Here is a 72,089-nt window from a genome sequence, read left to right as displayed (position 1 = left end):
AATTTCATAGTTTTGAACAATAAGTATTTGTTGGAGATCTAGGTACATGGCAATCAATCCTCCCATGTTGGCCTGAAGTTCTTTGATCTTGGAATCCTTATCAGAGTTACTAGATTCCAGCTTTTGAATGCGTACATCCTTTACGACAGTCTTGTTCGAGCTCAAAGACTCGACGTTGGAGAGCTTGCATATCAACTGGGGCATCCTCAAGTACAACTCCCTTGCCTTTGTTCTGCAGATAGCTTTCTTGCATATCCAGAATCTGAGGAACTTTGTCGGAAACATCAGAGCTTGACTGACCCAGATTGGATGGACCAGAAGATCTAGAAGGAGCATCAACGTGATGAAAATCAGTTTCAAAATCAAACTAACAAGCAAAATCATCAAAATTCTGATCTTGAGTCCGTGGCTCTGCGGTGGATGAACTTAGTTCAACTTGAGTCTCTGGAACATGTGACTCAGGTTGGTGAGTTTGTTGCTGTAGGCCAGTGGTTGCTGTTGCTGTTGGTGTTGTTGTTGTTGGTGTTGTTGTTGTTTCTGCAGTTTCAGTAACCAGCACGTCCAATCTCGGATCTTTCTTTCTGCGTTTCCGTGGAATGAGATCAGCGGCTGGTTCCTCGGGAACTTCATCTTCTTCATTTACAACGATTGCTTGAGGAGGCTTCAGAGCAGTCGACTGTAATAATTCTTTGAAAGTCTCAAAATCACTTAATTGCTAAGCTGTCGGAGCAATATCTGTTTTACGGTGTTCTGTCTCTTCTTCTTCTTCTTCTTCTTCTTCATCTGAACTAATCTCAAAAGCAGCAGCACTCCTTTGAACTGGCGCCACATGTTCGTCAGCAACTTGAGCTATAACTGGCACAACTTCTGTCTCAACAAATCGGCCAAATTTTACCAAAGCATTGAGGCCCTGATAGACGATCTTAGAGCCTTTCCTGGATTGCTTCATTAACCCAAAGGTGTTGGGTCCCATTGACTTCATATCTAATGTATCAACAGATCTGACAAGGTCAGTGTAACGTGAGTCAAAAATTATTTTAAAAAAATCTTGGATACATGAGGAACATCTCTTTCCTCTTCCCCTTCAGATTGCTCATCATCTCATTGAAAACGAACTTGGAATAGTTGTAATTCCAATCTATGATTAGAGCAACAATAGCCGACATCTGAGTGTGGCTTATCTCATCCGATCATCCCTTTCTTCCCGACACACATGTTGTCATCTCACCCAACGAACTCATATCAAATCTTTTCTTCATTACTTTTTCAAATTCTGCACACAACTCAGCACTGGTGGATCTAAAGATAATGTCATCTACATAGATCTGGACTAGAATCAAATCTTTTCCGACAGTTTTGCGGAACAAGGTTTGATCAATGGTTCCTCGCTTGTAGCCATGATCTTGAAGGTGTGCTGTCAATGTAGCATACCATGCCCGATGAGCCTGATGAAGCCCATACAATGCCTTGTCTAACTTGTAGACGTGATTTGGTTTCTTGGAGTAAAAAAACCCGATGGCTGCTCCACATAGATCTCTTTTTGACTTCGCCGTACAGAAACGTGGTCTTAACATCCATCTGATACACTGTGAACCCCATGAATGAAGCGTAGGCCAGAAAAATTCTGATGGCCTCAAGTCTAGCCACTAGAGCATAAACTTAATTGTAATCCAACCCTTCAACTTGACGAAAACCACGAACTACCAACCGTGCCTTGTTTCGAACAATAACCCCTGTGTCATCTTGCTTGTTTTGGAATACCCATCTCGTATCAAGTGCTTTCTTTCCTTCCGGTAACTCAACCAATCTCCAAACTTTCAACTTATCAAACTGATTCAATTCTTCATGCACAGCGTCTACCAACTTGGTTCCCAGAGGGCCATTTCTACCGTCGTTGGCTCAATCTGAGAGATGAAACAGGAAAACAAACAACTGTGTATGACTTCTGATGGACACGCCTGTTTCTAGAGGACCTATGACGTTCTCAATTGGATGATTTTTTTGAACCCTCGAAGGAACTAATTGATCAGAAACATCACCGGTAGAGTGCAAATTTGACAGATTTACATCAATATCAGCAAGAGAGTTCTTCCATCCCGAGGTCGCTGTACTATGTGAGTACGAGGTGCTGGCGATATACTTATTTGGAATGGCATCGGGAAATAGTGTGCTCCCGAAAATCTGACGAATAGGACTCTCCCCCTCAACTGTTGCAGCATCTTCAGACGAATTTTGCGAGTATTCAGTTTCTGGAACTTCTTACGACTGAGTAATGGATGCGGGTGTGTCGTCATTAAGTGGTTCTGTGACATCATCATCCAGAAGTGGAGAGATGTAAGATACTGCATGTTGGTCATCTTTCTCAGCATCCACTGTAGCACTACCTGATGGTTCTATGTTGATGATCGGAAGCACATTGAATGGTTTGAAAAGTTCATTGTAATCGAATAACAAGTCCGGACCCACACGAGCATCAGTCTCGTTTTCTTCCAACCAGCGAACATCATAGGACTCTAGAATCTGTTTGGTTGACTTATTGTAGACCCTGTAGGTGGTATGCCCCGCATAACCAACAAAGTAGCAATCATCAGCTTTGGCCCCAAATTTCGGAGTAGACTCGAGATTCATTAGAGTGCATGGGCAACCAAATGTTCTGAAATGCGCAACAGTTGGCTTATAGCCATAGACAATATCATATGGAGTATTCATTTGTGATTTGTTGATTATCACCCGATTCTGAACATAACAGGCCGTATTAATAGATTCAGCCCAGAAAAACAATGGCAGCTTAGAATCACACAATATAGTCCTTGCCGCTTCGATAAGAGTTCTATTTCTCCTTTCAGCCACACCATTATGTTGTGGTGTCCGTGCTGAACTGTACTGACGAAGCACCCCCCCGAACAAAAATAATTCAATGATGCATTCTTGAATTCCGTAGCATTATCACAACGTATTCCCTTCAGCTTCAAATTCAGTTGGTTCTCCATAAGCACTATAAAATTCTTGATCAAATCTGTAGTTTCACTCTTATTTGCAAGAAAAACACCCAAGTAAAATGTGTGTAGTCATCAGTAATAACAAGACAATAAGAGCCGCGAGAAAGACTTAAGACATGTACCGGACCAAAAATATCTATATGTAGCAACTAAAAGACTGATGAAATGGTATTGATCACTTTCGGCTTATGAGATTTTCGATGATGTTTACCCAAAGCACAGGCAACACATTTTTCAATAGTCACAAAATCTTTAATAGGTAGGCCACGTACCAAATCATTTTTAGCAAGATGATTCAAATTTTCAGTATTAGCATGACCAAGACGACGATGCCATAGTATGGTATTATGTTTAGACACTTTTGAAAACAAACATGCTATTTCATCAGGAACATTTTTGTTCATGTCGATCACATAAACATTATCTTTTCGTTGTGATCGAACAAGAATCCAGTCTTTTGGTACAATTATACCAGGTTTCAAAATCAAGCACTCCTTTTTAGTAAAGTGAGTTGAAAATTCTTTATCACAGATTTGTGACACGCTTAATAGACTGTGCTTCAATTCTGGAACAAAATTAACATTTTCGAATTTTAGAACACCGTTACTTACAGTACCCTTCTATGTAATCTTCCCTTTCTCTCCTCCCGCAAAGGACACATACCCACCATTAAATGTTTGAATGTCATGTAGTTGGGAAATGTCTCCTGTCATGTGTTTGGAACAGCCACTATCAACATACCATGGTTTGATGATATTCCTCCATAGTTGTCCCTACACAAAACGCGGGATTAATTAGACTTTGGTACCCAGTCCATGGTTACACTGGGTGACCCTGATTCATCTAAAGTTGTCACGGGTTGCCATGACATGTCCTTTTGATCATCAAACGTTTGGATTTCAGATTCTTTTACCGGAGATTTAGGTAACCATTTATGTCTACCATTGTAAGATTTTGCATTATATGTATGAATGGTTGTCTTTATCTCTGGTGTTTTTTGTTTAGACGCACACGATTTTGTCTTTTCTTCCTGTTTTGGTTTAGAATTTGTGTTCGCTTTTGAAACCGAAGCACCTTTTCTAACCCCATTGCGAAACATGTTAGGCTTTGTCTGATGAGGACTAAACCTGCCAGATTTGTTTCGATTCCAATCATTGTTAGAGGGATTAGCCTGATTATGCCTTAATCTTTGCTTGTACGAATTATGAGGCATATAGGGCATATTCCTCTGATAAAATCCATAATAGGGAACATATGGACAATGTGGACAATTTGTGGCAATATGACCAGGAGTGCCACAGTTAAAACAAGTTTGACGTTTTATGTATAAATCATTTTGGGCAACTCCTCGTCTGGACTGGTTGTGTGGACCAGTTTGCTTGAAATTTCGAAGACCATTTTTCACATTATTGAACTTATCACCTTGTTTGTCATTAGAGCGTCCCTCTTTAACAAATTTAGGTGGTAAGTATTTGTTGGAAATTTTTGAATTTTTAAACTTATTGGAACCACATTATCAAAATTCAAAGTTTTAACATAATCAACCACACAAGAATCCTTGCTCTTTATAACAGAGCCCACACAAACAGTCGGAATAATAGAATTCAAAACTAGTAGTTTTAAATAAAGATCAGAAACAATGTCATTATCAAATTCAAAGCAAGGGTCGTCGTCCTCATCAGCCATTCCTTCACAACTACGTTTTCTGCACATGAAGCAAACACGTTAGAATCGTTCACTCCTGAAGTAGACGCATTTGCATTCACAAGACTATCGCCATCAATTTTATCTTGTCTACCGTACTTCATGCCCTTTACCTTTCTTTCTGTTCTTTGGTAACAGGAGTACTAACATAATTGTTATTGTAAGGTGGGGGAATTTGACTATATCCTATGCCCTCACCTCCATTTTCTTTCCACCACAATTGATTTTCAATCATTGAGTTAACTACTTTACTAGAACCTTCGAATTTTTTAAAATCTAGTTCAGCCCTTTCAAATTTACTAGTTAGATTCAAACTTTCCAACTTAGAGGCTTCCGGTTTAGCAGTTAATTCAACTATTTCCTGTTTGGCGTCTAGGTAGTGACATCATTTTATACTGAATTCAGACTTAAGCATAGATAGATCCTTTTGAGTTGCTTCTATTTTATCTAGAAAACCTTTTTTGTTTTTCTTAAGTTTAAAATTTTCAGATTTTACTCTTTCCATGTCTCTAATTAATTTATCATTGTGGAGCCTATATAATTCTATCTTATCAACACAATCTTGAGAACATGGTTGAAAACTTACCTCAGATGAGTCGGGAGAAATGAAAGCCATATATGCGAACTGAAGTTCCTTGACTTGTTCCTCAGCAACATTTTCTTTTTCAGTGTCTTATACATTTGCGCAGTTTGTGGTCTGATTTCCAATGTTGAGAGTAGCCATCTGATCTTCACAAGAAAATTGTTGATCAACCAATCCCCTTTCACCATTTCCCAAACTACCCCTAATCTCACCTCTAGCATTACCCACTAGAATCAGCGCTCTTTCTGTGTTTCCTTCTTTCGCTGGGTTAGTACATTCACGAGCAAAATGACCCGGCTCGTGACAGTTGTAGCATCTCAAAGTGTCATTGTTAAACCCACATTCTGATTATTAGGCATATTCCAATTGTTTCTACCAGTCCTCTTAGTGAATTTCTGGGCCCGAAATACCGCCATGGCGATTTGCCAAGAGATATCCATTTCTTCAACATCATCAGGATGGATCTGATCGAGTTCAGTAGCAACTACAGGTTGGACCAAGTCTCCAGCTAGAAATGCATTGTAGCAGTTCATGAATCCCGCCATTAGAGCTATGTTCTCCTGAGTCTCTTTCGGAATGGAGGGAATCTGACTGGAGTTTTGACCATACGCCAGAAGATGAAGATTGAGCAGACTTGGTGAAGAATACTGGAGCTGGTTGAGGAGGAGTAGAAGATGATTGGCCTTGAGTGGATTTGAACATTTGAAAGTTTCCTTGGGGTGGAAGTTGCTGAGTGGCCTTACACATTGAGAAACTGTCTTGAGAAATGAGAGCATTGTTGGAAGCAACGTTGTACTAAGCTGCACTGTAAGAATTCGCATGATTTATTGCATGTTGCTTGTCATCCATATCACATGCCTTGATAGTAGCCATCATCTCAGAGATAGACATTCTGTTGAGATCTTTAGTCTTCTTGATAACAGCAACATTCATATCTCAACTCTTTGGCAATGAGTTCACCAGTTTGTTGTTTATCTCAGAAGTTGCTAGATAAATACTTGCAGATCTCATTTCAGTCACCAGGGCTATGAACCTTTGGAGTTGAGTTTCCACGACTCCCCCAGAACATGGTTAAACATGTTGAACTTTTGTCGCAGCAAGTCTTGGCGACTCGTTTTCATGTTTCATTTCCTTCATACACCTCAATCAGTGCCTCCCATAACTCCTTGGCAGATTGCAGTTCTCTAAAACCAAGGGCAATCTTAGGTAAGAGTGCCATGGTTAAAGTTGCAAGAGCCTTTTCATCTTCCTCAACTTTAGCAAAATCATCATCATCATACAAAGCAACAGGCTTCACAATAATTTTAGTTGAGTTATCACGTTGATAAGTAATTCTTTGAGGCCCCCTAACAATACTTCTCCAAACTTGGATCCTTCATCTTAACGTATTTCTCAAAACGAAACTTCCATTCACTAAACCCCCCATGAGACAAGAGAGGGGTGTAACATCGTGAAAATTTCGAGTTCAAAATGTCAACTTTCCAAAATCAAGGGACTAAAAATGCCAAATTCCAAACTTTAGGGTTTAAAGTGAAAATTATGTTTTCTTGTCCTATCGTGATACACGACGGGACAAAAGACAAGCCCATCGCGTACCGAGATGGGGCTTGGTCAAAACTTCAGGAAGGGTCAACAGCGATACGCGATCGCTGTTGAACCAACGTCATCGCGTATCACGATGACGTGGTCTGACACGTTGTGACACGTGTGCCACGTGGCACACGGTGGCATCATCTGCCGCTACGTGTCACCACGTGGCAACACTGTCACCACGTGTCGCCACGTGGCGCAACGTCTTCCACGTGTCGCCACGTGGCAGACCTACTTGGTGACGCAGCTGAGCTACGTCGCGATACGCGACGAGCTAGAAAAATTGTCTATAAATAGCAGGTCGGGGATCTCATTTCTCCACATCATTTCAGCTCATTCCTCTCTCTCTAACATCTCTCTACAATACCATAATCACATACTCGATCCACCTCGATAAACGTGCCATAATTCCTCGATAAGCGTGTCCCGATCCTCGTTCTCCGTGTCGAAGATTCCTCGAAGTTCGTGCCACCCTCCACCACATTCAACCAAGAAGGCGTTTGTTATCATGGCGATGAGTCTCAAGAAGCGTGCCAACGAGTGTTAAAGATTGGTGTTAACATTTGGCAACAAGAAAGGACGTTGATCAAGTGGCGTTGGAGTGCTGCTCAAGTTCCTAGGGTTTCTAAAACGCCAACAAGGTTAGGCGTAACGACAAATATAATATAATATTATATTAAAGGCTTAAGCCTTAAGTCGAGGTTATACTCGATACATCAATAAAAGAGATATAAACATAACAAAGAAAAGAATAAAAGATTGAGTTGTAAATATGTATATATGTGTGTAAGTATATATGTATACTCTTTGTTATGAAAATATTATTTAAGGAATAAATAACTATTCTTAAATAATAAAAGAAAAAGAATACGTTTCTTAGAGAAGAAGAAACGTCGGGTTTTATAAATAAACTAAAGGTTTATAATTAATTTTAAACTAAAGGTTTTCAAGTAAAAGAGATTTATGAACTAAAGGTTCATCGAGGTAAAGTTTATAAAATAAGACTAAAGGTCTTAAGCCGGATTGTATATCCGACTAACAAATGGTTATACTCGTACTATAGGTGCGAGATAGCAAGGGAAAGACCCTCGGACGGTGTTGAAGCCGATCCCAAAGAGAAAAGGTGAATACGCCCCCAAACTTTTACAAACTTGTCTTCAAACGAGTCAAACATGTTATATGAAAATTGTTTACAAGGAACTACGTGTTCCTAAAACCAAAATAAGAGTATAAGCCTAGCCCTCAGGCTGTAGTATATGTGTGTCTGGATCCTTACATATGTGGTAGTACGCGGTGGGCACATCGCACCATGCTTGGTCGTAGGACGCTTTCCTATAGGAAGCACGACCATGTGTATACTTACGGGTACTTAACTAAGTCGAACGCTGCGGTGTTTGCTTAGGTGACCTAGTGTAGAGGCTCGAGTTTATAATTGGGTTGTTTTAACTTTTTTATTCCTACGCCATGATGGTCCGAGGCAGGCGTAGTCTTTAGGGGTAATAAAGTAAAAGAAATTGTTTTAGCGTCAGCGTGTTCACCAGCATTCGTTGCTGACATATTTTATTTACATTTTGCAGGTGAACAATGATAGCACTTGGAGTGACGAAGTGCTACTAATATCCGATGGCCCGGATTTATTTTGTATAAACTTAACATACTAAAATGGTGGTTTGTAATTATAAACAAGTAATGTTTTGTTAACAACTTAAACGGGTATTTTACAATCCTGTCTTTTGAATATGTATATATATGTTACATTTTGATCCTTAAAGTTTTATAAAGTCTTCCACTTACAACGTAACTCTGATTTATTTACAATTGTGGTACCAACTGTAGTCATACTCCTAGGCCCTAGATGAGGGTGTGATAAGGGGTATACGAGTAGTGGTCCCAATTATGGAGTCTAGTTCTTGATGGAGAGAAGCGTTGGTTGATCCATTGCCATTAGTTAACTGTTCCATTTTATTAATCAAATTCGCTCACGAGTAATTTAAGTTAAAATCTTTTGAGTCCAAAACACAAGGCCCAAGTCATGTTAACCAGGCTCAAAATTGTTCACAGATCTGTTGACCGAAAACTAGGATTGACCGAGAACAACACACGTGGACAGAGAACCAGTATTGTTGACCGAGAACACTGTTATTGACCGAGAACTACCAGTCTTTGACCGAGAACTAGTATTTTTGTTTAACCGAGAACTAGTTTTAGTCGAGAACTAGTTCTAGCCGAGAACTAGTTTTAGCCGAGAACCCTTAAATGCAGCCGAAAACACTTAAATCTAAGCCGAGAATCCAGAAATCTTCTAGATTTTGGCAATAACAAACTTCCGAGAATTATGAAGTTTGATTTGTTTCCAAAACAAAACACAATCTTCCACCAGAAAAAACTTTCTCTTCTCCAAACAGCAGTTCCCCGGAAAATACAATCAAACCACCAAGAAACCAAAATCTTGAATCCTTGATATCACAATAACGAGCCTGAATAGGTTTAAGGCTCTGATACCAATTGTAAGGTCCAAAACAGATCTTTTAATTATGATATCAACGAATCTAACTATTGGTGCGGAAATCCAACAGTAGATGATTCAAGAACAAGTCGTACGAACACAAATAACACAAGTAACTGCTTCAAAACACACGTTATATTGAACGTCGGGTGCTTAAGCACTATGATTACAAACTCGTCTCAACATCTTTAGACCGCAAAACAACTTACTGAATTAGCACCCCAAAACCTATACAACATGTTCTGTATATAGGGTACCCAATACATTAGCCCAACAATGGCCCAAATCCCACCGAGATCCATAAGGATATCGGTTAACATGTACAACCCAAACCTAATGCCAACTAAGCACAAACCAACGAATCTAGGTCCAACAATGGATAAGCAATATCTTTGATCGTCTTAGTTTTGCTTAAATGTTATATTCTGTTTTGTTCAGTTAGATATGTGGTTTAAGTCAACTTGGGGATGTTCAGGTCGGTAAAACCAAGCAAAAGAAAAGAAAAAAATATTATTATTAATTTTGGCTTCCACTAGTTCATATCAACTTAAAAACCATCACATGTTGTTTGTCTCGTTGCGTATGGAAAGGGCATGGGTTTAAAGTGACCAATACACTGACAATCGTGGTTAATTTTTTGATAATGTTTTTGAATTATAAATATTAAAAAATGTAAAGATTTAAGTTGATATTTTCTATCGGTTATGATCCTATGCAGTTTACTTTTTCAGTGATAAAAAAGGTTTAAGTGAGGGGATATTTGATGTGATGCAAAATATATAGAAAATTATCCCGAATTCATGTTTGTTTTATGCTTATACGTTAACGAGTATCAAATTGTGTATGCATGTGATTCCATATTTTTGTTAGATGTAGGATCATGGGTGAAGAGAGCATGGAAAACAAGTTTTATAGTGAAGGATATCGTTCACCCGAGGATCGAATCGAAGACGGAACGCGTATACGAGATTTAACGAGTTGGAAAACGAAAAAACGAATACCGAAGTACCTGGCCGCCACACACAACCAGGTCAGCCCCTCTACTCACGTGACGCGGCACCCCCCATGTCCAAGATGCAGCCCAAAATCAAGCAGCCCAACTGTTTTGTCCTTTAGTGGGCTTGTGGGCTTGGGTTTTAACCTAGTTTTGACTTGTTAAGCAAGTTTAGAGATATATTTAATGAAAATAAACCCTATGAACGAATTTTAATAATCTTTCCAGCCACCACACCCTTTTTAGGAGAGAAACCAAGAAGGAGGAGCTTACGGTTCAATCTTTTATCCTTCGGTTTTCGGTTTTGATTGTTTTAACGATTTTAAGTTTGTTTTTGAGTTTTAATCATTCAAACCTTTTGCAATTAGATTCTAATGAACATGTTTATCATTTATATCTATTTTATCTGTTGTTCATTGATTATGATTGGCTAGATTGGTTAGAATCACCTAGATTTGATGTTTAACGTTTTAAATTAACTAGTTTAGGGTGCTTAACAAGTGGTTGATTGTTTTCCTATCGTAAAGTTCATATTTTGTGATCTTATTCCGTGTATACCTGCTGGCATAGATGTATCTTAAGTTTCATGTGCCCCGTGTGGTTGATTATTGCATGAAATAGTTTCGTGTAGGCGTTAATTGCATGTTTCGGTTAATACTTTGTTTGTTGATTGATTGTGGTAGGCATACCATTAGGGTTTGTGTTTCCTGAGTCATTCATGTCAGTGAGTTCACCACACTTGAGCTGGAACAAGACCGTAGGTGTTGGCTTATCTTGCTGGTTTAGTAGGTTTTGGTTGGTCGTTGCTAGACCACATGCGGTTTTCCAGCTGTCGGCTAGGTTAAGTTTGTAAGTTGAGTTATTTTGTCCTTATTATTGAATTACTCCTCTTTTACTAGGTTTGATATTAGCTCAAACCTTAGTGAGATCTGTAACTTTGACATTGACCAAATGATGAGTTATTAGGGTACAAAGATTAACAACCATGTATTAAAAGTAATCTAGATGTCGTTAGGGTATTCTTGTAAACTGACCGTATGGACCCAATTGTTCTGACCTAGACTATTTAGCTCATCTTTAGAACCCTGGTTTCGACCACATGTTAGCACCTGTGTCATCTTACGACCTTTAAGTCATCCTACCTAGTTGATTCGTTTTCTTATTATTGTTAATTCCGTTAAGTTTCACCGTTAGTTAAGTTAAGTTAGTTAATTTTAGTTTATTTAAATAATTAAGATAAATAAATGTATTATTTAGGCGGGACTTAGGTTATGGTTAATTATCTAAGCCGTTCTCACGTGTCTTTGTGTTCGACATCCGGGCTTCCATTAGACTGAGTGCTATGCGGCAGTACACTTGCCGTTTGTGTGAAGCTTAGTTAGGATTGTTTGGTTTTATAAATTTAAGACTTAGTGTGGACTTGCGAGAACTAGTTATTAATATTTATATATATATATATATATATTGCTTTTTGCACATCATGGATGATGGATGGAAAGTGTCACACCCCGACCAAAGCCGGTGGAACATGTCGGGTGCAACGGATTGCCCAAAAACACAAGACACTATTTAAAGTGACAATATTTAATCAACTCATTTAATTTCACAAAATCATAACGAGTGACATAACATGTTCATACAATGACCGAATTCAAACATAGCAAATATTATATTGTTCATTTTTGCTAATAACCTAATAGTCTTGACAACGTTTTCTCCACACGTCTCGAGTCAACCTAAAGTCAAACCTGTAACATTGCAAAAAATAAAATGTGTCAACACGTAGGTTGGTGAGCAATTTCATAGTTTTGAACAATAAGTATATAATAGGAAATTTCACAACTTGTATACAAAACATTAAATAATAGCAATAATTTAGATAATGAAATCGCTAATAAGAATACATTAACAACACATTGCTATAAGGGGATGCCAAATAGACTAGGATTTATATGAAATCGTTAATAAGAATACATTAACGACACCTTTTTATAAGGGGATGCCAAATATACTCGGATTTATGAATTAACCAATCAAAAGCGGTGAACACATTAGCATATAAGCATATAAGCATAGAACACCAAATAGAGCATTTATTTAAGTAAAGTATACAATAAAGTTTGCGGTTTGAGACTCAAGTATAAAAAAATTTAGTTTGAATAAGTACGCAATATCACCCCCAAAATGAAAGTTGGAAAACGGGGTATGAAAAGTACTCACGTTCAAGTAATAAACTTGAAAGATTTGTGATTTGGAGATAACCGGAACGACGAGTTTAACGAACAAAGCCATAAAGAAAATAAGTCTTGTATTAAAAAAGTTGTCTTGGAAGTCTTTAAATAAAGTAAATGATAGAAATGCAAACAATTTAAAGTTTAAGGTTTAAAATGTAAGTAATTAAGCAATTATAATAATAGTCTTTTAAAGATATAAGTTTTCTCGAAACCGGGTTAAAGTATGTAGTCCTTAATATTTACTCAACCTATGTTAAGTAATAAGGTGGGTAAAAATGCAAGAGTGCAAGTCCCTTTATAATATAGATAAAAAAACGGATAATTGGTCAAACCCAAAGTCAAGTTTCCAAAATAATGAATTTTATGAGATAACTCAATAAAATTTAATAAGACTTAACCAAGTATGTAGTTCTATTGTTTTAGAACCAAAAACCTCCGTTAAGCGGGTGTTCGGTTTTGTCGGTCCAAACTTTGTTATAAGATCAAGTTGGATTCAACATTCCAAGTACTTTAAGAAAATAATTAAAATCAGTTTATAAAGTATTTTTAAAGAAATATACAAGTCTTGATAGCTAGAAATAAACTTGTGTGTCTTAAGCGAGTGAAGTCGGTTTAGTTCGGTTTCCATCTCGGAATAAGATCAAGAATGGTTACTACATGCCCAAGCATCAAAGAACTTTTATAATAATTTATAAATAATGATACTCAAGTTTTATAACCAAAAAGTTAACAATAAAGTCTTTGAACGAAAGTTCGGTTTTTGGTTCGGATCTTGTTTTGGGTTAAGACCGAGGTTAGATTCTACAAACCCATAACCATAGAACTCATAAATGATTTTTAGAAACTTAGATCTAACAAAAAACATGTTTATACAATTATTTAACAAAACTAGTAAACAAAGTTCGGTTTACGGTTTAGATCTATTTACGGTTAAACTGAGGCTAGTCTCTATAAACCCATAATCATGGAACTTCATAAATATGATATACAAACTAAAATGAGCAGAAGTTAAGCATGGTTAATATGCATAAACAAGTTATATAATTATATATATATCAAGGACTACGAAAGTACTCCATGAAGCCTTGCCTTATGAGGCCCGAAACTCCTCCGACCTAGACTGGGGAAGTGATCACCAAAGGTAACAAGGGGTGTATATTATATTATGTCGTATAACTATCTTCAAGTATTAATAAGAGCTAACAAGTTGATTAAAATGAAATACTTTGATCAGTTTCATTTTTAAAAGTCAAACCTCCAAGAACAATGAAAACAACATTTAAGATCTTGAATTTTGACAGAGAAAATGAAGTATGAGCAGAGATAAATGAAGCATGAGGGTGGGTATATATAGGATAAGATTGAAAGGGTTAAGCATGCAGTCTAACGGGTAAAAATTCGGATTGGATAATAGCACAAACAGCCAACAAACAACAATTTGACCTGATGGTCATAGAGATACGTGATGCCTCCATGGCCTAGCCCATCGCGTATCGCTATGGGTTGGGCGGCCAAATTTTTAAACTTTGCAAAAATGGCAGTTTTGGTCCCTGGAGTTTTTTTAAAGCATTTTTAAGGCATTTTAAGGACCGAAAAGGATGTTTTTAAGACCCAACAAGTATAAAACAAATATGTAACAAAAAAATTCATCATATTGATTATATCAAAGGTTTTGGTTTACAAAACGGTTCGTTTTACTTGATAAACGAATACAAAAACGAATACAAATAGGACCCGAATTTGACAAATGTTTTAAACTTCTTTTATTCTAACCACCTATCCATTAGTCTTGTGACTCTGATACCAATCTGAATCCATTACGTTTAAACCGAGGCTAGTCTCTACAAACCCATAACCATGGAACTTCATAAATATGATATGTAAACTAAAATGAGCAGAATATAAGCATGGTTAATATGTATAAAAAAGTTATATAATTATACATATATATGTGTATATATATATATATATATATATATATATATATATATATATATATATATATATATATCAAGGACTACGAATGTCCTCCATGAAGCCTTACCTTACGAGGCCCGACACTCCACCGACCGAGACCGGGGAAGTGACCACCAGAGGTAAGAAGGGGTGTATATTATATTATGTTGTATAACAATCTTCATGTATTAATAAGAGCTAACAAGTTGATTAAAATGAAATACTTTGATCAGTTTCACTTTTGAAAGTCAAACCTTCAAGAACAATGAAAAACAACCTTTAAGATCTTGAATTTTGACAGAGAAAATGAAGTATGAGCAGGGATTAATTAATGAAGCATGAGGATGGGTGTATAAAGGATAAGATTGAAAGGGTTAAGCATGCAGTCTAATGGGTAAAATGCGGATTGGATAATAGCACAAACAACTAACAAACAACAATCTGACCTGATGATCATAGAGATACGTGATGCCTTCATGTTCTAGCCCATCGCGTATCGCTATGGGTTGGGTGGCCAGATTTTCAAACTTTGCAAAAATGGCAGTTTTGGTCCCTAGAGTTGTTTTAAAGCGTTTTTTAGGCATTTTAAGGACCAAAAAGGATGTTTTTAAGACACGACAAGTATAAAACAAATATATAACATAAAATTCATCATTTTGATTATATCGAAGGTTTTGGTTCACAAAACGGGTCGGCTTACTTGATAAACGAGTACAAAAACGAATACAAATAGGACCCGAAATTGACGAATGTCACAGAAAGTGAGTGTTCCCAACAGGTCCTCCATATAATTGTGAGTGAGTTCTCTATATTATGTAGGGTAGTTGTAAAGTGGTTGTAAGCGTATGAGATAGAAAAACTTTTATTCATGAATTAATTTGAAGAAACACTGTTCACCCTTTATAATTTTGTAATGCTTTTTGAAACTAGGTTTAGAGTGAAGGAGAGAGAAAATGGTCGAACACGGGTCGATAAATAATTGAACATGAAGTCCGATTCATAATATGTGGACCTTTATAATATTGTGTATTCATATAAAAATATGCCCCATAATCATAAGATTATACAATAACTCCCAAAATTACACACCTAGGTTTAAACAAGCTCAATTTGATGCCCCATAAAAACATAAGATTATACAGTAAATCGATTTCCATTTCCAAATTCTTAACAGGGGGATGGAAATGGACATGGGGCATGCGAGACGCTTGATTTACACCCTTCAGTTTAATGGTAGAGACGCATAACTTTAATTTACATAGTGTTTTTTTTCTAATAACTTTTTAATGCAGGACCTCTATTCAAAGCACATATTCTCAGCGTTTTGTAAGAACACTTTAAACATGTTTTGTACTATTTAGTTATGAAATTTGGTTTGTAATAATAACTAGTATCTTTGCAAAAGTATAACCGAAGAAACTAACAAAATCCACATGTTACTACGAAATCAGTCGTCGTGACATTCGTTTATAACATACAAGACTTTCTATAGGAAAACAAACCACTATATACCCTTCATGACCATCAACCACCGTGGCACCATATATACCACTACACAATATCTATCTACTTGAAAATCATGCTCGGATTCACCATTTTGTTGTCAAATTATTAAATTTCATGAAATCATTTATGTTATTTACCTTAAAATTAAATCAGCTACTCTCATGAAAAGAAAGTACAATAAATCATCACAACACCCAAATGCAACGAAGAAATATATATGATGCATAATGTACAAGGGGTGATGCCCACCAAATATTGTGTGTATAATTTGTAATCATGCATGACTAAATTTATAAATAGTTAAAGTTTTAAACTTTTATAAAAAGTTATATAAAATTGTATAGATATATATATGATGTCCCAAATAACCGCACCTAAGAGCATTCCTATCCTACCCATCAAGTTTTGTGATTGAAGTTTTTATAATGTAGGGAGTGGTTTAGGAATGTTGTGCGTGGAGCAGAGAGAAAATGGAGTTTATTTTATATATTTGAAAAACTACTATTAAAGGTATAAAAATTGGTTATGAGATGAGGAGAGAGAAAATATAATGATAATGGTATAAAAAGTATTATTTAATTAAACATGAGAGATAAAATGTAGTGGTTTTTAGTGTAATTTTGAATTTGAAAATAGAGGAATAGATGAGAATGCTCTTACATATTCAGAGTTCAAATTAGGACATTTTGTCTACCATCGTCACACCACCTCCACCACCACGCAACCTCTGCAGCCACCACTTCTCATTTATCTCTCTCTCTATACACACACACACACACACAACCTTTTCTTTCTCTGTCTAAAAAATTCAGCCAAAACCTCCCGTCTCCTCTCTACACGACTACACAAACCTTATGGCCGCCACCACACCACAATAAAACCACAACCACCGTCATCTCCCATACCGACCAGCCACTTGATTCGGCCACCAACATCGCCACCATTAAATTGACGCCATCATCGCCAACTTGTGTTGCTTCCTACTCATCAAGAGCATAAAATAATTTATAAACATCCAAATAAGTTACCTTCTAGTTTTTTAGCACCTAAAGAGTCATGAACATCAGAATTCCCTTTCAAACCACTGCACCACCACCAAGGTGGCTTCTTCTAATATCTAGTCGTAGCCGGTGGCGGTACAGCGACGCTGGATTATGAAAGTATAAACTCAACGATCCATGATGAAAATGGTTTATTTGGCGATTCAAGTGGATGATGGTAACAACATTCAAAGCGTAGACTAAATTGTTGAGTACAAAACACGTGGTAGCACATGATTAACTACTGGTAATAACATTTAATGCAAAGAGTACAACTGAAGAAACATATTTTGAAGTGAATAGTAATTTTGTGAGTTAACTGAAATCTGACAATTGTATATATGTATAATTGTGGGACTTGTTTTTGTACTTCTTGGTTTTGTAAATTGAAATATTGGTTGGACTATATTTTTTACCTTCGCGATAACGTGCGCTAAATCTCGACCGTTTAAGAAAACCTTCTAATTTATTTTAATAAAACTTGCAACTTATACCTTTATTTGACTTGTACGTCGATGCGGCTATGAGTTGTACGATAAAACTCGCATTTTAATATTAATAAAAAAATTACATCAAAATGTAAAAAAACAAACATGTCGTAACGGTGCGTTGAGAATTTGATAAAACAATATATGTTAAATGATAAATGTAACATCATGTAAATTTCGGGCCAAAAATGACAAGTTTCTAAAGTCAAATGACCAATTCTACCAATTTCCAAACCCCAGGGACTAAAAAGAAAAATCTGCCTTCTGGACCTATCGCGCTACGCGACAGGGTCAATAAAGACACCCATCGCGTACCGCGATGGGGTGTCTGACACACCGTGACACGTGTGCCACGTGGCTCACGGTGGCAGCGTCTGCTGCCACGTGTTGACACGTGTGGCGGCGCCTGCCATGTGTCAACACGTGGCAGGCCTACCCGTGACTCGACAACCCTATATCGCGGTACGCGATGGGGGAGTCAGGGAGCCCATCGCGTACCGCGATGGGATCCAATTTGGGCTCTAAATAGGGCAGCCACGAGCTCAGCCCTCTCACACCTCAATTTCACATTTACTCTCTCTAGTTTTCTCTCACTACCTCGTAAAGCGTGCCAACGCTCTGTTTCGATAAACGTGCCACGAGCCTCGTTTTTCCGTGCCCGTTATCTCGATATACGTGCCACTCCCCGACATCCCGAACAAGAAGGAAGTACTGCCCGATGACCCGGTGATTTTCTCGAAATACGTGTCAAAGGTGTTGACGTCTCGAAAGGTGTGCCAAGTGTAAGAAGGTGTTGATCAAGTAGAAGTTGATAAGCAAGCGGCGTCGAAGTACTGCCCAAGTCTCTAGGGTGTTGCCAAGCCAAGCAAGGTTGGCATAATGCCCGAACAAAATAATAATAAACTATTGAAAGGGCTTAATACCCTAAGTCAATATTATTCTCGATAAACGAAAGAAATATATAACAAAGAAAAGAAATAAAAGAAAGATAATATATATATATATATATATGTGAATATATATAAAGATAAGATTATTCTTTGTTATAGAAATATATTATTTAAGTATTATGAATATACTTAAATAATAAAAGAAATACGTTTCTTAAAGAAGAAGAAGCGTCGGGTTTTCAATATAAACTAAAGGTTTATAAATTACTATTAAAACTAAAGGTTTTAAAGTAAATAAAAGAATGAACTAAAGGTTCATCGAGATGATAAAACTAAAGGTCATAAGCCGGATCGTGTATCCGACTAATGAATATTATACTCGTACTATAGGTGCGAGATAGCGAAGGAAGAACTAATGGACGATGTTGGAAGCCGATCCCATTGAAAGATGAATACGCCCACTTTTACAAACTTGATTTCAAACAAACAAGCGTGTTATGTGTAAAACTTTACATAAGGATACGTGTCTCTAAAAACATTGTACATAAGAGTATAAGCCAACCTTAGGCTATGGTATACGTTTGTCTGGATCCTTTCATATGTGAACGTGGTGGGAACATCGCACCACGCTTGGTCACGACCTCCAGCCACGATGGGCCGGACCTAAGTTACGTTCGAGTGGGGAATGGCCATGTGTATATTTATGGTACCTAAGTTATGTCATAAACGCTGCGGTGTTTCGCTGAGGTGACCTAGTGCAGAGACTCGAGATTATAATGATTGTTGTTTTAACTTGATTATTCCTAAGCCAAGATGGGCCGAGGCTTACGTGGTCTCGAGGGGTAATTTAGTAAAGAAAATATTTTTGCGTCAGTATATTCACCAGCATGAGTTGCTGACGTATTTTTTTTAACATTGTGCAGGTAATCAAGATTAGATCTTGAGAGAACGAAGAAGTTCGACTCGGATAGTTTTATGTAAATATTAAAACTTGGTGGTTTTGTAAAACATATAAACAAGTAAAACCAAACGAGACTTTTGTCTCGTCTTTTGTATCGTAAATATTTATAATATCGATCCTTATATTTTAAAGTCTTCCGCTAATAACCATAACTCTGATTTATTTACAAATATGGTACCAACTATAGTTCATACTCCTAGGCCTAGATTGAGGGTGTGACAATACAAGTATATAATAAGAAAACAACTAGAAATTAATGTTTTAATGGTGTGGGAAAGATTAAAGAATAAAAGTATAAATATACCATCTAATTATTAAAATAAAAAGAGAACGCATTATATGTTTTAGTATACGCAACAAACAAATGTCGTAAAACTCTTCAATTTTAAAAAAACATTTAAACTACCGTTGTGAAATGTGAATAGAACACAACACGTTTAAGAAGGTAGGCACAAGTACAAATATACATAAAGAAACATATGCACGTTTCTACATGTGCATGAATGCTCACGTACTAATTAATGTTTTTTGGCATCAATTCAAGTACAGCACTATAACTACACATATGAACTGTTAATACTACTTTCTTTAATTAACAATAAAAGGGCACATTGATTGAAAAGTTAATTGAGATAGGGTATACGACTTGGTGCAAAAAATCCTTGAATTATCACTTTCTTGCCAAATCCTTGAATAACAAACTACATGGAACTCCACCACTCTTGAAATTTATATCGGTCCCTTGGCGCCATTGCTGGAAAGGATCGGCTTCAAAACTGTATGTGTAGCTTCCGTCTCATACGGTACATATATTGATCTAATATTTCATCACCTATTAGAAAATAGGCTAAATTAGATTTTTGTTTTTATGGTATTGGACGATAAATGTGTCATTTAGAGAAACTGCTTTCAGATGCTATATATCCTTTACATGGATACTCGATTTTAGTCTTTTAAACTAACATCCATCCAAAATCTCAGTTTAATATTGACATGTGATAGACTTACTGACACGTGACAGTCATATGAGGGCATATAGGTAATTTTCACCTATATCTTTAATTAAAAATAAATATTAAATAAAAATAGTATTAAATAACCATGGGCCCATCTTAAAGAAAAAAATGAGTCAGCGATTTAGATGGCGATAGATGACAAGATTTGTAAAACCTCAAGATCCTGTATGAATTAAAAGAAAGAAAAACAAACAACTTATGAATGAAACTGCAAATGTGACCAAATATGTAAGGATGAGTGATTCAAGTGAGAGGTTAACAATTAACATGAATCCTAAGTACTACAAAGAAAGATTTAGTTGAATGAACCCAACCATAGACTAAATTTAATATATACGGTAGCATGGAAAACAATCATTCCACTTTCTACAAGAAAATGACACAATATGTTCTTTTAACAAAACTAGTAAGTTATCATCGCGCGTTGCGCCGGGAATTAGAACGATATCTACTTAATATATTACAGTATTAATATGTACCCGAAACTCAGTATAGCAATCGAAAGAGAAAACCACCCAAAATATAAAGTTATGATATATGCCACAATAAAAGAAAATAAAAGCATACCTTACTTATATTTCAAAGAAAAACGAAAAAGAAAACTAAAATAAAATAAAATCCTAGTATGCCAAAAATATCTTGACACGTGTTCGGTTTGTGAAAAAAGTTAAACTAAAACCAAAGAAAAAGAATAATTAAGCAAAGACAAACAAAAATGAATTAATAAACTAATGCCATAAGAAAACAAATACTCTGTAATTAACTAACGGCAAACAACAAAAGTTAAATTAAAGTTTGACAACTCTCATTGTCCAACTGTAGCAGTTACGTTTGCTATAATATATAGCTAGAGGTTGCCCTCGAGGTGTTGCGTCGATTTCTTTTAAAACTAACAATAGAAATTGAACACTATTTTACCACCACATCACCTTATGTTTCTGTTGCTTGAATTAGTATAGAATATATATATACGTAGATCTTAAAAAAAATTAGTATGAAATATATAAATACATAAACCTTAATATTTTTTACTAACACCTTAAAGTTGACCAAGGATATATAGGTTCGAATTCAGGACATGTGGATTATAACATCACCACCAGACCAGCTTTCATTTTGTGTTAAGCTATAGTCTCAAATCAATACATAATAAAGTAATATCAAATAATAAAAAAAGAATTCAATGGCTATCATATGACAGCCATTTATTAAACCTCCAATAAAACATTGTAGCATTAGGTTTCTTTTTATATATAGTATAATGTAAACCTGTATATATTCAAGAGCCTAGCTATTCCCTTCACTGATTTACGTAAGGAAAATTTTTGGGAATAGGTGAGATTTAAAAAAGAAGGTTTTAGCTGGTTGACTAGAACTTAAGTGAGGTTAGATAGTTTGATATCTCATATTGCGGATTACAAGTACATGTCAACTTACATTCCACGTGTCTCTCCACGTCATTCAATTGTTCAACAAGTGTCGTCCACGTCAGGGTGCGACATGTGGAATCCACTATTTGAGATAGAGGATTCCTGGAGTTTTGACACGTATCCGAGAATTGTGGTAAAAGGAGTTTGTGTAATCCGTTATCTCAAATAGCAAATTTCACATGTGACATCCCGCTGATGTGGATGACACTTGTTGAACAACTGGAAAGTAAGCTGATGTTTACCGGTAATCCGCTATCTCACGTTTACCAGTAATCCGCTATCTTAGATACTAAATTACCTAAAACCACTTAAATTCTAGTCAACTACCTAACACTATATTTTTTTTAATCACCTAATCCAACAAAAACAATTCTTACGTATGCGAGGTTGGCAGGACCACTAATTAATGAGTACGTATATTCATATATAAATTAAAGGTCACTACTGCATCTTTGAGAACCCAAAGGCAGTTGCCTAATGAATTATTATCATGTTCATCAACATAGTATTATTATTGTTCATTGCGAAATGCCTTGTGCTATGTTTTGTAATGACCCGAAAAACATCACCAAAACAAATATATTTAGTTGATTTTGCGTGTTACAAGCCACCAGCCTCTCAGAAGGCCTCAAAGGAGGTTGTTATGAAGCAAGCAAGGCGGTCAGGAGAGTTCTCAGAAGAAGTACTAGCTTTCATGAAGAAAATACTGGAAAGATCCGGACTTGGTGAGTCCACTTACTTGGCGGAGATCTTCTTTGCGAACAAATACGAGCCATCAACGAAAGCCGCGAGAAAGGAAGTGGAGATGAACATCTTGGGGCCGTTGACATGGTTGTGGCTAAGACGGGTGTAAAGTTATGTGAAGAGATTGGATATTAATCGTGAATTGTTGTATTTATAACACAGAGCCGTCTGTTTGTAGCATGATTGTTAACAGGTATAAGTTTAGAGAAGACGTCATCACCTACAATCTTTCTGGGATGGGATGCAGTGCCGGACTCATGGCAATAGGACTTGCTAAACACCTTCTTCAGGTAGTATTTTTATTATTAATTAATTACTCCCTACTTACTCGAGTAAATTAATTGTTGTTCTTGGATGGCCTTCCAAAAAAATAAAACAATTTACGTGATCGATCAGGTGCATCACAACTCGTACGCGTTGATAGTAAGTACAGAAAGTATTACAGAAAACGTGTACCTCGGAAAAGACCGTTCCAAGTTCCTTATCAACTGCCTGTTCCGGGTGGGAGGCACCGCCATCCTGCTCTCCAACTGCCCCTCTCATCACAACACATGCAAATATGAACTTGTCCACGCGGTGCAGACCAACACGTCAGCTTAACAGTGCTCCTACAACTGCATCCTGCGGGAAGAAGACAGCGCGGGAATAGTAGGCATCAGCATCAACAAAGACCTTCTCGCGGCTGCCATAGCAACCATCCGACCCAACCTAACCGCCGTAGGCCGCCTCATCCTACCCACAAAAGAAAAGGTCATGTACATGATCATGAACTACGTTGCTAGAAAGCGCAGCTACGTGCCTAGCTACAGCAAGGCTGTACAACACTTCATCCCTCACGTGGGTGGGAAGCCGGTGCTGGACGAACTGCAGAAGGCGCTAGGCTTTTCCGACGAGGACATGGAGGCTTCCAGAATGACCTTGTACACATATGGAAACACCTCAAGCAGCTCCGTATGGTATGGGCTGGCTTACGTGGAGGCAAAAGGTCGGGTGAAGGAAGGAAACCGGGTTTGGCAGATGGCATTCGGGTCAGGTTTCAAGTGTAATAGTGTCATTTGGCGTGCTATGAGGACCAGCGTTGATTATGATGACACTAATCCTCGGACAGACGAGATCAGTGGGTTTCCGGTGAATTTGGTGGATTGTGGACCGGTTCCTGTATATTTTGAACCTTCCGAGTAAAAGTAGACAAGTAATGAAAAATGTCATTTCATATTTCTGTTTACAAAAGTAATATTATGTTTTACATAATTTACATAATACAAAAATGCTCAATAGTATCAATGTGTTTGATAATGTAAAATTAAACCTCTTGAAAAATGAGGGTTCAAGTTTCACGGTAGATAAAATGGTGTAATATTTGTTGCAAAAAGAAAAAAAATAATAGTAATATGCGGTATTGGCATTGGCATTGGCATTGGCATGGGCATGAACATGTACGTTAATATTAGTATTGGTTTGGTCCCAAATATAAAGAAAAAAAATGGGAGTAAAAGTCCTTCATAGATAAAAGAGACATAATGAATTATGATAATTTACTTTTCATGTTAGTTGTATATTTATGTACCTTACCTAATATGCAGTATAGTTATCAAAAACATACCTTATTTTGTTATTCAGGATCATTAGGCCAAAGTGTGGAAGTAATAGTGTAGTAAAATGTAAGTATAATTTAAGGGAAAAATTCCTAAACTAGTTATTTTTAACCAAGATTTTTCAATTCTAGCCCAAGATCAAAACAAATTCTCAAACTAGCCATATTATTCCGTCAGATTCGACCAAAAAAACTAACTGATCCGACTTGATTTGTAGTCTATCACGGCGTGCCACGTTGCCTGATGTTTCGTCAAAGCTGACGATTTAAGAATCTGGCCGACCGATTAGTCGGAAGAACCATCGGAGGAGAAGACAGTCGTTTCCGATGGAAACAATGTCTGAACAGTCGGATCCGATTATTTAATTTGTCCGACGAATCCTAGATTTTTCAATTCTGGGGTTTTTGATTTGTGTCTTAGAGTGAAATTGAACACTATGGTTGTGTTCTCCTTGAAAAACTAAGATATTTGCGCTATTTATTTGTTTGATTTTGTGAAAATATAAGAAAAATGGAGATAGATGTTGCTTATGAAGGTTTTAAGTTTGATAGGTAGAAGATGAATAATTCAGTAGGACCCACTAAAATTCAGTTGAATCCCACGAGATCTTAAGAAATTCAGTCGGATCCGACGAAATTTTAAGAAATTCGATCTGATCCATTAAAACGTTGACACGTGACGCAATTTTAAAGGTTTAAAAATTCAGTCGGATCAGAAATGGTTTTAGTCAGATCCGACGGAATTTTTTTTGCTAGTTTGGGTATTTTGTTTGATCTTGAGCTATTTGTGGAAAACCATAGTAAAAAATGATTATTTTGGGATTTCCCATAACTAAATTTACTGAAAATAAAATAAGGGTCAGGCTAAACGTACCTCACCTGGTTGCTTGTCATTACCCCCCCCCCCCTTCCTGGAAAAACAAACTTTCATATTACCCCTTGAATCTTATAATTAACAAATTAGCACAAAATGAAAGATTTCAAATTATTTTTTTTTACAAGTTGCGTTTTCTTTTTATGATTTTGGGTTTCGAGTTTAGGGTTTAGGGTTTAGGGTTTAGAGTTTCGGTTTTAGGGTTTAGGGTTCAGGTTTATGGTTTAGGATTTAGGGTTTAGGGTTTTGGTTTTCGGTGTTAGGGTTCGGGTTTTGGGTTTAGGTTTTCGGGTTTAGGGTTTAGGTTTTAGGTTTTTGGGTTTAGAATTTAGGTTTTCGGGTTTAGGGTTTCGGGTTTAATGTTTCGGGTTTATTTTGTAATACATAAAGAGGTAAAATAAGGATATTATAAATATATATACTATTAAAATTCAAAAATAGATATTATAAATATTTAGAATATTAATACTAAAAAAAATAAATTAATAGTAATACTTGATAGTTTTTAATTTGATACATGTAGTGGAGATTATCAAGTAAAAAAAATGTTGTAGGGACAAATATGTATATAAATAAAGTTAAGAGCCAATAGTAATTGATGTAATAAGTTTAGGGGAGGAGTATATTTAATAAAAATAATGTAAGGGGGTACGTTTAGCAGCACTCTAAAATAATGCAATTTTTCAAGAATAATTTAGTTTGCTATCATGTTTATATATATTTTTTCATCGCTATATATCCGAGAACAAACATCGTTTTACCACATGTTATAAGAGGTTTGTTCAACTAACTAAATGCAAGTAGTAATTACATATAACCAAACGAAACTATTAGGGATGAAAATGAAACCCGAACCTGATGAAAAAACCCGAAACCCGATACAAATGCGACGAGTAACACCCGACCCATTAGTGTTTGAGATTAGTTTTGAAATATTTTCGAATGTTGGCATCCATTGATTCAAAAGACTTTATGGTGGAAGTCAACTCTGAGAGTCTTAAGGTATCCAGGTTGATCGTTCTCTTGATGGTAATCACACTGGTGTTCCATGCGTAAGGCAGTGAATTCAACAACTTCATGTTGATCTCAGACAACTTAGTTGTGATACCAGCACTTCTCAATTTAGTAACGAGTGACTCAAATCTGTTGATAAGAGAGGCAATCGATTCTCCTTGAGTATGTTTAAACATGTTGAATTCTTCTTTTAACATGTCCTTTTGGCATTCCCTCATATTGAGACTCCCTTCAAGCCTAGAATTGCAAGACATTTTTTTTGGTCAACTGGTCAAAGTCAACGGTCAATGAGTGAAAGTCAACGGGTCAAGTCAAAGTCAATGGTCAACATGCCAAAGTCAACAGTCAACGGGTCAACCCTTTTCTCAAAGATCAAACACTCTTGAAACAAAGACTGTTTGAAAAACACAAGTCCAAAGTATTCGAATGACTAACTGTATTCGAATGAACAAGTGTATTCAAATAACAATTGTATTCAAATGTACAAGTGTATTCAAGTAACAATTGTATTCAAATGAAAAATTGTATTCAAATAACAATTGTATTCAAATGAACAAGTGTATTCAAATAACAGTTGTATTCAAGTGAAAAAAAGTGGGACCTACAATTGGTATCAGAGTGGGTCGAATCTTATGATTCAACTTTCCGCTATTACCCGAATCGAGACGTTAAAACCCATTGAAGTTTTGAAAATAAAGTTTGAAGATCTAGAAAATAAAGTTTGGAAATAATCGTGCTTGAAGTTCGTCTTTGTAGATCTGGGAGTTTCACGGTTTTTAAAGGGTGATGTCGATTTTTAGGGTTGGATTTGTTGTGTTTATTATGATGGTTACAATGATGTCACCAGATCTTGTTTTCTGGTGATTCGGGCCTTAAAAATGGAACACATAATCCAACGGTTTTCCGGCGACAGCAAGGAAAAAAGAAAAATAAAAAGAGAAGCGAAGACGGTGGTGACAGGTGGCTGTCAAGGTGATTGTCCAGACGGGGCTGGTGCAATCTGGTTGGATGCGGCGGCTCGAGTCCTAGTGGTTGTGGTGGCTGTGTTTAACGGTGATGGCCGACCACCACTGATCATGGTGGTGGCGGTGTTGAATAGTGGCCTGTTAGAAAAATTATTTTTAAGCAAGGTGATCGGACATCACCGGAATCTTTTTCCGGCAAAGATTTTCCGGCAGCCGGGAACTGTGGCTGCTGCAACGTATTTCCAGCTGGATAAGAGGATGACGGCTAGTAAATTTTTTCAGATTATGTAGGCGCATGATGTGGTGGTTTTGTGAATGGTGGCGGTTGAAGGATAGTGGCTGGAGGTAGAAGAAAAAAAAGAAGACGGTGTTTGATGATGGTGGGTGGTGATGACGGCGGCTGGAGGTTGCGTTTCCGGTGACGTGTTTTTTCGGCGGCCGGTCGGTCACCAGTATCGTTTTTCCGCGGCGGCGGTAAAGTGGGTTTTTCTTTTTGCGGCTGCTGCTTTATATTCTTTCTTTTCTTTTGATTGTGTGCCCTAGTGTGTGAAGAGGTGGGCTTGGGCTGAAAGTGGGCCAAGTTTATGTAGTTAGGCTGGACTTGGATAAAGAGATGGAGATAATGATGGGCTCTTCTACTATGGGCTGTTTCATATTTTGGGCTGTTGGGATTTTATTTTGGGCCTGTTCAACAAAGATAATTTTTGGGCCAAGAATTAATTGTCATTCGGGGTTGACCAAACTGAAGAAAGTCAAATACGTTCGGGTTTTCGCCATTGTTTGACCGAGAGTTCGAAGCTTATTATTCTTTTACGTTCGAGAAGTTGGATAAGAAATGTGAACTTCGAACGAATTAATAAGATTTGTCATTCGATCGTTTAAGCCGGTATTTCGAGAACAATTTGTGGATATTCGAGCTCATCTCAAACTATATTGCTTAAGATCCAAGAGAATAGGTAAAGAAGCGAGAACTCCTTCATGAAATTAGGTGGGTCATACCTTGAGGGGGTGAATTGAAGCAAAGCGGTTTCGGTTATTAGGTGATTCGTGAAGATGTTTGAACATAAAATGCAAGGGTTGTTTTACAAAGGTTGGTTGGAGAAATGGGTTAAGTGACCCTTTATATAGGGTCCCCATTTCTTCAACATTTACATTTTGTCCAAGTGTATTCAAATGTACAAGTGTATTCAAATCACCCACTTTTTTTTGAACATAAAATGCAAGGGTTGCTTTACAAAGGTTGGTTGGATAAATGGGTTAAGTGACCCTTTATACAGGGCCCCCATTTCTCCAACATTTGCATTTTGTCCTTACACAATAAACGTACTGAGGTACGTATGACACTGACTCAAAGAAAATATAAAGACATACACAATCCTAAAACTAATATAGAATATTGCCCTACAATCTCCCTCTAGGATTGAGTATGTCCAGAAACCTTCATCAAGTTCCTTGCTTTGTAAGGCCAAAAAGTTATGACTTGCGATATCAATATGGAAAAACTCGTTAAATATATTTGGTCAAGGAAATAATTAAAGTGGGTGTGGTTTCCGGATCCGAGACGAGAGCTTCGACACGCGTTTAACTTCAACGGGAGGGGATCTTCTAGGATATGTTTAGCTATAAATAGGAAACTTGTTTTCTTTTTAGAGTGTGTTTCAATGGTGTAAATCATCCACCCAAGGGGAGCTCACCTTGGGTGCGTTGGTTCTTGTTTTATGTTATGAATCTTTTAGCCGACAACGAGATCGTTCATATATTTTATCTTTACGTTATTTATATTCGGTCGTTTGATTTACCGCACCCGTCTCGAAAACCATATCGAGAGCAAAACCGTTCGGTGGTCATTTTGGGACCTACAATTGGTATCAGAGCGGGTCGAATCTTATGATTCAACTTTGCTCTTGATATTCGGATTCTATTTCCGCTATTACCCGAACCGTGACGTTAAAACCCGTTGAAGTTTTGGAAATAAAGTTTGAAGATCTTGGAAATAAAGTTTGGAAATAAAAGTTCTTGAAGTTCGTTGTTGTAGTTCCGGGAGTTTCACAGCCAAGTAAGTGATGATTTTGGTTTTTGGATTTGTTGTGTGTATTATCATGGTTACAATAGTGGTGGTTCAGAAAGGTTTCCGGTGACATGGTGTAATGTCACCAGATCTTGTTTTCTGGTGATTCCGGCGATCAAAATGGAACAAAAAGTCCAACAGTTTTCCGCTTAAACAAAGAAAGATGAAAGAAGAGAGTTGTGTGGCCATGGATGGGGTGGCTGGTGCTCGGAGATCGCTTTTCCGGCTAAGGAAGCCGGTCACCGGGGTCATAAGTGGCCGATGTGGTGGCTGGAGGTGAGAATAAATGACAGTGCTGGGCTATAAAGGTTGTAGTGGTGGTGTTCAGTTGCGGCTGGAGCATGTTTTCCAACAAGAAACGGCTAGGGTTATGATACAGGACGATAATATGACCCGGCCCAAGAAGGCGTTCCACATGAAGACGTTGGAGTATGGAACAAGTTAGAAGATGATCTTTTAGTTATTTAAATAATTGTTTCCTTTTATTTAGTATTTTATGTTGCTTATTTTAATATTTAAATATTTAGTATAAATAAGGGCTAGGATTTATTGTTTAATTAGTTTTTGATTGAATTTTAATTGAAGAGAACTTTGATCTTGGAACCTATGGTTCAGATTAGCGGTCTTTGATTAACGAAAGTGTCATGAGCCATTTGAATGCTTCCATTCCCGCATTATTTGGTATCAGAGCTTTGGTTGTTCAAATGGCTCTGCGTGGAGAGAGATGCTTGCTCGATCGTAGATTCGCCACCAGAGGCAACGAGAGAAGTATGTTTGATTCACGTGCTCGTGGAGAACATCGACTCCCTATTCGCAGATTCACCGCCCGAGGCAGCGATGGAGTATATCTCGATCCAAGGGATTATGAGATCAAAAGACTCAGGAGACGAGTACGAGATCTTGAGTTGCAACAAGAGATTAAACGGCTCCAACGAAGGATCCGGCACCTCGAGTTGCGACAGGATACGTGTCAAACGGAAACCGAGTCGAGCACCCTCGTTGAGGACGAAGGTGGCGACGGAGAGCAGCAGCCGTTTAGCCGTCATCCAAACCGGTTCTATGAAGCAACCTATCCGAGGGTGTATCGAAAGATGGACCCAAGTATGATGACGATGGGGTGCACCACGATGAAGATGAATATTTGTGGGTGCAACGAGCTATTAAAGGAGTCACAAATCAAGAAGATGATGAAGAGAAGACAATGGTTGTTGGTGGCGTAGAGGCTTCTGGCGGAGTGGAGTTGCATAGTCGTGTGGTTACTGGTGTTGTGGAGTTGATTTTGGAAGATCCAATCAATTTTTCGTATATTATGGAAGACGTGCATGTTGACTCACATAATAATATGGGATATAAATGGAATTTGAATTTTCAAATTGAATGGGAGATAGAATTTTCCAAAAATGGGTACGTACTTACCGATAATAAGTTTATTAGTTTAATTATTAAAGGTTCACGTGGAATGCATGCGCAGAAGAACAAATTATTTGGTGGGCTTCATATGGCTAAGATTTATATAGGTATGGATGGTGGGCCTCTTATGCCCTATCCAATTCCAGTACAGTGGAATATGATCAAGGTTCGTGACGACAACCCAAAAGCCCAACACTATGGAACAAGCACCCATCTTAGTGTTAATAATTGGTGGGGTCATATGGATCTTATCAAGAGCCTACGCTTGCAATTTAGTTCCATAGACAGATGTATGTTTGATTCAACAATTTGTTACAAATCAATGACACAAGTGAGCAAGAAAATGTCCAATGCTCCCTTTGATCCATGTGGTATATATTCAAAGTTGCGCCAGATGAGTTGTGAAGTTAAATTGTTCGGGCAAGACATGATGATAATGATAAGCCAGGGGCGGGTTGATGTTCCGTTTGATCCGGGTGGTTTGCTTTTGAAGGCAAAACTCAAGGACAAGTTTTTTTAAAGAAGGGGAGTATGATGCGGGATCCGGTCCATTAAGTCGGCCCGGCCCAAATATTTGTTTTTAGATATAAATGTTGTTTTTAGGTCTTTTGTAAAATCAATTGTTTATATTTAATAAAAGTTAAGTGTAAGCGTGAAGTTTGTCAACCGAATATTTCGGTTCGGGTTATTTTGATTATGATCAATTGTTCTTGAGCCATTTGAGTAAAGTTGTGGAATCAACATCATTTATGATACAGGACGATAACAGGTCCCGACCCAAGAAGGCGTTCCACATAAAGACGTTGGAGTATGGAACAAGTTAGAAGATGATCTTTTAGTTATTTAAATAATTGTTTCCTTTTATTTTGTATTTTGTTGCTTATTTTAATATTCAAATATTTAGTATAAATAAGGTAATGATGCGGGAACGGAAGCATTCAAATGGCTCATGACACTTTCGTTAATCAAAGACCGATAATTTGTACCATAGGTTCCAAGAACAAAGTTCTCTTCAATTAAAATTCAATCAAAAACTAAATAAACAATAAATCCTAGCCCTTATTTATACTAAATATTTGAATATTAAAATAAGCAACAAAATACTAAATAAAAGGAAACAAATATTTAAATAACTAAAAGATCATCTTCTAACTTGTTCCATACTCCAACGTCTTCATGTGGAACGCCTTCTTGGGCCGGGTCATATTATCGTCCCGTATCATACTCCTCGTCTTCGGAAAAACTCGTCCTCGAGTTTTGCCTTTGGATCAAAGCCACCTGGGTCGAATGGAACATCAACCCGATTCCCTTGCACTATTATCAACAACCCTCCAGAACAATTCGACTTCATGGATTGTCTCGCTTGGTTGTGAACTTGTACCACCCAGGTCGAAGGGAGCATCTACTTGATTACTATTAATCACCACCACTTCTTATGATGAAACGTATGCCTTATTTTCTGTTTTTGTGAAGTACCCATTAGGCTGAATAGTGGGCTTAGAACCCATCCTCACGTGGACTCCTATATGATTCGTATTCAGATCTTGATTCACACCAACCCGCCTACTAGTTTCTTCCATGGGGTCAACCAAATCCTTATTTTTGGGAATAACATCTGTTGGAACTTATGTTTTAGAACGATGCATCGAATTAATTTGTGGGTGAAAAATATATTGTTTGGTCTCAACCAAGGGTGGATGGCTTGAAGACCAAGTCATGCTAGACTAGTATAAATAGATGTTTTTATTCATTTGTCTAGTATGAGTGTTTGTATTGTGTATGAGTGAGATCTAGGGTTTTATCCCTTTGAGAGAGTCTCCGCCTCCAGGATGAGCTCTCCTGGTGGCCGCTGATATATTTCTTAATCGAATGTATGTATGAATATATGTATGAGTGTTTCATCTTTGTGTGAATCATTCGGCTAATATTTCATACTACCATTTCTATCTTTTGTGTTTTGATTACAATTGTTCATCCTATTATTGATTGTTAATCAAATCAGGCTCTCTCCCAAAACGCCTCATTCGTCCAAACATCTTTCAAAAGTGAATACGAGTGAGATTCGATCCTAACCCTAGACCCGAGCTCCACATCGTTGTTTAATAATGAGATTATTCACGCTTCCGCAACGGGGCTCGGTCATATCACAATTGGTATCAGAGCAGGGTTACCGAATCGTTCAGACTAACCGCTGAACTGATTCATTTCTATCTTGAATCCACCATGGACGTTAAATGATGAAGTTCGTTGAAATTATTTTTGGGGGTTTTGAAATTATTTGATGATTCGGAGAATTTTATGGATTGATGTTTGGGTTGATGACTCGTTTGGAGATCTAACATCAATTTCATGTTTATTTGGTCAGAATGGTCCAGATCTGATGTAACAGTGTTATTTGGCTCGTTTTGGGGCAACTTGTTCATTTGATGATTTCCAGATCTGAAAAGGTTGTGGTTAAGACTGAAGATAGATTTGTTTTATTTATTTTGAGATGACCTGGATATTGCTCATCGATTCTTTTCATATTTCGGAACTACTTTTTCGATCTGAAAGAATAAGGGTTTTGTTTGCTCGATATTGATTTTGATAAGTGTGCTGCACATACAGGATATGGTATGTTGGAAAACGTTGTTGTTGGTACAAACTGATATGAAGAATGTACAAGTCAAGAATGAACAGGTACTAGAGGCAATATTATCATTGTTTGTTGTAGCAAATGCAAAGTGAATATTCAAGCAGGTTCTGCAAGGGCAAATCAGTGATTGATGATGCAGAAATAAATTTTTGATGTACCGGGCACACAATGAACATATAAGATTGATCTCGAGTAATGATATTGGTTATGTGTTGCTCCGGCAACAGTTTGTGTTTTGCCCAAGCACAACTTCTGGTTCGGGCACACTTTATCTCGGGCACATCTTATCTCGGGCACATCAAGTTCCAGTGTCGAGTAACCCCTTGCATATCTTTGGTCTTCAGAAGAAAACTATCTTTAAGTCCGGGCACACTTTGTGCTAGTGAAAAAAAAATGAAAAATCACAAGTGTTTTACTTTCCGGGCACACTTTGTGCTAGGAAAGTGCTTCCGAGCACACTTTGTGCTAGAGGAAAAATTGAAAAAAATCACAAGTGTTTTGCTTTCCGGGCACACTTTGTTCTAGGAAAGTGTTCCCAAGCACACTTTGTGCTAGGAAGTGCTCCCAAGCACACTTTGTGCTAGTGAACAAAGTTTGTGCTAGGAAACAGAGTTTGTGAAACATTTCATAGTTTTGAAGAAACTTTTGAGATTTTTGGTGCCGTTGACCATTTGACCAAGCTGTTCTCTATGGAAGATATATACTCAGGGGTATTTTGGTAATTTTTATCCAATCATCAACAAGCTTACGGAATTCAAACCTCATCCAATTTCACGACTTCATCAAAATCTTTACAAGAACAAGTGTTGACCAAGCTTAAGGATTTAATCACTTTTAGTGTCAACCAACATATGAATATGTTTATTTTCAGATTTTTACAATATTGATAAGGATGGTCAAGATTGTTTCACCCACACTTGATTTGAAGACACGTTTATTAAAGACAATTGCAACGAAATTAGGGGAGTAAAAATCATTGAATTTCATTGCAAATGGAAAGCTTCAAATCAATTAAAAGACTCAAGATAAGGAAAAGTTGATCAAGATCAATAATCCAAGGTTTTTCAAAGATGTTTCATTGTTTGTAAGTTTTCAGATTTCCTAGTACGGATGAGAAGATAGAGTCATCTCTAGCAACAATGTTGAAAGGATGATCAGTAGAGTCTAACCTCCTATGAAATAGTCACTTGAACAGTCAAGAACGGGTTATGGTTGACTTGAATGCTATCTTGATTCAGGGAATAGTTTGAAGATGATTTACAAGGGAAGAGACAAATTTGAAGAATTGAAGATTATTTGATGATCACATTGAGTTTATTTCTTTTTATGATGACCTTGTTACTTGAAGCAGATCTTTTAATTTCAAAGCCTCGTTCATATGCCCATACAACTATATCCAAAAGTGGTATAAGAGTGATAATTCGAAATGAACAATGGGAGAAGCTTAACGTGAGGGGGAGAATTTCAATGAAAAACAACGAGTTATGAGGTGATCATGGAAGAAATTCGATGGCATCGGTCTAAGGGGGAGATTGTTGGAACTTATGTTTTAGACCGATGCATCGAATTAATTTGTGGGTAAAAAATATATTGTTTGGTCTCAACCAAGGGTGGATGGCTTGAAGACCAAGTCATGCTAGACTAGTATAAATAGATGTTTTTATTCATTTGTCTAGTATGAGTGTTTGTATTGTGTATGAGCGAGATCTAGGGTTTTATCCCTTTGAGAGCGTCTCCGCCTCCAGGAAGAGCTCTCCTGGTGGCCGCTGATATATTTCTTAATCGAATGTATGTATGAATGTATGTATGAGTGTTTCATATTTGTGTGAATCATTCGGCTAATATTTCATACTACCATTTCTATCTTTTGTGTTTTGATTACAATTGTTCATCCTATTATTGATTGTTAATCAAATCAGGCTCTCTCCCAATACGCCTCATCCATCCAAACATCTTTCAAGAGTGAATACAAGTGAGATTCGATCCTAACCCTAGACCCGAGCTCCACACCGTTGTTTAATAACGAGATTATTCACGCTTCCACAACGGGGCTCGGTCATATCACAACATCTTTATCTATGGAAATGAAATTCTTATTGTCGGGTCCCTCGATTTCAGCTGGATCTTAATTAATCATGTCATAACTCACACAGATTAATGTGTTGACAAGAGAGTTAATGACTGGTTGCTATATTTAGAAAGATATCCGTTTCTTAAAGGCGGAATCAATAACAAACATACGGTTGCAAAGAATAATCAAAGGTAGAAAGCATACACAGGATTCACTCAAAAGATTTCCATTTATATAACATTCATCATACAAAGTGGATAATCGATTTAGGGTTTTCTAGGAATCCTAGGACATCCGTCACTTTCAAGAAATATTCTTTCTTATCCGAAAAGTGTAAAGGCTTCTCTCTCTGTGGCTCCCATTTTTCATCTGCAATCATCTTTTCTTTGGTGTCCATTGGAGTTGAAGCAGTCTTGTACTCTTGACAGTTGAACTTGTTCAAGATGTCCTGCACATATTTGCTTTGATGAATGAAAATCCCCTCAGCCTTCTGTTGAACTTGCAATCCTAGAAAGAAGTTCATTTCTCCCATAGAACTCATGCTGTATTTGGACTTCATTACCCCTTCAAACTCCATACTCATTTGTTCATTTGTAGAACCAAAGATGATGTCATCCACATACACTTGTACCAGAAGCAAGTCTGATCCCTTTCTTTTGTAGAAGAGTGTCTTGTCAATGGCTCCTCTTTTGAAACCATTTTCAAGAAGATGATTTGACAGCTCAACATACCATGCTCTAGGAGCCTGATGCAATCCATAAAGGGCTTTGTTTAACTTATACACCCTGTTTGGATACATTGAATCCTCAAAACCTGGAGGTTGAGCAACATACACCTCTTCATCAATCTTTCCATTTAGAAATGCAGACTTAACATCAAGCTGGAACACTTTAATGTTCTTTGAGGCAGCATATGCAAGAAAAATCCTGATAGCTTCAAGTCTTGAAACAGGTGCAAAGACTTCCTCAAAGTCTATTCCTTCTTCTTGAAGACATCCCAGTGCTACAAGTCTAGCTTTATTCTTAATCACCAAACCCCTTTCATCCCTTTTGTTTCTAAAAACCCATTTGGTTCCAATTGCATATCCATGCAGATTTTCACTCAACAAGATTACTCTTATTAATAAATTCTAACAAGTCAAATAAATCACCAAAAATCATCACAGAAGCACACATGAGCTAGGTTTCCAGAACTATTTTTATTGTATTTTTATTCCACATAGTTTCTCACAAAGACCAAAACATTACAGTAAACTCACAGCAGTCAAAATCATGCGCAACAGAATTATATCTGTTACTCCCGTTAAATGGTAAATTCAATTAATGCAAGACCAATTGGGTTAGATTCTTAACTCAATATGTTAACTTCCAGAAGTGTAACTAACCCATTTGGTCTTGTAGTGTATGAGATATGATAATTATAAAACAACCTAACAGCAGACCTCACAACTCAGACTTGCACTTTAGTTTTGTAAAATAATAAAAGTTAACTTTTACACGTCTAAAAATTACAAACTTGGACTTTTTAGAAATTAGACTCAACCTAGTACACTGTAGTGTTAATAATTTCGAGCAATTTCCACATTAACATTCAGTTACAGTCGTCTAAACATAAACTTAACAATCTGTCCAGTACCAGTTTACATCAAAACTCAACATAACAACAATCTATGAATAATAATCCATGCATATAACACTCTAGACACAAGATTAACCAACCTTGCATATCAATCTCACATTACACACATAGTTAGGGTTTTTCTTGAAAGTTTAAATCAAAGAACAAGTGATTAACAAGCAACAATAACACAACTAGTTATCAATTTCATTAGCAAATCATCATCAAGCATATAATCAAACCCTAACTCATCTTAATCATCAATTTCGTGAATTAGGGTTTTGGATTAACCCATTAAATATCAAAATTAAACATATAGAACGCATAGAGGAGTTGTTAATTACCTATTTAGCACTCTAATTCCTTCAAGAAGCTTGAAAAGATTGTATGTATGTGTGTGTGATGTTACGGCAGCCAAGGGGAAGAGAGGGAGAGAAAGAACGATCGGGTTTGGGAGGGGGGAAGGGAGAGTAGGGTTTTGTTATTATTTAATAATAATATGTTACACAATGACCCCTATACTTTTAGTTATTACTTTTCTAGTGTAAACAATTAGTTCTTGCTCTTGTGTTTAACATTACACATAACATATCAAGTAACATATAGATTATAACACATACTTATCAAGTATTTGTTGTTTTGATATTTTTCGTTTGTTCCCCAATGGTTTGAGTCAACTCGTTTGCGTTTCGGTGCAATCCCGAAAGACTACATGTATAGTGATTGTCAAGCGTCATTTAAAACCCTAGTTTAAATGTAATGAGATGTGCGTTATAGATCAAGTGATCTTAAGTTTGAATTGACGGAGTTAACCTGAAATTGACAAATGTCACACCGCCTCCAATGGCGGTTAATGATATTGGATGTTTCCTTGGATTCTTGGTTGATTGTCCACAACCAAACCAGGTAGTATCATACCATTTTTATCAGTAATTGTTTATATAATTATGTATATTTATAATTATATATCTATTATCTCTATATAAAGGACATAAGTAGTAACTGCTCCACAAATGTAACTATAATAGAGAGCTAAACTAGGAAAGTATTTAAGCTTAATAATGCTTTATAAATAGACCTTTAATAATGCTTTATCTTTAACAAGTCAGATGGGTTCAAAGTAGGCCTGCTAAACAGGTCGTGTTCACAGGCTGGTGACGTGAATCCTAATTTTACACGACACGAGTCTTTCGGTTCACACACATGAACCCGAGTACGTCACGTGTATTCATAGTTGGCACGAACACAACCTGTTTAACCTGAAAAAAAATATATTTTGTATTTTTTTTACATGCTAAAACTTTAAAACTCTATATATACATAATATTTTTATTTTATAAGCAATTATGATGTAATGATACCATATTATTTAAAAATATTAAATTTTGACATAAAAAGACACTAATAGTTTAAGTTATTATGCAAGTAATAAAACACATTTAAAAAAAATAAAAAGATGGGTCGACCCACGAGCCTGCTAGGTTGACACGAACATGACTCATTTAGCTAAACATGAAAACATTAATGTTCATCCAGGTTGCAAGGACACTGCACTTAATATACAGACTCGTTATACAACCGAATAAATCAAGAGCTAGTACTTTTGCAGAGGCATTTATATCATCTGGTGGCATAGAAACACTTCTAGTTCTATTAAAACGTGAATCAAAAGCCGGTGATCATGATGCACCAGAAAGAGATGATGATATTTATTCCAAACCCGAAAACAAGTCTGAAAACTATGTCAACGATGATGTAGTATCGTTAAACGGAAGTGAATATTCATTTTATGATCTTCAGTAACGTAACAGTGTTCTAGCTGGCATGACATCTAGTGTTGGAAGCAGACTGTCGGTTTTCGAGAGTTTATTTATTAAAAACTTGGAGGTATAAGTTTTTCAATCAGTCCTGAATATGCAAGAAACAATGTGTATAATATTGATAAGAGTGATGGGATTGTGGTGGCGATAATCGAGCTTTTTGGGGCGTTGGTTGTCTCGGGCCATTTAAAGGATGGGTTAAATGCTCCACTTGATCTTACGGGTAATATTCACGGGTTTCTTGAGGGTGCGGGTAGTATGTTTGATGATAAAGTTTCGCTTTTACATTTTGCGCTGAAAAAGACTCTGAAAGCAGCACCAAACCGGCTTATGACTGGGAACGTGTACACTGCTTTGTTGAGCGCCTCGGTATGTCAAAACAAGTTGTGTTGGCACGTAACCTTTTGTTGTCCAAAGTTTCCGTTTGCATTATAAATAACTAACGTGTTAAATACGATTACAAGTTATATAATCTGAATAATAGTTACGTTTTCGAAATGAAATGATTTACAATGATTTATGCACTGAAATTGTACTTTGGAAAATCTTTGAGCCAAGCCAGTTGGGTTTGTAAATGTTATGGACTTAAACCATTGCAAGGTATGGGACTTGTCCCACATCGGTTGAATGGGCAACTGATGTGGGGTTTATAAGCCAAATGGGTTCCCTCACCGATCAGACTAATCTTTTGGGTTGAGTTCTTCTGTTTGGCTTGTAACAGTAAACGAGCCGAGCCCGAGCCAAGGTAAGCTTGGCTTGTTTAGCCAGCCCATTGGCTCGTTAAAATAAAAACCTAAACTTTAATGTATATAAATTATAAACCGAAAGTATAACCCGGATTTAATTTAAATTTGTAGTTTATTATTTATTCAGTTCTATATGCGATTTTTTAATTATTTTTTATATATAAGTATGTATAAAAATATAGTTTAAATATTTTTAAAATTATAAGAACTGGCTCCAGCTTTTTGCGAGCCATGCTCAAGCACAACATTTTAGTTCGTTAAGATAAATGATCCGGCTCGGCTTGTAAACAATCCGAGCCCGAGCCCAACCTGGCTTGGATCAGCTCGTTTACACTTTACAACCCATACAAATACACAAAGTTTGTCCATTAAGCATGGGATGATTGGTGCCACTTTTTAATGATTATGAGCCTTTTCTCATTTTATAAATTTGATTTTTTTTTACATTTCAGCTAAATGCATCAGCAAGGGACGAGGAACTGAACTTTTATGACACGCAACATCGATTTGAGAATTTATAGCCGTTGTTGGTTCTTTTGCGTTCGCTATCATATTCGACAAAGAGTGTCCAAACTCGAGCATTGAAGGTACTGCTTTATAAATAGAAGCTGGTAATAAAAGAGAATATCATATACCTTTATAAATTTAGTATTTACTTATCATTTTGATTTCAGGATCTTCTGATTTTGACTTGCAGTCACTCAGAAAACCGAAGAAGTCTAACTAACATGGAGCAATGGCTCGAGTGGATCTTGGAAGTTCTTATATCTAATTATCAGGTCACATATCTTACTATATTAATCAATGCCATATGCCTGAGAATACCCTTTTACGACCAACCGAGCCTTTAAGCGGTGTAAGGAGCCATCCGGGTGTAGTTTAACTGTGAACACCCAATGACAACCAAAAATACGCTTCCCTATAGGAAGTGTTTCAAGGTCCCATGTATGATTGGACCTTAGAGCCCTAATTTCCTCTTCCATAGCTTGTCGCCATCCCGGGTGAGCGAGAGCGCTTGTCACATTTCTAGGAATCGGGTAGGAATCAAGGGTAGTGGTATATGCATGAGATTCAGGAGGTAGGTGGGTGTAGGCAACATAATCATGAATTGGGTAGCGGGTGAATTGTCATGGTTCTTTGCGTAAAGCAATAGGTATATCGGGCAGTGGTGCACCAGGAGGGTCATAAACAGGTGTATCGGGGGTAGTGTCCGGTAAAGGTGTAGTATCGAACAAGGATGTATCAGTTAGGGGTTTAGATTGCTCGGATGCAGGTGGAGGAGCTGAGGACATATCAGAGTTATGGTGTGAATCAAGTGTCTCTGTTGTTTGACCCTTACCTCGCCTAGAGTATGTAAAAAGTAATGGCGGAGGTTCTATTGGTGGGTCAGAATCAGCAGAGACCGGAATTGTGGCTTCAGAGACCGGATCGGTAGAGGGAACTGACACAGGAAAGGTGGGGATAATATGTGACTCGGATATATCAGTCTCGGGAAACAAATCATTAACTGAAGTGGAAGGCTTGAGAAAGTAAGAACATGACTCATTGAAGGTGACGTTAGAACTCGTAAAGTATCTCTAAAGAAAAGGGCTGTAACACCGATACCCTTTCGGGACACGAGAATAACCAAGGAAGACACAACGAATGGCTCGAGGTGCAAGTCTACTAAAACCTGGACGATGATCATGCACATACGCTACACACCCGAAAAGTTTAGGAATAAGGGGAAAGGGAGTCCCTTTAGGGAACAAGACAGAAAACGGGGTTTGACCTAACACAGATGAGGGCATACGATTTATGAGATAACAAGCTGTAAGAATAGCGTCGCCCCAAAATCGATCAGGAACATGAGACTGAAACATGAGCGTGCTTGTGATATCCAATAAGTGACGATTTTTTCGTTCAGCAACGCCATTTTGTTGAGATGTGTACGGGCAGGAAGACTCGTGAACAATGTATGTAGAAAATTCATTAGAGAAATATTCTGTTGCATTATCAGTGCGTAGGGTTTTAATGGATGTGTTGAACTGATTTTGGATATAAGAATGAAACTCGCGAAAAATGGAATTAATTTCACTACGAGCTTTCAAAAGATAAACCCAAGTAGTGCGAGAATAATCATCAATGAAGGTGATGAAGTACTGAAAACCCAATGTGGTTTTAACACGACAAGGACCCCATATATCAGAATGTACAAGTTCAAATATGAAATCGGTGCGTTTCGACACTTTTGGGGGGTAAGAACGTCGTTTATGTTTACCAAGCTCACATGACTCACAATGAATCTTTAGGGATATGGATATCTGGTCCTAGTTGCCTCATAACTGCTGTAAAAGGATGGCCTAACCGACAGTGAGTCTCTCTAACAGTGGAAATACATAAATTTGCTATAGGGTTTGAAAACGGGAATATACGATATAGTCCTCCTGATTCAAATCCGGTACCAATTACCCGGTTTGTTTCTAGTTCACGAAAAACACGAGTTGGGTAAAAGGTTACAGAATAATTGTTTTGTTTGGTAATCTGACTCACAGAACAAAGACTTGTAGGAAATGTAGGGACAAATAGAACAGAAGACAGGTTTAGGTTTTTCGAGTTACCGAGGGTTCCTATGCCAAGAACGGGACATGAAGAACCATCAGCAAGGTGTACCGGTGTATGGGAAACATTTTGCAGACTAGAAAAAATACCTCGATTCCTAGACATGTGATGTGTGGCTCCGGAATCAATCACCCATGATGAGTCAAGACTAGAAGGTTTACCTGAATGTGCCGAGTTGGTTTTAGGATGAGACAGTTGCGAGGTAAGAAACCGTTGAATAAGATCATGCTCCTTCTTAGTAAATGTATACGTGTATTTATTTTCGCCCATAGTAATACACTAAACTGAAAATTGTACTCTTCTGACTGTGAGCAGTAACAAGTGCGGGTGGTGGCTAGAAACAGATTCCGGTGTAAATAGTAACTTTCCGGCGTGAACAGTAACTCGTCGTGAACAGTATATCCGCGCTTGAACAGTGATAGTACTCCGACAGTGGCTGGCTGGACGGGTTTGAAACAAATCCGGAAACCAGTGCTGGGGTTCGGTTCAGATCTGGTTGCTTGGGTGTTTGAACAAACTCGAACACAATAACCGAAACGGACGGATAAAAATTGTCGTATCAAGAAACTAACGACACAGGGAGCCTCGGACGGGAAAAATAAGAAATTAGGAAAAAGTACGGCGGCCGGAAGGTGGGTCACGCGCCGTCACACGGTTGTTGTGATGATGGAAAAGCCGGTGACGGCGGCGGTTTTTCAGCGACGACTAATCGGAGGGTGGGTTGCTGTGATGATGGAAGAGGCGGTGACGGTAAAAGATGTCTCGAAAAAATATTTAGAGACCTGGGCAGAAGGTAAACGGGTTTGTTTTAAATCTAGGGCCGGCTGGTCAGATATCGGTTCAGATTAAGTGACGGCTAGGGTTTGGATCGAGAGCCGTAGCTCTGATACCATGTAAAGAAAAAGAGTGCAGTGAAAAAGATGTTTATTACTTGAATGTGTAAATAATACAAAGGAGGAACCATCTATATATACACAAGCCAAACACTAATTGCAACCCATAATAGGCCCATGGGCTTTAGCAAACTACATGGGCTAAAACCATAACAAATACAACTAACATACAACATAATGTTACACTTAAATACCTTCTAGATATGATAATTATATAACTAGTGTGATACTTATACTTCCATCTAATTAAGGATATTTTCAATTACGACCAATAGGAACTTTACGCCGTGCACTTACTATTTTATTATTTTTTTCACGATTTAAATTATTAAAATGTTCCTAATCCTATAGATGGGAGTGAAAAGTTCTTCAACGTGTTCAAGCACACGAGCTGTTGAAGACCTTATACACAACGTCCTTGTTATTGTGTTAGAGCACTCACTGCGTGAGAAGGACGGATTGAAGGTTAGTATGATTTCAAAATATGCAACTTAGTGTTATATTATTGCTAAACTTTTCAAAAGGAAAAAAAAGGCTATTGATTCTAAAACATTGTTTTCTTGTTTGCTTCAATTTTCTATGAAGCATATGTTGTTCATGTTATGAATATAGCTATTAATGTGTTATATTTGTTAGCCCATGGACCCAACATTTTACACTTCAAAATGTCAAGCATTTTATATATATACTTTGGTCATACTTTCCATTTGACAGGATGTTGAAGCTACAATTCATTGTGCAGAATGGCTTTTGACGGTAGGCGGATCAAGAATGGGAAAACATTGTGACAGGTATTATTCTCACCCTATTTTGAAATCTTTAAAAACAAACTTTTAACAAATATATAAAGATACAGTAAGATTTGGTCAAAACTTACAATATATCTATTTTAAGAGTTGTTCTATCTTCATTCATCTATTATATATATATTTCTAACCTTTGGATTTTTTTGTTTTGTTTGGTAGATGTGAAAAAATATTGTCCATATTTTAGAGAAGGCTTATGGGCGAGTTGTTGGACTTCATCACTCGGGAGCTGCGGGTTCAGGTGATAAGATCTTATATAGTTATTATTTTTTTTCGTTTCATTTTTTTTACATACTTGGTGGCATATACAATGGAAATAGTTAAATACTGTATTTATTTATTTATTTTAATTCTTGATCTGGAAATAATTTATTTGTATTTTTTGGTGAAGACCCAAGTTATTGCTGCAGCATCTGCTAGTGTGGCATCCTATGGATTGCCACCAGAGGTTTCAAAGGCAGAAGTAGAAAATGCTGTCGAGCTGTCTGCGGCTTTGGTAGAGAATGCAATTGTTATGTTAATGCTTGTCGAAGATCATTTTCGCCTGCAAAGCAAATTATTCAGCTCAAAGGATATTAAATCTGGTACCACTTCGCCACTTTCAGCTGTTCTACCTGTGGTTATGAGCCCTTCTAAGGACTATAAAGGACTTCCTTTTGAAGTACGTGTTAAAATCTTCTTCCGTGTAAATATAAAGGGCGTGGTTCATTACACTACACTAATTTTTTGCGGGAAGAAACAGAACAAACCTATATCGTTTAATTTGTTGATCGATAGTTCACATTTTTTTAAATTTTGTGTACATAGAAACCATCAAAGTATTTTGTTCATATGTTTTTATTTTATTTACTTTTTTAATTTTAACCATTAACTTACACATGTATAGGTAATGTAATCTGCTCTCGACTTACGCATGCGTAGGTTCTATAAATTACAAACTTGATTCATATTTTTCTTTTTACTTCCAAGAGAAATGAACAACCATTGCATTTCAACCATTTTTTATATTTTGACAATTTTATTAATTGGAAAACTGAATGATTTATTTTGTTATGCGTGTTCTAAAAAAAACCGTGGTCTGCTTAACACCCACCTTTAACATGGGTCGACTTGGAACATTTTCTTAACAAAAAGTTTACTATAATCTAAACATGTCAAAGTTGGTTAAATAAATAAACGTAGGTGAAAGGCTATCGAACTGCCTAACATCTCTCAAGTTATTCAGTTTGAAATATTGATTGCTACTTTGATTAAATAGTTAAAAAACGGGCTAATTACATAAAAAAGTAACCTAGTTAAAAAGTTCCTGGTTTTGTCATTTGGGCCTGAAATTTTTTGGACCATGTCTTAATTTTTTTTTCTTAATTATATTTAAGTTTAACTAGTTATTACACATTTGGGCTTAAAAGTTTTGTGCTACACCATTTATTAATTTTCTATAAATTATTTAACATTCAAAAATAAAAATCGTTTTTGTCAGTTTTTATAGTTTCGGTCCGGACTTAACTGTTCAGTCATTTCGGTTTTTATTAATTCTCAGCAGGTTCTTGCTTCTATGGCTGATGATAAAGGAGAAATTTCAGCAACCATGATGGACCAACTTACTGCTGCAGCAGCAGCTGAACCGTATGGCTCGGTTTCCTGTGCTTTTGTGTCATATGGAAGCTGTGCAACATATTTATCCCAAGGATGGAAATACAGAAGCCGGTTATGGTACTGGTTGGGCCAACCTTCAAGTTCAGTCTTTGGTGGCGGTGGCAGCGGCTTTGATTCATGGAAATCTTGTTTAGAAAAAGATCCAAATGGTGTTTGGGTTGAAATCCCATTAATAAAGAAATGTGTTTCCTTGCTACAAGCTTTATTGTTAGATGAGTCTGGACTCAGTAGCGGTTCGGGTTACAATTTGTTGGACAGTGATCAACCGTTCTTTTGCATGCTTCGTATGACGCTTCTTTCTTTGAGGGAAGACGATTATAATGATGGTGAAAACGGCATGATTGATGACCGACTGTCTGAAAGATTACACGGAGAGCATGAAAGTGACACCTCGTCGTTAAAAAGCAGTCCTCGAACGTTAATGACACAGCCCAATGCAGAACTGTTATGGAGGTATAGCGCTTTAATATTGTCATTTTCTAAGAATAAATATGAGACTAAGTTTTCATGTGTGATGAACAACAGCGTGCTTTCTCCTATCTTGCACATGCCAGTTTCCGAGTCAAAGAGGCAAAGAGTGTTGGTCACATCATGTGTTTTGTATTCTGAGGTTTGTTCTATAACTATAAGACTGTTAATTATATTTAGAGATTCTTATTTAGTTTATTAGTTTTTTGTATAATTTGAGGTGAGTGCTCAAAGTTAAATATGCTTTAGTTGTTCCACTCTTGCTTAAGGCATAATAGTTTTCTGTTTTCACAATGGGTTCGGTTTAGTTTCGGTTTTGCTTTTTGGGCTTGAAGTTGTTTGGGCGAAAAAATGATGAGTTTGGCCCCAAAATAATTAGTTATTATTCTATAAATCACTTAACATTCAAAAATAAGATATTATAATCCATAAACTCAATAACACAAGTTGTTTTTTGTATTTGTTTTCGGTTTTTGGTACATACAAAACCGAAAAATCAAACCGGAAGTTCATTTTTTTTTTCCTGAAAAAACATTAAACCAAACCCTCAGGTTTGATTTGGGCTAGGTTGTTTAAGTTCGGTTATGTCAGTTTCATCATATCAGGTATGGCATGCTATCAGCCATGACAGACTCCCTTTACGGAAAAAGTATCTAGAGGCAGTGGTCCCGCCTTTTCTAGAGGTAATAAGGCGGTGGCGTCCTCTGTTGGAAATCAAAGAGCAATTCACACAATTCTCAATTGAATAAGAACAAGATGATGATACAAACGTGAATTCTTGAATAACAAATACTGAACATTCGATTATACTGAATACGTAAATTGTCTGACATCATTCTCTATTTATAGACTAAATAATTACATATCAACCCTAGTAAATACAATAATTACAAGCAGACCCCTATACTTAATATAAATATTAATAAGTTTAGTTTACATACTAATATCCTCTTTTAGCCAAAATTCATGAACTTTCTCCCCCGAACGGATCAAACCCTCTTGGAGTTGAAGACCCGCTCTTAGACCCTGAGTCACCACCTATAGAGGTCTAACGCGTTTCTCTCTCCTTATTTATTAGTCTAGGGGTGTAAACAAGCCGAGCCTGATCTCAACTAGTCTCGAGCTTGGCTTGTTTTGACTTACGAGAGCTTGAGCTCCAGCATGGCTTCTTTCGAGTTCTATATCTAAAACTTAATGTCAACTCGTGAGTTGTTTTTTCAAGATCGGACGCACTCAATTTTATTTAATAATCAATTTATACTATTTAGTAATTTTATCATAATTTTAGTTATAATAAATATTATTATATTTGATACATTAAATAAACATTATATAATTGAAGCTCAATAAGTGAAGCTCGAGCTCAAGATCGTTTATCAAATAAGTTTTTTTTAAGGCTTGAGCTCGTTTAAGCTCGGCTCTCTTTGAGCTTTCAACGAAGTTGATCTGGAGTAGCTCGTTTAAACCCCTTCATCCGAGTGCGTTTGTGGACCCTACTAACGCATTCTATTGACATGACCAGAGTGCTCTTGCTATGATCACTCCTGCATGGGCTGCTGCTTTTGCATCACCGCCTGCTGCAATGGCACTAGCCATGATAGCTGCCGGTGCTGGTGGCGGTGAAACCACCGCCCCTGCTGCCGCTACTCCAGCTATAGACGTGCATCTAAAACGGGACTTGTCTTCCTTACTCGAAAAAAAGTCAGCAAAACTTTGTACCTTTTCAAGCTTTCAAGAACCGTTGAAACCATCCAAGAAATCTTTAAAAGATAGAGCGACTGCACGTGCAGCTGCTTTGGCTGCGGCTCGTGATCTTGAGAGAAATGCGAAAATTGGGTCGGGAAGAGGGATTAGTGCAGTGGCTATGGCCACATCATCACAGAGGCGGAGTAAAAGCGACATGGAACGTGTGATGAGGTGGAATGTTTCAGAAGCAATGGGGACTGCTTGGATGGAATGCTTGCATTCGGTTGATTCAAATTTTGTTTACGGGAATGATTTCAATGCGTTGTCGTATAAGTTTGTTGCTCTTCTTGTTCAGAGCTTAGCTTTTGCTAGAAACATGCAACGATCCGAGGTATCTTTGTTCCTCTTTATTAAAAACTTTTCATTAAACAACAAATTTAAATGGCTTTAAGATTTTTGTAAAGACAATGAATTTAACCTATAATAACTTGATGCATTATCACAAGTAGTTTTGTCTTTTCAAAATATTTAAGTGCATTTTCAAAATCTCATATTTTTTATTGATACAAGTTTCAGAATTTAGACGAATTCTGGTTTTATATATACAGGTGGATAGACGTGGTCGAGTTGATTTTATAGCTCGACATCGATTATGTATAGGCATGCGCGCGTGGCGTAAACTCATACATTATTTGATTGAGACGGACAATCTTTTTGGATTATTGAGTAAAACTCTTTGCAACCCTAAACGAGTACGCTACAATGCTTGATCGTCTTTTGTAAAAAAATAAATGTTGTAAATGATAATAAAAAATAAAAAATAAAAAATGGAACCTTTTTCAATGCATAGGTTTTTTGGAAAATTGATTTCATGGAAACTTCTTCAAGAAAACGTAGATGTTTAAGGAGGGACTTTAACGGCTCAGATCATTCCGGTGTTACTGCAACTGGCTCAGATCCTGTGCAGCTGGAGCGTGATAAAGAAAACGCTATCTTGGCTCTAAGATCGTGTCAACAGAAATAGCAAATGAGAATTATGGACTAGACTCAGTTGTTAGCATGGATTTGAATACAGATGAGATGTGGTTGTATGAAGATATCCAAACAAGAGCATCTGTAACGTCTGACCATCACTTTCAGGTCTCGACGGATTCTAATGAGCTTCACGTGTCCAATTATCAAGATCTTGTGCAGAACCCGTTTGCAGTCGGCCCGTATGAGATTATTATTTTTGAGCTTCCAGCATTGATGGTTCAACCACTAAGAGTTCAACATGGAAAATTTCAGGTATTGTAGGTTTTTTTTTTGTTTTTTTTATACATAACTGATCAAATATGATTACAAAACTTAACATTTCCATAATAATGCCTATAAATCTTGAGAAAAGATTCACCCAACAATAATAAAGTTTTCCAAGTACTCCACTAAAGTCACTCAGTTTTTTCTTTATCTGTGTTAAATATCTAGATTCAATCAATCAATCAATTAAGCCCTGTATATCCCACCGCATAGCACGCTATCGGTAGCGTCAGGGGAGGGTGGGATGTAGACAAGTCTTTCTTCCTCTATCCGAGAGAATAGAGAGGCTGCTTCCAGAGAGACCCCCGACTCATAAAGCTACATACAATATCATTAATATTTACTGGTCTTTAGCCCATGCCCCCCTTGTAAGTTTGTTTAAAATTTTTTTTGTTTCCTATATATTGAGGCACGCAAATAAAACGTATTGGGCGCAAATAAAACATATATGAATGTTGGTTATTCTTTAGTGATCCCCCCCTACCCCCCCACAAAAAAAATAAAAAAAAAATCAAAACAAGAGATAATACTGAAGAAACAACTCGTTAAGTACTAACCAAGTCTCATAATTGATCAATTTATGTTAAATTGAAAAAAAAGATACTCAGTTAAATAGTAATCAAGATTCATATGTACTTAAAAAAAATATAACATTTATAAAAAAAAGGTTATAGAACACTGGAACAAAACAATGAGATATTTTGACTTGACTGACTTTAGTGGGACATTTATGAAACTTGGTTAATGGTTACTATTAATTATAATAATGTAGCAAACGATTCCAAAAGTTTTTGAGTTAGGTTTATTCTTTTACTTGAATTTTTATTGATAAATCTATCTATAGGTCCTTGCATGTAGCCTTAACATATGTACAATATTGTTTTTTTTTGTCAGATAACAACTAGAAAAATCAACTTTTTTATTGATAATTCTGAGAGAAAGGTTGAAGATAAGGACCGAAGCTGGTTGACGGCTTCTCTTCATCAAGTACACGACATGAGGTTAAATAAATAAATTAACAAACTATTTTTATTTTGAACAAATTAATACCTACATTTGTGCGTAATATTGTCACAGATATCTCTTACGGGGAAGTGCTCTAGAGTTATTTATGCTTGATCGGTCAAACTTCTTTTTCGACTTTGGGGTATTTTATGTAACCATATAGGCACATATTATTATTAGTATTATGTTACATTGATACCTTTGACTTTCAACCTGTTGACTTTATCCAGAATGCCGAGTCTAGAACACGCGTATATCGAGCTATTGCTCATGCACGTCCTCCCCGTTTGAACAGTATTTACTTGACGACTCAGGTTCCTTTTTTTTTTAAATCTGGTTAAAGTACGTGTATCTTAGACAATTGTAATCATATATCACATACATTGAAGAAACACGGATCCGCTCCTCACTAATGGCTCCTGGATCCAATGAATCAACAGAGTAAGATACGGTTAACTGCCAACACGATATGAACCCAATTGCCTAAAGTCCAGTGATGAAGACCTGCAAAACAGACACCGTGCGCTCGTTATGGGAAGGACAAGAGGGGGGGTCTCCCCGTAACCACCCTCCGGCGTGAGAATAAGTACTGTTCTGTAGAAGATAAGAACTTAAATAAATTGAGAGAGTACAGTGGGAGTGAATGAATACCTCATGATGATTGAGAGGGTATTTATAGCCGAAGGGTGTAGGAAGGTAATTGGGCCAGCTGTCCTTTTCAGAAGATGTTCTCGTAACCACCAGGACACGTGTCCTCTTTTGATAGGTTTGGTTTATATGTTGCATGTGCATGTATAACCACCTAGACACGTGTCTCTTTGTTATAGGTTGAACATGTATCATTGGCCATATGCACGGTTATAACGGCCTTGCCAGATGTCACTGGCTGATTGGCCGAAAGATCACGTATTGCCCAAGAAAGCATCTTGGTACATCTTCAGAAGATAATTAATTATTGACAGCTGTCCCGGAGCATTACCTCGTGGTCATTTACGCGGAGGGATATTCCTTCTTCCGGATGACTTTTGAGGGTGCTAGGGTGCTTCTGCATGTGCCATGAGGGTGTTTATTCCTCAGATGAATTATGCGGATGATTCATATGTCCCGCGGGTGCTTTATGAGGGACTTCTGGTTAACCCGCGGGTATTACTTAAGGGTATTTGGGTCTTTTTGGTACCCTACCTCTATAAGTCCCCCCAGTCCAGTGTTTCTTCTGTGTGATGTATTTTATGCGGGTGAAATTCTGGACTTAAGGCGTATTTGGGGACTTTTTATTTTTTCAAGTTGGGTAGAAAATATCTTCTGTTGTTGTAGATAATCATGAAAAAAGGACAAGTTGACTACTCGCAGGCGCGTGTGCAGGTGACATGACGTGTTTGACGGCTGTCACTGTACCCGACTGTACAACTTTTTGCCTTTTTCGAATTTCCCGCGTGACGTGGCGGTCAGTCACCAGAACGGTTTTTCTCTCTCCACTGTTCGCATTCTATCGCATTAATTGCGGCGAGTATAAATAGATGGAGTTACTTATTTTTGAAGTTTTATCGCCTTTTGAATTCTGAATACTAACTTGCTCGTTCTCTCTGAAACCTTCGATCTTTCTGTTGATTTGAAATAACTCAATATTTCACTAAGTGCTTCTCGTAATGGCAGCTGTGCAATCTGAGGTTGATGAAATAGAGGTCTAGTGGGACCTGGATGAGTACCAAAAACTTATTGACACGTATGGTATTCCACCGGAGTGGGGACTGGAGTTCCCTCCTGCCGGCTCTATTGCCAGCTTTCCATCCCCTGGGAAGATGGCTTTATATGCCGACTACTTTGACCGTGGGAATTTTCGCCTTCCCATTACGAAATTTTTCCAAAGAGTGGTCAAGGCGTTTGGGATTCATTTATCCCAACTTCACCCTCGTGCCGTCATGCGAATTCGTCACTTCGAGTTCGTGTGTATGGCACATGAGATAGTGCCACGGTTAGACCGGTTCATTATTTTCTACAAAATGGCCAACCAGAATGGGTGGTTCACTTGCCATAGTTTTCCGGATAGAATCGTTGGCAACGTGACCGAGGATACTTCCAAAGATTGGAAGAAGAAGTTCTTTTGGATTTCTGAGGATGTAGTACCGGAGGCCATGATCCGTCGTGGTGTCAACGACGCTCTGATTGACATTACTCCTGCTGCCCACAAGGAGCGCGACTGGTTTCGCAAGCTGACTTCTTCGCCAACCCCAATGCGGGTACCTCCAGAGGAGGCCCTTGTATGGGCGGGCAGGAGCCGGCTGTGTCCTTCTCCTTTTATGGAGCCTGTTTTCATTGGGCTGGATGGCCATAATTTTATTACCTTGTCACTTTCTTTTTGTTTCTTGGAAGTTCTTTTGCTAAGTTTCGCGTTTATTTTCAGGTTTCGGTCCAATGCTGAATGCCCTGGAAGATGACAAGGGCTGTGTGGGTAAAACTATTCGGGACGCAAAGGATACGCCTATTCTTGAGAGAACTGCTAAATATTTTCTTTTCCCAGTCAGAGTGCGTGCCGAACCAGTCGTTTCGGAGGCTATCTTCGAATCAGGTGCGTACATCCTGAACTCTCCGCCTCTTAACGCGCTGACCTCCAAGGGACAATCGTTATTTTAAGTGATGATTCTACCGTCCTTGAGGAGGAAAGCTCAGATGATGCCACTGAGATTTCATCTGTCTCACATTTGTTAGCAGAGCTTTACCGGAAGAGATCTTTTCAAGCTTCCCAGGCAAGTGATGCGGGTGGTAGCACTGCGGATGCCGGGAAACGACCGAGGATGAAGAAACGTCGAACTCATTGTCCAAAGAAGTCACCTCCCCCTAGCCTTGCGGAACGCCTTGGAACGATGACTGGTGAGCTCTTGCTTGTTAACTTTTTTATGTTGTTTTGAAGATGAGATCTAATTAAATTTGTCTTATGCAGATCCGTCCATTGCTGAAGGTCATGCAGTTGGCAAACCACTAACGCCAGCGCCACTTGTGGAAAAACAGCCTTCTCCTTTACCGGAGAAGGAGGCAGATAAAACTGCTACCCCTCCTGCTGATACGACTGTGGAGGGGTCCAACGTGCAGCCGGTGACTACTGAATCCCTGGATTACTTTTTCCAGGGTGGGGATGCCATCGATTTTCAACCTGATAATCCTGAAGTCACTGCGGAGGATTTCAGGGTTAACGATCCTCCTCCACAATCCGCTTCCCAATTTTATTCTACTTCCTCGCCTTTTACGTCGGGGGGGGGGGGGGGGGGGAAGGTGATTTCTTTTTTGGACCTTCTGTCCATGAGGCTGGAGGTGGTTCCTCAAAGACTGCCCCGCAACAGTCTTCCTCCTCCCCTGTTCGTCTTGGAACATCAAGCGCTCAATACTTCGGGAACGTGCAGTTGGGAGGAGATTTTGACTTGTTTGTCCCGCATTGGGACATTGTCAACGGGTCTCGGGTTTTTAACCCTAAGACCTGTATGAGTTTTGTTGAGCACTGTATGCCGCCTGCTGAAATGGCATACAAACAAACTCGCTCCCGTCAGGAACTTCATACTGACTTATCTATTTCTTTGACTAACAGCTTAGTCTGTTGTCAAGAAATCCTGCGGGAGTGGCGAACAATGGGCGGGAAGCTTGGTGCAGCTTCCAAGGCCGTGAAGGTTGCGGAGAAAGTGGCTGAAGAGCAGCGGAAGGAGGCGGTCGCGGCTAAGTGAAAACAAGTTGACGCCGAGGCCGCACTTAAGCTAGAAAAAGACCGGAGTGCTGCTGCTGCTAAGAGTTGGAAAGAGACCTACGAAAGGTCTAATGCCACTCTCGAAGCTTCCCGAGCTGAAACCCAAAGGAAGAAGGATCAGTTGGCGATGACATGGACGAAGCGTCTCGTCAAGCCATCCGGATCCAAGAGCTCGAGGAAGAGCCGAGACTGCAGAAGGAACGATCTGAACTTAAGGATAAGACTGCTGCTGAAATGCAGTCTGCGTATGATTCCTTGTTGCAGTCTCAGACTGAAGCAGAACCCCGCACCTCCAATGAGTTGCAAGCGCTCCGTGATAGGGCGGAGCGTGCTGAGCGAGAAAGACAATGGTTCCTCAATCACGGTCTCAACTCTGTAAGTTTTCCGCGTATATATGTTTTTCTTGTGTATTTCAAGTTATGTATTCTAACGCATTTCTTATGTTCTATTGCTAGGTCATCCATCATGTCAAGAAAAGCACCGAGCTTACGGACTGCTTCGTGAACCTAACTACTGCTGCAAAAGCATTCGGCCGGGCGGAAGTTTTTAATGAAGGGGTGGCTTTTGCTCAGTCTGGACAATCTTTTGAAAGCCATCCACTTTATAGCCTTGATGCAAAGTAGGAGTTAGACATGCGGGTCCAAGAATACGATGACCTCGTCTTTCCGTTGCAGAATATGCTTCCGGAGTTTGCCTCGACTGAAGATGGCGTGAAGCAATTGCGAGCCGTATATTGACGATGAGTCTGAGGGCGACGAATCCGAGGATGACTCTACAAATGCTCCGGAAGACACATCTGTGCCTAATCCGTAGACAGGCTTAAGATCTATATCTTGTAATTTCTTTCTCATGTACTTGTAATTATCGTTTTTGAATATTAATGGAAGGAACTTTGTGTTGATAATATCTTTTGTGAAATATCTCTTTTTGAATTTTGAACTTGTGCGCATTGGATGATATCAGTGACCTGGCGGAGAGAGAAATTTTTAAGCGACGGTTGACAAGACGTGGAAAACGTCTTTATACAGCCTGTAAACACTTTTTCGAATCTCCCGCCTGACGTGTCAGTCATCCTGTGGCCCGCCTTTTCTCTTTCCTCTTTCAGTCAGACGGTCACATTAATTGCGACGAGTATAAATAGGCCTTGATGTCTTCAACCCATTCTTATCACTCACATATTTTCTCCTTCAATCATACCGGAAAACTTTTGCTTTCTTACTTCCGTTTTTCATCTACGTTTCTAATGGTTGCCCAGAAGAAAAATCCTCTTGCTATTAATGAAGTTGGGTGAGAAATCAAGGAGAATGATTTTGACGATGTTAAAAAGGTATATGGTTTCCCTTCGGAATGGGAGGCCGAACACCCGTCAAAAGGAGCCATTGCAACGGCGCCTCCGGCGAAGAAGATGGTAGTTTACTTGGACCATTTTACCACCGGGAATTTCGATTGCCAGTGACTAAATTCGTGCAGTCGATCTTGACGGCGTACGGGATTCATTTATCCCAGATTCACCCTTTTGGGATGCTTAGAATTCGACACTTCGAATTCTGCTGTCAAGCACACAACTATGATCCCTCCGTCAGCATGTTTTCCGTATTCTACAAGATGACTTATCGTGAGGGCTGGTACGGTTTTGCCACTACCGGCAAAGGGTCTATTGGCTTTGAATGGCTTCGCAACATTCATGGGTGGAAGTCAAAGTTCTTCTGGATCCGGGAAGATGTTATCCCATTTACAATGACTCACCGGAAGCCGAAGGATAAGTTGCCGGAAGTCCTTGCTTCCGAATACGAAGGGCGTGCCTGGTATCTTACTTTAATCAAGACTCTAACACCCATGCGTCCCATTCATGAAGGGGCAATGGTGCACGCCAAGATGAGTCGTTTGTGGCCATTCCCCACCTTGGAGCCTTTTTATGAGAATTCCGATGGGAGTAAGTTTTTACTTGTAGCATTCCAGGTTTTCAGTTTACTTTCTTTTAACATTCTTTCTATGGCAGGTGAAGGTACGATCCTCTCCACTCTTGTGGACAAAATGGGTGGCATGATGGTACACCGCCCCATTACACAACATGACGTGCCTTTCTTGGATCGCACGCAGAATAACTTTCTTTTCTCGACTACCCTCACTCCGGAGCCTCTTGTCTCCGAGGCGATGTATGCCCAAGGTGAGGAGTTTGTCAAAAAATGCGTAGGTATTCCTCAACCCCGCCCTGTAACTGCCGTTACGTTAAGAGGAATGATAGTTCTTCTTTCGTCTAGCGAAGAGTCGTCACTCTGTGAAGGGGGGTTGTTAATTTGTGCTACTAACCCTTCACCTTCGATTGTAGGTTTGACCCGCAAGCAAGATTTGAAGGCCACTACCAATCCATCAATAGGTGAGGAAGGTGGTCCTCAATCCGTTGAGGGCGAACCTCAGATTACGGAAGTGGGTGCTTCAAAGGCTGCCGGAAAGAGGAAAGCACAACCTTCCGTTGCTGCTCCTTCCAAGAAGAAGAATAATAAAGAGAAGGCCAAAGTCCTTGATCTGGGGGCTCGTCTCCGAGAGCTGTCTGCCTAAGACGTTTCCAAGGGTAAGTTTTGAACCGTTATGGTTATATTTTGAACTTGTCGCTTATTGATAGCTTAAAAAGTTTTACTCTGGAAATTTTAAGGTCTCCAGAGTTAAACTGTTGCACAGCTTCTGACTCCACCAACCTCGCCATTAAACACTATTCAAGAGTTGATCAACTTATCGGACACTTCTCCTATTAGGTAGATAGAGGTTGGTGGGGTTGATCAGTTCCGCACATCTCCACCCCGTCATGAGCATTTCTTCCGGAATCAAGGTGGGGCCAGTGTCTTTACTTATGGGGGCAGGCTTCCTCATCTCAAATGGAGGAAGATACTGCTCCGCATAACCCTTACTGGTCGTTGCGCCGGAACTCAGTGTTAAGTGATGCAGACGTTTGTCATGAATACCTTCAAGAAAGTCTTCCTCCTGCCGAAAAGGAACGACAACGTCGCCGCATCCGTCAGGAGCTTTTAGACTCAAATTCTTATCACATGGCGAACACTGTTTCCACCAATCAAGAGATACGTCGTGATTAGTTGGCCATGAATGAGGAACTAGAAGAAACTGAGCGCAACTTGTTAGACGCCAAGAAAGACGCTCTTAAAGCGTTAACCGACGCCCGGGATAGTCATCGGGCTATGGAGGCGGAGAAATCCGAACGCCGTGTCGCTGAGGAAGCTAAGGCTGTTCTCCAGATGCAGTTGGATGAACAAGCTAAGTTGATAAAGAACCTACAAGCTGACTCAGCGGCCAAGGACAAGCGCTTATCCGATCTTAACACCAAAAATCGAGATCAAGCTTTGGAGTGCGCTGGTCACAAGATGGATCTTATGTGGGCTTAAGCGGATAAGAAATGGCTCCTAACAACGACAATTCCCAAGGTATCAAACCTTTTTGTTAGCATAACCAAATCGAACTTATATATGCTCACACACGTTTATGTGTCTTAACAGGTTATCACCGATGTTCAGAATAGTGACGATCTTGGGAATTGCGTTGCGGTGCTCCTTCGTGCCTCCGAGCAGGCCGGCCGACAAATGGGTTTTGGAGAAGGTTATAGCTTTGCTTTCGAGGGCAAGCTGCCGGAGGAATATGTTTTGGCTGGCAAGGACACTGCTTCAATCCTTATTGAGAAAACCAAGGATTTTGATAATCTGAAGCTTTTCCTTTCCGATCATATATCGGAACTCGCGGATAAAACGATGCCATAGAGAAGTTAAAGGAGCTGTTGGACCTTGATGAGGACAAAGAAGAAGAAGCAAACCGTACCACGGAAAACGAAAATGTCGTCCCGTAGATGCATATATGCTTTCTTCTGTAAATTTGTTTCCTTTTTTGTAATTTCATTTGATCAATAAAAGAAGTCTTTTTTCCTTCCGGTACACTTTGTCTTATGTATTATAATATAAGTGTTTCTCCGACACTTCGTTTTTGCCAATAAAAGATTACAACTTATCAACATAACATGTAACTAGCATAAAGTTCTTTATAAATTGGGCGTAAACCTACTTACAATAAAGGAAAATACATAACTTGCTAGTCTATGTTGGCACGCAGGCCAAAATAAAAGAACGAATAAGATTGCTAAATATAGCATTTCTTCAATTGTGTTGCGTTCCAAGTTCGAGGGATCTCCGTCCCATCCAACTTCTCTAACTTGTAGGCACCTTTGGATAATACTTGTTTGATTCTGTAAGGTCCCTCCCAAGTTGGGGCTAACTTGCCCGGAGGCTCCTGTCCGGAGGCCTCGTTGTTGCGGAAGACAAAATCTCCCGCATCTAATTCGCATGTCTAGACCCGCGAGTTGTAATACTTCTGAAGCTGTCGCTTATAATTGTGCTCACGGATCGATGCTAATTCTCTTCTTTCTTCAAGTAAATTGAGATTCATCCTGAGTTCATGATCATTGTCATCTATTAACAGAACCCTTGCGGATGGAATCCCGATTTCTGCCAGGATCATGGCTTCGGTGCCGTAGGTTAGGCTAAACGGTGTCTCTGAGTTACTAGAGTTCTTTTGGCTGCGGAATGCCTAAAGTACATAGGGCAATTCGTCAACCCAACCCGTCCGTTTAGTACCTAAACTGGCCTTGATCCCTTCTTTAATAGTTCGGTTGGTCCTTTCGACCTGACCGTTTGCTTGCGGATGAGCTACATATGTAAAAACTTGAGTGACTTGAAGTTATTTCAACCACTCCTGTAGTCCGCTATCAGCAAATTGGGTCCCATTATCACTTATCAGTTCTTGCGGAAGACCAAACCGGCAAATGATGAATTCCCAATGGAATTTTTTTCACGCTTGATGCCTTTATTGAGGCAACTGGTTTGGCTTCTACCCACTTGGTGAAGTAATCAATGGCCACTATCAAGAATTTGACTCATCCCGGGGCTTCTGGGAAAGGTCCCATAATGTCGATAGCCCACTTCTGAAACGGCCAGGCAGATGTTACTGGAATCAGTTCGTTCTTTGGGCGCAGGGTGTTTGGAGCATGACGCTCGCAAGAATCGCACTTTCTGATTTCTTGTACAGCGTCCAAATGCATACCAGGCTAGTAGTATCCCGCGTTCATGATCTTTGCAACTGTCATTCTTGGACCCGCATGAAGTCCGCAAATACCTTCATAAATTTCTCGGATTAGGTAATTTGCGTCTTCCGCATCTACACAACGTAATAGCGGACCAAAGAATGATCTCTGGTACAAAATGCCATAAGTCATTTGGTAATTCAAAGCTTTGTGCTTAATCTTCCGAGCTTCAGCCTGTCCAGCTGGAAGTGCTCTGGAAGATAAGTAAGCTTTAATTGGCTTCATCCATGATTCGACGCCTGTTTGGATTATCAGGACTTGATTCTGAGGGACGGATGGATGATCTAAAACTTCCACATGAATATCTTTGGCAAAATGCTCAAAATTCGTTGAGGCTAGCCTGCTTAGAGCGTCCGCCGATTTGTTCTCACTCCTCTTAATGTGAACAACATTGAAGGAGGTAAATTCGCGAATCATAACTCTCGCTTGTGACAAATAAGAGGCCATGACATCATATTTTGACTTATATGTTCCATTTATTTGTCCCGCAATTAGCATTGAATCCACCCGGGCTTCCAAATGTTTCACCCCAAGCGTTTTCGCTATTCGTAAGCCTGCCAGGAAGGCTTCATATTCCGCCTCGTTGTTAGTACTTTTAAAGTCTAATTTGATGGCGTATGTAAATTCATGCCCTTCCGGCTTGACTAGCCTTAAGCCTGCACCTGATCCTTCACTGCTCGAAGCTCCATCCGTGAACAATGACCAAACTTGTCCTTGTTCCGGAGGTGCTTGGGGTTGTTGTTCGATTAGACATTCTTGTTCTTTATGCTGCGGAACTTCTGTGACGAAGTCCGCTAGCACTTGCCCTTTGATCGCCAGTCTTGGTTTGTACTCTATCGAGTGTTCTCCCAATTCGATGGCTCATTTTGCCAATCGCCTGGACAATTCAGGTTTACTCAACACAACTTGAGTTTATATCCGGTTAACACATTAATGATGACCCTGGAAATATCTGCGGAGCCGACGTGTTGCGTATACTAATGCCAAGACCAGCTTTTCCAACATCAAATATCTTGTTTCCGGGTCTGACAATGTTCTACTACGTAATAGATCGTAGTTTGAACGTTTTTCCTATCCATCAGTAAGGCAGCCCCCACGACAATGTCAGACGACGAAAAATATAGCGTTAATAGTTCACCCGCGTGTGGAGCTGTTTGCGTGGGTAATTCCATTAAACACTTCTTGACTTCCTGGAATGCTTGTTCAGCTTCCAGAGTCCATTTGAATTGTGCCTTTTTGAGACAGTTTCTCAATGTCGAGGTGAACGAGTAGGATTTGGCAGCGTGATTTGCCAGAAACCTGTTTAATGCTACCAATCTGCCGTTGAGTGTTTGAACCTCTTTGAGGGATACAGAAGATGGCATGCGGGCCACTGCTTGAATCTTATCTGGATTAGCCTTAAAACTCGTGCCTGTTACAATTACCCCGAGGAACTTCCCTTCCTCAATTCCGAAGGAACACTTTGCTGGATTCAGCTTCATATTGATGCTTCTCAACGTTTCAAAAGTTTCCTCTATGTCCCTAAACATTTGATCTTCTTCAATACTTTTGATTACTAGATCATCCATGTAAACTTCAAGGTTTCGACTTATTTGACCTTTGAAGGCCTTATCCATCAGTCTTTGGTATGTGGCTCCCACATTCTTTAACCCGAAGGGCATCATTCTGTAACAGAATGTTCCTTGGTCAGTGCGGAACACTGTTTTATCCTCGTCACCAGCTGCCATGTGAATCTGGTGATAGCCTTTATAGGCATCGAGGAAGCACTTGAATTTAAATGGAGCCACAACATCTACCTTCAAGTCGATCTCTGAAAGTGGGTAATAATCTTTCGGACATGCCTTGTTTAGATCATTAAAATCTATACACATCCTCCACGTTCCGTTGCTTTTCGGTACTATTACTGGATTGCCACCCATGTTTGGTATTTTATCCCGGCGTGGAGAAGATCTTGCACCTGTTCATTCATGGCCTTTGTTTGTTCTGGGTCCATCTTTCGCTTCTTTTGTACAATTGGAGTGATTAGTGGATTCACCTTCAACTTGTGCTCCGAAATGCTCCGCGGGACACTGGTCATGTCCGCGGGCTGCCATGCGAAAATGTCAAGGTTCTTCACCAATAATTGCTTCAGAAATGTTCGGACAATTTCAGAAATAGTCGGACCAATTATCACAGTTTGGTCAGGGAATTTCTTGTTGAGGACCCATTTTTCTGATTCAGTCCTCTGATTTTGTCTTGGAATTTTACTTGGCTTCGAACTTTCAGTGTTGAAGCAGTGACGATTAACATGAATTATTGCTACACCGGTGCGGGTTGGGACCCCAACTGCGCCGTGAGCTGTGGATGGGTGGGCATTGAAATCACCGATTGCCTCCCGTCCAAGAAAAATGTCATGTTTGGAAGTTGCCGGTAAAACTAAAAATTCGACTTCCTTAGTTCTTGAGTGGACCCCGTCACTAAGTGTGACTGGGAATGTAATGACACCGCGCGGGTGCATTATTTCCCCACCGAACCCCGAGACATGTGCATGAATTGGCTGTAATCTCTCTTTATCATCTTCCTCCAGCTGTTCAAAGCACTGTTTGTACATAATGTCCGATGTGCTACCAGTGTCGAAGAACACGTATTGTGACCGGTAATGCCCAAATAAAGCTGTAATTATCAGAGGGTTCTTATTACATGGTCCTCCTCTGATACGTGGAAAAATGTCTGGCTCGTTTTTCCATTCTTCGTCCGCAAACTCTTTCCTATTACCGCTGATCTGTTGGCCTCCCTGAATCATGTGGACATTCATATCTTTTATTTGCTTTTTTGTCGGGCCCTGGTTATCCTTTGCGGGAGGTTTACCAAGCCCTGGTCGTATACCTTTAACCAAATGATCCAACTTTCCGTTCTTTAAAGCCGCCTCTATTTCATTTTGTAAGGCCATACACTCGTTTGTATTGTGCCCTATATCATTGTGGTACGTGCAATGTTTCTTGTTGTCGAGGAATGATTTCCTCGGTAACGACTGAGGCTTGCGGAAGGTCAAATTCTCAGTTGTGAGGATCTCTGAAGGGGTTTTTGACAACTGAGTCCAACTGTTGTTAGGAGGTCGTGACGGAAAGTTGCGCTTATTCTTGTTGCCAATCAACGATCTTGCGTCGAACTGCTTCGGTTGTTCAGTGGTCGGTTGCAGCCTTGACCAGATTGTACCTTTAGCTTGTTTATTTGGTCTTGGAGTCTGGAACTCGACCCTTGGTAATTGCTTCTGGCTACTGGACCCCAGTGTTTTTTCAGTTCTTGCGAACAACTTAGCCGCTGTCATGATTTCATCTCAGGATTCGGGCATTCCATCTTTTCCGGTCAGTGTGCGGATCAGAGCATCGCTACAGACATTCTTGCGGAAAGCTCCCCGCAGCATATCTTCACTAACCCCTCCAATGTTAAGGCTCTCATTGTTAAAACGAGTAATGAAGTCCTCGATGGATTCATTATTTCGCCTTTCAACATCTAATATTTCCGTGGGATCACAGGTGTGCTTGTTTTGTTGAATAAAGTGTTGAGAAAACTTTGCTACAAAGTCTTTCCAGCTCTTTATATGTCTGCATGGTAGTTTTTCGAACCATTCTCGTGCAGCTCCAGTAAATGTCAATGCGAACATGTGACACCAGTATGGGAGAGTCCAACCGCTAACTCCTCCAACTGCTTCGAACCTCAGCAAGTGATCACTGGGGTCCGTCATCCCGTTGTATGTCCCGACAGATGTTGGGATTTTTGCGTTTATCGGGAATGGAGCTGTCGCAATGCTTGTAATGAATTTTAACTTCTCAGCGAAGGATTTTGGGCGATATGGTTTTGAGAAATCGTGCTCCGCGTCGCTGTAGTACTCCGCATTGCGGACAGGCGGGCGCGGACGGCTAACCCCTCCATAAGACGGGAGTTGACTGTCCCCGCTGTAGAAACTGTTCTCAGGGCGGTATGTTGAACGTAACCATCCAATTCTTCCTCGTAAAATGGTACGCACATGTTGATACGAGGAAGAGGACACAACCTTCGCACTTCACTTAAATTCTGTTCCCTTTGCTGACTGTACTGAATATGGCTACCTATTATCGGAGGAGAAATAGATCTCCTAGGAGGGTCGTCATAATTCAGAGTACGAGCATGAAAACGTTCATTCCGTACCCTTCGTTCGTACTCAGCGGCAAGACTTTCTTGCTGGACACGAAGCCACTCATCCGGAGACAGGAGTCTCTCAGATCTGTGACTTCCCGCACGAGTTCTCACCGGGGCTGAATCACCGGAGTTTTCCTCGAGGTCCAATTCTGAATGAGGCCGGCGATTATCTCTCATAGTTCGCCCAAGATCTACCAAATTGGAACCTCTCGGAGCTGTGACTCCTCATAAATCGTTAGGTGTAGCACCATCTAGTGTTACGACATTTCTAGTACCCGTTGCAGCATCTTCTGCCAGTGGGGTGAAATGTCTTCGAGTTGATGAACCGCCCAAGGTAAAGCCTCCAGGTGTCACAACATCATCCTGCTCACCAGGAGTGAGGTTCTGAGCAAACAACGACGTTGCTCCTTCAAGCGTTTCTAAGTTGGTAACACGTGGATTCTGTTCGAGGATCCCGTCGGCCCTTTAGGAATTTGGCTCATATCGTAACTCGAAAACAAAAATGAATTGCTGTTCAAACAAAGCGCGGATGGCGCCAATGAAGAAACACGGATCCGCTCCCCACTAATGGGTCCTGGATCCAATGAATCAACAGAGTAAGATACGGTTAACTGCCAACACGATATGAACCCAATTGCCTAAAGTCTAGTGACGAAGACATGCAAAACAGATACCGTGAGCTCGTTACGAGAAGGACAAGAGGGGGGGGGGGTCTTTCCGTAACCACCCTCCGGCGTGAGAATAAGTACTGTTCTGTAGAAGATAAGCACTTAAATAAATTGAGAGAGTACAGTGGGAGTGAATGAATACCTCATGATGATAAGTACTGTTTTAAGAGGGTATTTATAGCCGGAGGGTGTAGGAAGGTAATTGAGCCAGCTGTCCTTTTCAGAAGATGCTCTCGTAACCACCTGGACACGTGTCCTCTTTTGATAGGTTTGGTTTATACGTTGCATGTGCATGTATAACCACTTAGACACGTGACTCTTTGTTATAGGTTGAACATGTATCATTGGCCATGTGCACGGTTATAACGGCCTTGCCAGGTGTCACTGGCTGATTGGCCGAAAGATCACATATTGCCCAAGAAAGTATCTTGGCACATCTTCTAGAAGGTAATTAGTTATTGACAGCTGTCCCGGAGCATTACCTCGTGGTTATTTACGCGGAGGGATATTCCCTCTTGTGGATGACTTTTGAGGGTGCTAGGGTGCTTCCGCATGTGCCGTAAGGGTGTTTCTTCTTCAGATTAATTATGCGGATGATTCATATGTCCCGCGGGTACCTTATGAGGGACTTCTGGTTAACCCGCGGGTATTACTTAAGGGTATTTGGGTCTTTTTGTTACCCTACCTCTATATGCATATATACTAATATTAGTGTTTTTATCTTTGTGTTAGACACATGAACATCTTTTTAAACGAACTCAACTTATGGAACGCTGGTCACGCTCGGTGGTACCATGTGTAGCGTTTTATATTCGCCATTTATTATATCTAAAATTAGTTAAAACCTGCTAATTAAGTAACTAATTCCATTGCAGATAAGCAACTTTGAATATTTAATGCAGCTCAACACGCTTGCTGGCCGTAGTTATAACGACATCACCCAGGTGGGTTACCAGATCGTCAAGGCTCTAGCTCCGCTTGTTTAACATATGAGAGCTCGAGCTCGGCTTGTTTATTATTTATTAATTACTTCATATTTTTTGTAATTCCTAGTTTTATATTTAACATAACATATATATTATTTAATTATATAAGTAGTCATTATTATTTTATTCGGGTTTAAATTTAATATAGTAAACAAAAATGATATAAATAATATATAGCCTGGCTTAAGCTAGCGAGCCCTTGTATCTCGATAATTAAATCTCGGGCATGATTCTTGTTTTTAGTGAGCTGATCTCTGGTAGCTACCAATCGAGTTGGCTCGTTTACACCCCTAAAGAGGATATATATGTAATTAGTATTCTAATTATGTTATTATCACCATGCATGGATCAAAGTAACAGCTAATAACTATGCATTTTGACAAGAACATTCCTAATAACATCCCTGTAGTCCATGTTATTATTAAGCATCACAAACTGATGTGTTAGCTTGTCACGGCAAGCTTTGTCGGCGGCTAGCTGCTCAACAATTTTCATCTTCAACACTTCCTTGAAAGATGATGATGATGATGATGATGATGATGATGATGATGATGATGAGGCATCCATTTTAACTGATTTTGAGATGGGTGGATATGGATGTGACCAAATTTAGCATTTATATGGAAAAATATCATGGACCAAATAATACAAAAACGACAAAAAACAACTGCTGATTCATGGACCAAAATATAGTGTAAAAAATCATAATAAAAGGACAAAAGCGCACTCGGACGCTTGTACACGCTAGCCATCGAATCTCGTTAAAAAAGAAACTAATTTCTAATCTAGTTTTGTCCAAAACTTAAAATTACATTTATAACAACTCATCTGCCAAAATTGAAGTCCAAATAAAAAAAAGATTTTTGTAATGATAGCCTACATCAAATCACTTAAATTAAATTTACACTATGTCAACAACCAAACAAAAAGATTAAAAAAATATATAAATTTACACCATGACTTAAACGCTCTCGGACGCTTGTACACGCTAGCCATCGAATCTCGTTAAAAAGAAACTAATTTCTAATCTAGTTTTGTCCAAAACTTAAAATTACATTTATAACAACTCATCTGCCAAAATTGAAGTTTAAATAAAAAAAGATTTTTGTAATGATAGCCTACATCAAATCACTTAAATTAATTTACACCATGTCAACAACTAAACAAAAATATTAAAAAAATATATAACTTAAACGCTCTCGGACGCTTGTACACGCTAGCCATCGAATCTCGTTAAAAAGAAACTAATTTCTAATATAGTTTTGTCCAAAACTTAAAATTACATTTATAACAACTCATCTGCCAAAATTTAAGTCCAAATAAAAAAGATTTTTGTAATTATAGCCTACATCAAATCACTTAAATTAAGTTACACTATGTCAACAACAAAACAAAAAGATTAAAAAAATATATAAAATTACACCATGACTTAAACGCTCTCGGACGCTTGTACACGCTAGCCATCGAATCTCGTTAAAAAGAAACTAATATCTAATCTAGTTTTGTCCAAAACTTAAAATTACATTTATAAGAACCCATCTGCCAAAATTAAAGTACAAATAAAAAAGATTTTTGTAATTATAGCCTACATCAAATCACTTAAATTAAGTTACACTATGTCAACAACAAAACAAACATTAAAAATGCAGTTTGTGTGAAGATCATAACCTACACCAAATTAAATGACATTGAATAAACTCTATCTCAACTAATCTCAACTACCCACAATTAATAGACATCCAAATTATGTCTACCTATTTCACCTCCATTGTTGTAAATCATCTCACACAAAAAACTCAAAAAAAAAAAAAAAAAAAAACAAACACAAAAAATGTTTTCATCAGATAAAACAATAAAAAGCATGGTCAAGGCCAATCTTGATCTTGAGAAACAAAATGACGAGAAGTTTCTCAACGCCCTTCAACACTCACAGACATATGTGCTTAAGAGAAATCAAAAACTCTTGATGCATACAATGAACTCCTGGAGCTACCTGACAGTGAATTCAAAGCACAGACTGCTGAGTTCCTCAAACAGCAGACAACATGCTACGACTCCGTGTACGGTACGTTGACTGACACGGTTTCAAATTTGTTAGCCAACATGGAGTTCAAGGAATATGGGCGTGAGAAGATCAAGAAGCAGGGAGCGATGGGGGTTGGTGGGGTTTGGGTTGATGGGGGCTGACGGGGTCTGATGGGGGTCTGATGATGGGGTCTGATGGGGTGTAACCCCATGTAATAAATAAATAAATAAATAGAATATTTATCTTTTGTTATGATGTTGCCTTCTTTTCTTATATGTTTGATTTTCATACGCTCGTCATACGCCTGTTATACGTTTGTGAAATGCTTGTATAGAAAAAGTTAACTACGTAACACACAACCGAAAAAAAAACTTACCAACTACGAATTCATTGTTGTGGTTGCTGCTGCAATGCTTTACAAGTTTTGCTGTTGTGGCCAGGTAGGTGACAAATTTGACATTCCATATAACCCTATCTAGAGCGACTAATGGATATCTCTTTCTTTGATTTAATTCTTTTATGCGAGCCACGACCCTTGTTTCTTATTCTAGTAGGTACACGAACCGTAACTTCTGATGGTCGTTCAAAACCTAGAACAGATGCAAATCTATCCCTTTTAGATGGACGTACCCTTTCATACCGAGTTAAGTCTGCTTTTTCAATCATCAAATTCATCTCATCTCTAACTTTAATTAATTCATCAATGTCTGCAACATAACTATTGATAAGGTATTCACCGGCATACTTTATTTCTCTTGAAATTTCTTTTATCTTCCTGTTCTGATCATTACCAAACTCTGACATTGGAACTATTCTGATATTCACCGCAGCCTCTTTCCTCCATCGATCATTTATATATCTTTTAGAGAATTTCTTAACTTGATACATATTCATGACTTAGAAAATATGCCGACACAACAAACCATATTGTTCGAATCTTTTGCAGGAAAATGTTGCTATAGACTCTTCACCAAACTCACCTTCCTTCTTAAACACAACCTAAAAAAAAGTAAACGCTTGTTAATTAACTTAAGCAACTTTAAACTAAAACACTTAATAAACGCTCGTAAATTACCTCCAAAAAACCTGGAACATACGCTTTAAAATCCATTATTTTACACCTCATAAACCCTCCTTCTTCATCACAAGAACTGAATTGTGAAACCCCACCAACAGTTTCATTCATTTCATCTTGAAGATCATTAAATATAGCTCTTGTATACATCCTAACTGCTTCCCTTTCAAGATAACTTCGGGTTTCTAACTGCGGATATGTGTACCTACTATCATGATCACACCTTCTGCCATTGTATCTCTGTATCTCCATACAAAAATCAAAATGGTTGAAAAACTCAACTAATGTTAATTGAGAATTTGTAGCTTTTCCAAAAAAAATGGGTTTCGCTCTCTGATCTTGATGTTGTACGCATCAATCCAGACAAAAGTTCATCTCTATAAAACGCAGGTATCCAATCAAATCTGATTTCATACATATCAGTAAGCCATTTATTCTTGTCAAGCTCAAAATCAACCATTATAGCCTGCCATTTTTCCTCAAATTCTGAAGGACTAATTGAATCGGTCCACACAATGTTACACAGCCTACTCTTAAAATCTTCGTTGTTGCATAAATTAGCCCCCACTTGATAACACAAAAAACATGTTAAAAGGCTCGTTGTCACAATATGTAATCATGTCACGCTCATAAACGCTCACTTATTTAACATAAAAAAAGACCACTACCGTTAAACGCTTGTAAAACACTCATTATTCAAAACTGCTTAAACACATATAAGAAAAGTTACCTTGTCAGCAACTTTCTTCATGATATGCCACATGCATAACCTATGCCTTTATTTGGAAAGACAACTACAATAGCTTGCTTCATAGCAGGGTCTTGATCAGTAACAACAACCTTCGGTGCATGACCGAATGACTTAAGTAATATTTGCAATAACCATGTGTACGATTCAATAGTTTCAGAAGCTAGTAATCCAGCACCGACAGTAACACTATGACAATGGTTATCAATTGCCGTGAACGGGACAAAAACCATCTTGTACCTGTACAATAAAAATCATATAAAAATACGCACAAAAACATATACATACACACAATACTATACATACACACAAACTTACTTGTTAGTCTTAAATGTAGCATCAAAAGATATAATATCCCCAAATGCAAGATAATTACACTTTGAAGTCTCATCAGCCCAAAACATACGAATTAACTCACGATCATCATTGACATCATATTCAAAAGAATAATCGGATGAAAATGTTTTCTTCGCACACAATCTCTAAACAATCATCTCAGCATCATACTCTCCAATATAACAATTCAAGCCTTGTTTAAATTTCTTACAATCATCTTTAGTTGCACCTACCTTTTCAAAACCACCGTACTATGTCCTCATAAGGTTAAAAGCTTTAACAGGTCCCAAGCTCATATTAGAAAGCTCATAAATAGCTTCCTCTTGGACATGTGTTAACTTCCTCGCAGAACGAACAAACTGCATATCAGAATCTGCAACCATTCTATGATTATTGTTGGAATCGATCTGCCCAAGACACATATTAGAGTTGATGTGGCTAGTACGTATTGATCCAAGTCGGGTCATACCCAATAACAAGCTAGACAAACGCCATGATAATTATTAGATATGATCTAAGTAATGATTATCAACACTTGTATATTTGGAAAATGGGTTTTCTAAATATTTGCATTTGTATGTTAAATAAGTTATATGGATAATTTATATTTGAGAGAGATGTTATTTATTTGATAAATAACAAAGTATGTAAAATGAATTAAAAAATTTGGATTTTGGTTTTGGGGGGAAACCACCCAAGGTGGGCCGGCCCCTCCCTCTCCTCTCTCCTCTTTGTTTCTTTCAAGAACATGCAACCCCTTGGGTTGGTGTTCACTACTTGCATCCACACACTCTCTCTCACACACATTTCTCTCTCTCTTTTCTTCTCCCATCGGAACCAAGAACAAGAGGAAGAAGAAGAACAAGGGTGTTTTTTTAAGTGTTAGAATCCTAGCAACTAGGTGTTTGTTGAAGGCTTGTTCGGGTATACAAGCTTGCGGTCCTCTTCTCTTGAAGATTCGTCATTCAATCATCATCTCCTTCAAGATTTCTGGACTTGAAGGTATGTATGTTAAACACTCTATGGTTGTGTTTTGATAGCATGCATAATCGTATATGGATCCTGGATTGGGTTTAACATAAATCGGTTTATGTGTAATGGTTAACAAGATTTTAAACTTATATTTTCCGCTGCGTTTTCCTTAATAAAATGGTTATTTTGGACATTGATAATCTTGATATAACCCAACTATTATGGCCTTCAACAAAACCATCTACTTCAAAAATTTCACAGTCAACAGATTTCAACTGTAGATGTGCTCTACAGTCACATCTAATTGACGGCCTCTTCCTCCTTTTGTAACATGGCTTGCTTGATTCATTAAAATCACCTTTTGAATCATACATTTTAGCTGACTTGTGACCTTCTTTACAACATGTAAAGTACTTAGTCTTTACTACACCACAATGCATGTAAGATCCACCTTTACGAGCCCCAAATCCAGCTTTTTTAGCATATTCACTATAAAAATCAAATGCTTGATCAATTGATGAAAACATCATTCCTTTAACAGGTCTGTACGAAGAAGAAACTTCAGTAATGTTATAAACCCCTTGACCTTCAACCAAAACACTTAAATCATCTACACAAAACATAAAAAAAAAATTATAATCCAATCACGCTCTATCACGCTCAACCAAAAACCCCATTTTAACAAAAATAATAGTAACACGCTCATTATACGTTCGTATTATGAAACATCAAAAATCAAAGACGGTCCTAATATGAACACGCTCGTAACACACTAAAAACTAAACTAATTCAATTATCATGTGATACTGATGAGAACTACCATACAAATTATAAAATTATACATCTACAGTTGATTAATTCAAACACAGCAAAAAATTACATTCACGATCGTCTTCCATTTCAAAACACTAAAATCACAAAAATCGCTTGAAAAACTGGTTCATGTACTTAACAGAGCAAAATTGATAGTTTTAGGTACAAAAATTGAATCGTAAAATAAGAAATTAATTTTGATTAAGCTAAATATCAGGATCGTAACCGTTTATACGCAAATTACCAAATATAAATACGAATCAAAAAGACAATCATACCCTTCTCGCTTAAAAAAACACGGGATCTCTTCAACCGCTTTCAACTGAATGGTAAGTGTAGATCGACGCTTCCTGTTGTCGCGTACGGTTTTGTAGGATAACGATTTGCGTATTCCATCTTTTCTCTCTCTCTCTCTATATATATATATATATATGTATGAATGTATAATATAAATATGAGCAAGTTTATAAAGACCTTCAATGATGAGAAACGTGAATTAAACTGTCGCGTTTTAAATAAAAAGAATAAGGTACAGTATTATTAAAATATCCTTATAATACTTATAAATAAAAATATATATACATATATATATATAAATAAATAAGTATATATATACGTAACGAAAGCTTTTAACGTAATTTTGGCAAAAGACGTAACTTTATGATGTTGGTTTTCATAGTATATTGCTTATTTATAGCTAATTATTAAATTATCCATTATTAAAATTAATTGTATTAATTAACAAAAAATCCTAATAAAAGTAAACCCAAAACACCGGGTGGTCGGGTTCGAACCCGCGACCACATGGTCAAAACTCACATACACAACCATCTATTCTAAAATAACAATTGAGTTCTAAATGCAAACCGATAATTATATGCAGAACTGCCAGATGCCCCTAACTGACATAAACCCTAGAATCATAATTGAACAATTCGATTGTCGTTTGATCCATTAATCTTAGGGTTTTCTCAATTGGGTTTACGACGAACATAACAGATAATTCAATTACCTTAAACAAGGATCAATCGATGATGAACATCAAGGAGTAAAAACAACGGCAACATGGCATCAAATCACGATATTGCAGGCCAGTATGATTCAATAAATGATAGGATTAACGATCGCCGCCTTGATTCGCAGCTGTGAGTATGCTTAATTGTATTTTAACAATTGTTAATCATATATTCCTATTATGATACTTGACGGGCTGTTTAATAGCAAAATCGTATTAACAAGAGTGAGTTTTTCCAAATTAAGAACGTTGGTGGAGTCTTTATAATACGTAGGAACGATCCCCTAATATCCATTCCAAGTTTAGGACGATAATTGTGGTACAAGTTTGATAAATGGGTTGCGAGTTAGGGTTAGGATACTGATACGAGTATTGGGTTAATGGGTTATTGGGTCTACATAATAATATAATAAGAAAAAAATCAGATGCTGCACATTAGTCCCTGAAGATTAGGGATGGGAGCAAACATAGATTAATGTTAAATTTTGGGTATAAATTATATATAAATAAAAGTTAATTTATACGTTAAATAAATTATAATAACAATTAATATAAA

At 38.2% G+C, this 72,089-nt stretch overlaps 2 pseudogenes across 2 annotated transcripts; both read left to right on the top strand.

Moving 5' to 3' along the window:
• The first annotated feature begins 22,189 nt into the window (after window positions 1–22,189).
• Window positions 22,190–23,968, top strand: LOC143614536 (3-ketoacyl-CoA synthase 11-like; annotated as a pseudogene). Its single transcript, XR_013150304.1, has 2 exons — window positions 22,190–22,931; window positions 23,038–23,968. The product of XR_013150304.1 is annotated as a 3-ketoacyl-CoA synthase 11-like (transcript).
• Window positions 23,969–33,396: 9,428 nt separating this feature from the next.
• LOC143614535 (BEACH domain-containing protein C2-like) lies at window positions 33,397–66,735 on the top strand (annotated as a pseudogene). Its single transcript, XR_013150303.1, has 23 exons — window positions 33,397–33,427; window positions 37,698–37,795; window positions 38,426–39,078; window positions 39,908–40,042; window positions 40,130–40,234; window positions 43,301–43,414; window positions 43,664–43,740; window positions 43,915–43,996; window positions 44,147–44,416; window positions 45,299–45,864; window positions 45,937–46,021; window positions 46,485–46,579; window positions 46,826–46,925; window positions 47,402–47,956; window positions 48,174–48,317; window positions 48,416–48,575; window positions 48,641–48,852; window positions 49,759–49,865; window positions 49,942–50,011; window positions 50,100–50,183; window positions 64,295–64,351; window positions 64,438–64,506; window positions 66,565–66,735. The product of XR_013150303.1 is annotated as a BEACH domain-containing protein C2-like (transcript).
• Window positions 66,736–72,089: the final 5,354 nt, after the last annotated feature.

Source organism: Bidens hawaiensis, unplaced genomic scaffold, assembly GCF_021521415.1.
Source record: "Bidens hawaiensis isolate Kalapana, Puna unplaced genomic scaffold, B.hawaiensis_p1.1 tig00040169_1, whole genome shotgun sequence".
NCBI classification, from domain to species: Eukaryota; Viridiplantae; Streptophyta; class Magnoliopsida; order Asterales; family Asteraceae; genus Bidens; species Bidens hawaiensis.
This window is presented reverse-complemented; position numbering and strand designations above follow the sequence as displayed.